This window comes from Benincasa hispida, chromosome 5, assembly GCF_009727055.1.
Source record: "Benincasa hispida cultivar B227 chromosome 5, ASM972705v1, whole genome shotgun sequence".
Taxonomy (NCBI): Eukaryota; Viridiplantae; Streptophyta; class Magnoliopsida; order Cucurbitales; family Cucurbitaceae; genus Benincasa; species Benincasa hispida.
The window spans coordinates 34537710-34609798 of NC_052353.1; the positions used below are offsets into that span (position 1 = coordinate 34537710).

Here is a 72089-nt window from a genome sequence, read left to right on the forward strand (position 1 = left end):
ATCTATTGGTACTGAAGTACGTTTGAGAAGGTACCAAGCCAACGGGATACTGAAGTACGTTGGAGAAGGTATCCTAGTGGCTCGATACTAAAGTACAAGGAGAAGGTATCTGATTAGTAGTACCTAATGTGTGAAGGTACTTAGTGTGGCCATAGGTGAATAAAGTCAGAGATTGAGCAAAAGGGTTCTCTCTGGACTAGTAGTTAGTGTTGGGATTATTTTACCAGATATACAGTACTTTGATTTGAGAAATGATTTTACTGTTTTATATTTAAAACAGTTTTATATATATTACGCTTGGAAAATATTTATGCTGCAAAAGTTTATATTTCAGATAAAACTATTTTCTGAAATTATGCATGAGAATTTACTATGTTTTCTCGGTCACTCACTGGGCGTAAGCTCACCTCGTTTTCAAATGTTTTTGTTTTTTCCCCCCACAGGTAGCGGTCAAATCCTCTGAAGACAGCTCAGTATTTGCTCTGCCACTAAAGGACGAAAAGACTTGTAACCATTTGCTAGGTGGTTACTGTTAATATTGTACACATGTTACTATTGTTCATATAAGGACTAGGGTTTGTGGGTTTTGGGAATTATAAATCTAACGTTGTAAATACTCTAAACATATTAAGTTTCTAAGTTAATAAATTGTGGGCCTACAGCCGTCCCGTTACATATGAATTATAATTGGTATCAGAGTTATTCCGCAAAAGTTATTAGGCAGTAAGTGTCAATCCAAGGGTTGGTAACTGCTGCAGTCACACCTTTCTCTAGGCTAAGAAGGTGATCTGGGGCGGGGTGTGATAGTTTTAGCCACTTTTCAGATTCCATAGTTTAATGGGAGTTTGTTATTGAGGATGTTCTTTGGCCTTATTTTATTTATTTTCTATATAGAATAAAGTTGATGGTTTATGCTTTATTATATGAACGTGTTTATCATGCATACGGTTTAGCAAATGTGGTTTAGCACAAAGTTTTTAAGGACGATTTCACTAAGGAATTTGGACCAGTCGAAAACAAGCATGATCTAAATCACTTTGCATGTAGTTTCCATGTTATCCATCCATACTTGATCTATGTTATTGAATATATTGGAATTAGTAATCAAGGAAGGTTTACTTACAAGGGTAGTGACAAAAGCCGCCTTGATTCTATGCTAATACAAGAGATGGACCAGATTGAACTAAAAGAGAATTATATTATTGAAATAACTTGTTTATACGCGCTTAAGGTTTATGTGATTTAATTATATCACGTACATAGATATAGCCCAAGTGAGAGATTGTTAGACGTATTTAAATAATAATACGTATAATTAAAGTATGGGCTATGTACGTGAATTAATATTCTATTACATTGGATTATTTTATTAGATTGGATCATATTATGTGATTTAATTAATTAAGGTCATGGATTCATGGACTTAATAGGTAGAAGTTCATTCCTAGTTAATTAGGTTTAGTGGGAACCCTAATTGAACTAGTATATAAAGAGACCTTAGGGCTATGGTCCCAATATACCAAAACAATAAACACTTAGTCTTTCTTGAATCCCATCTAAAGAGATCCCACTAAGGGCATTTGGAGTTTTGCTTGAGGAAGACAATAGTCATCTTAAAGTTATTGTCATCTTCAAGCTATCATCAATCTCAATAGAATCCAATATATTATTTATTCTCTTGACAATTTAGCATGAATGATCCTCGAATTAATTTATTTAATATGGATCTAAAGTATTTATGTTAACATCAACGTCATATTTGCATAATGCAACAAAAAATTACAAAGAGTTGTCACTATGAGTCTTATGTGTTGGATCTTGATGTTGTCTATATTGACATACAGCGGTTGATTTCTTTACCATACATGAACTTGCATTAAATTTTAACTAGTAATGCGTACTATAATGAACTTTAATTTTTTAGGGGGGGATATATTATATTTAATTAGTAACATTGTACATGAACATCATTTAATAAGAAATATAATGTGTATGTTTCATTCATGATCATTGAATCGAAAAAAATATATCTTTAAATTAATAAAATTACATGGTCTCGACATTATTAATTTATAGATGTTTTACTGTAATTAGGGAAAATATATAATGAAAGTGAAAAACGAGAGTTATTCAACTCAAACATCCCATTTTAACTACATAAATTGTGTAGCACTGTTTGGGAAAATCGCGTTCATGAGAAAAGGTAGAAGAGATTATATCCATAGTATTAAATTTTGGTCGGTCTGTCGTTTTTCTTTATGAATATCTTTACGTTTTTATTAAGGATATTCAAATAACTCAACAACTCAAACAACCCAGAATATCTAACCCAAAATATAAGTATTCGGTTGGATTAGTTTTTGTTCTTAGGTTGGTAGGTTAAACTTTTTCTATTTTTGTTGGATCGGGTTAGGTCGCGCGTTGACTTAAAAAAAGTGGGAATTAGAGCGTTGGTATTTTTTAGGGTTTGGTTTTGAAAAATGACAAAACAGACAAATAATAAGATTTATGGTAACTCACTTAACATGCACATAACCACAAATTTTCCAATCCTTGTTTTACCCTTGTCTAGTTCGTAGTTTTTGTTATTGATGAAACTACAAATACATGATAAGTGTAAAATCATAAATAATGACGGAGTTCTAACTGTGTTCCTTAAAATAATCTCTTTACTGATTTTCATTATGTAGTTAACGTTTCAATGCAGATTTTATTATTAATTTAAATTATGTTTAGTCACTTTTTGAATTAATCTCACTTGATTAAATATCCTTATTTTTTTACCAAATTTATATTTTTTATATCAATATATTATCAAACTTCATTTATCTAATCAAATTTTAAATTTATTCAAATGCTTGAATTTTTTTCATTATTTTATACATATTCTTAATTGTTTAATATATGTTATTAGATTCAATTGTACATATTTCATATTTAATCACTATTTTAACTGACATTTTGATAATATATGGCTTGCTCTTAGTTGGTTTGTATATCCGGAATATTAAATACAATGTAAGTGTAGAGCTTTATTAATGACCAATATATAGATACAGTATAAGTGGAGAGTTTGATTAGTAATAGGGATATAAATAGAATGTAATTAGAGAGCTTGATTAATAACCAAATTAATCATATTATAATCTAACAGATCCAGTTCCATACTTTTCATCCTCTTTTGGAATTTGAATTTATTTTAATTTTCAAATTAGATTTTGATATCTATTCACGAATTGATTTAAAATAAATCTTCATTCAAATTAGGGAAATTGGAGGAAATAGCAAAATCGGGGGTGCCTTTTGATTATTGTCAAAAAATGGAAATAATAAGATCTTTGGCAAAAGCGTGCCGTGCACATGACATATTTTTTTAGTCCCCAAATTGCCCCTAGTATGGTCAATCCGAGTGTAATTGTTATACCATATATAAATTTCAATGGAAATATAATGTAAATGGAATAATCTGTTATGAGACTGTGTCAATTCTTAATAGAAATATAGTGTAAATGAAATCATCGGTTATGAGACTTCAACCTAACAGATTCTAGAGATAAAGATGTCGAATTTTTCTCCCAATTTAAAATTTGAATTGACGGTTTTATACCTGTTATGATTTGATTTAATCACTTTTCGAAAATATTCAGAATTAATCAATCTTTCATTTATTTATCACCATATTGATTTTAAGTTATAATATATTTTTAGATTTTATATTATTTTATTGGTTTTTATTATTTTAAATTTGAAATAATTTTTTTATCCTGATTAAGATTTTACTTAATATTTATACATATTATCTTTTAACAAATTGTATATTTCATTTAAGTTTCATCATTTTTGGAATTTTTTTAATCACCATTTATTTATTACCATCTTATTATATTATTATACGATTAATTTATCTTTTTGACAAACAAATAAGTATGCATTTTTGCAGTCTTTATGTTTTTGCTATGCTTCTACAACGAGTTAGGTTCTTTCGTAGATTTTGTGCTTGATGGAGTTATAAATAAGTGTAATTATTGAAGCTTAAATGAAAATAAAATTATGTAATTATAAATAAACGAACTATTTTCCTCATGTTTCTCCCCCAAATTATATTTGAATATATTTTTTATTATCAAATTAGATTTTATTTAACAACTTATCGAATTAATAACAAGAAACAAAAACATCCTATTTTTCTCTCCAAATTATATTTGAATTTATCTTTTATTATCAAATTTGATTTTATCTAACTTTCTATTTGTTTAAATATTTGTTACAAGTTCAATTGTATCTAAATATTTTTTTCATTGTTTTATACATATTGTTATCAAATTAATTTGATTTTTTTTTCATATTTTCGTTGTTTTCAATTTTTCATATAGAAACACGTAAAAATGGTTTGTTATATTTAAAAATAAACATATAAATGGGAATTAAACTTTAAAGGTTTGAAACATGTGCGTGCATATATATTGTTCAGTTTATTATTATTAATAATAATAATATTATTATTACTATTATCATTACTATTATTGTTAAAATAAGATTAAAAAGCCCTAAATCTCACTTCTTCATCTTCTTCACTTAGTCGCCTCCAAAATCTCTTTTTCTCATTATCAATCTCAACAACTTTTCTTGAATTTCATCGTCTTGACTTAGCTTTTGACGACCACTCTTCCTAGGTCGTCGACCTTTTTCGCTCGCACCCATGTTTTCTACTTTTTTTCTACTTTGAACATCGTTTTCAACAATGGCATTCTGGGATTGATTGTGTTTAAAATTGGCTTCCAAGATCCTATGAGAAAAATTATCACATGGAATGAAGACGATGAAACTCCCTACAACTAGTTCAATGTCAAACGCAATCATATTTCCAATGGTCACATCATCGTGAAGTTGTAATTTCTTCAAATATTCACTTGCCAACAACTTCACTGGTATAATCAACTTTGCTCTCTCCCCTTGAAGAAAATACATCGTTGTGGACGAACATCCACAAGTTTCTAATGATCCCCACCGCCTATCTTCCCTCTGCATACACCCATTCTATAGATAGCCGGAAATGTTAAATTTTTAATTTTTGCTTCTGGAATGTTTAGATATTGTGTATTTATGGTTCTAAAATGTTTAGATAGATTGTATTTGTGATATTTGAGTTGTTTTTTAAGCAGTGTATGTTTTCTCGTTTGTACTTAATGATATTGTGTATTTATGGTTCTAAAATGTTTAGATAGATTTTATTTGTGATATTCGAGTTGTTTTTTAAATATTGTATGTTTTCTCATTTGTACTTAATTTTGTTATAGGGTAGTTTGTCATTTTATAATTAGTATTTTCTATTATATAAATTCATTTTTCTATTTTTATAATTTGAAACCTTTTTGTCATTTCTCCAAATGAAATTTTAAAATTCAGTGTATGTTTTTTCGTTTGTACTTAATTTTGTTATTTTATGGTAGTTTGTCATTTTATAATTAGTATTTTCTAAATATAAATTTGTTTTTCTATTTTTTCAATTTGAAACTTTTTTGCCATTTTTCCAAATGAAACTTTAAAATTTGTTATTTCTCTTGTCAGCCCTCTTTTTAATTTAAAAAAATAAATTATAACCCAACAATCCAACCCAACCCGAATTTTAAGGGTTGGTTGAATTGGTGGCTTTATTTGGATTTTTTGGATTGCCAAACCAAAAAATACCCTCAACCCAATTCAACCCAACTCATGTACACCTAATTTCTATAGGTTCGACATCGACATGAGATATGAATCGATAATCATAGAAAAATCCATGAAATATAAAAAATAACAATAAATTATCACTAATATAAATATAATACAAATAATAAATATGTTAATTTGTTATCACAAATATTTATTCACTAATTTAAATTATTTTTAAATTTCTTATTTTCATAAATTTCTCATAAATATACACGGACATCCACATTTATCAATATTTTCATCAATATTTTCCTAAAATTAAGAATTTGATACTTCCTACCATTTTAAATTTGGATTATATTTAATGTTAATTTTGAAAGATCTACTATAACATAATACAATCCACGTCTACTAAAGTACTTGATGAATATCTCCTTCATATGACTCTTTAGTACCATCTGACCTCTTCGTTGTTGATATAACCTTAACCAATCGATCCATGTTAAAGTCAGCCAATACACAAAATTGCATGCCTTATGCCTGTATAGACAGCATCTTAAGTCTCTCCCAACCAAATTATTTTTGTAGCTAATATATTTCACCTATAGTATAGAAAATATTTTCAATAGATAGGCACGAATTCATGTGCAAGAACCTACAAGGTCTTCGATTATACTAAAAGAATTTCTATTAAAAAAGAAAGGATCTTTTTCATCGAAGGTATGAAGTATATAAAAGTAGAAAAGGGAGAACTCGCAAACCAAGCTAAAGGAAGTTACATAAAAACCTTCCAAATTAGCACATACAAAAGAAAACCCAAAACTACACTAAGGTTTAGAGAGCTTACACCAAGATAAAGCCAGAAAAGCAGTATGCTCCCATAATAGAGAAACAAGATAGGATATTCAAATCTCAGGTGTGAAATCAGAGCTTCCAAGTTACATGAGAACTGTAACAAATGAATTTTACAGTCAGTTGATAACATCATTATTTGGTAATGCAACTTATAACAATATCTATCTGTGACCTTTCATTTCTATCCTATTTCCTGGTTTACATTATCGGTTAGCCAGCATCAACATTCTAATTCATTCGTATATGTATATCAACAACAGTTGGATTTCGGATAACACCGTAGACCAATAATCAGCTTCGGGGGTTTGAGATGCCAAGTCCAGGCATATGACTGATTTACGTAAAACTGTGCAATGGCAATCAATCTAACTGGCAGCACGTTGTAATGGAGGCCAAGCAATCTCGTCGTCTGTATAGCCTTGAATGAAGAAATCAGAGCAATTCTTTCGACATCCATGATTATATGGATTCCGAAATTTCCCATCTGGACCACGAAGATATCCATAGCGAATGGCATTTGACAGTTCATTAGTGGTGATATTTCGTGCTATCTGCATCAACGAATCATCGTTCTATCAACATTAGCATGCTAGTTTGGAAATGAGGTAAACCCATGATAATGTTAAGTATCTAACACATTTCATCGTTGCTAGTTGAGCTCATGGTGTTCTCTTTCCTCATGTTCTCTTCTCCAGCTTTTTGAAGACCTTTCTATTCAAGATTTATGTTTAAATTGGAAAGTTTTTGACTTTTTGTTTTGCCAGCATACTTCTTGTATGCTTGTAGTTATTAGTAGAGTCCAAGTCTCTACTCTAATGCTGTGGATACTATCTGATATCAATTTCTATTGGAACTTTTGGCTATAATCAAATTGCTCATCCCTTGAGGAAATCATAGGACTAATAGATGCTAATTCCATGAAAAACCATTAGGACACAACGTTACCATATGGTTCACAGAATTTAACCAGAGGAAAAGGCGGATGGTATCACACAATTGATAATTCAAACAATGTAGTGAGTTCTTTTTTTTTTTTTCAAGTTTTTCCATTCTTTAATATCTACGAACATAAATTTCAAGCTTATACACACCTTGATTGACTCATGGGACAATTGTATGATCCTACAACTTTGGTTGCCAAGCAACTAATAAGATTTTGATACCCTAGATAAGTGGTCATTGTGGGGTTTTAACCCATTTCTTTAGAGTCCCTATGCATTTTATTGTACGCACCAAGATCACATACCAAACCCTTGGTGGTTATAATTGAGTTGCTTATTCATTCTAATCTCCTAAAAATACACCGCACGGTTATTTGGTAACAGGTTGAGAAAGTAGACTACAGGTTCCTTCAAACTCAATCCAGTAGGTTGAGTTACCAAATGCGTGATGTTGACAGAATGTCAAGAGTAAAAAAATTTCATAGTCCAATCCTATCAAGAAAGGAATTGGTCCAAAACATCCTCAGATATATATATGGCTTTAAACGATGCCAGAAACAGACGATGCGACTACAAAGACTGTCTTGTTATGGAAAATTGAGCCACAGTGATACTGATGGTTTTGACAATTACCTGAGATGCCTGAGCTACGGTCAAAGTTGTGGCAGCAATAAATATAACAGCATCCAGAAAAAGAAATATAATGACTCCAGGATAATGAACTACCACATGATGAAACCAAGTTCCCCCAGCTGGCAATGCTGAAGGCATGGAACAGATTCCTGCAATAGAAGAGAAAGCTTATATCAATTTCAGAAGAAAAGTGAAGTCTTAAACAAACTTGTATCATTCACTTGTCCCAAATGACATACTTTGTATGGCAATATAGCCAGAAAGGAATGAAGTCAAAGTTCCCAAGCAAATGAAAACAAAAAAATCCCGTTTATTCCTCTGCAAGAGCATCAGAAAAAATTAACAGAATGAAGTTGTCAGGTAACAGTTGGGTACATATACAATGCCTAATGAAACTAAAATATGAAAGAAAAAAAAATGATAATAAGGGAAGTTCCATAAGTATCCTACTTAGTAATGATAAGAGTGACATGGAGCTGTGTAATCCAGATGTGTCTCTTAGATCATCTATTATATACAATAACTACAATAGTTTGCACAGCATTGTCTATATAATTTGTCTAGTTGTCTTATATCCTTAGTTCATCTAGTTGTCGGTATAATTTGGAGAATAAGATCCACAAAAAAATAACACATTCAAGATCAAATTAAGAACAAGCACAACTTCTCACCTTCCCCACGCAATTAGATATCCATGGGCAGTGATGGTCAAACTGTTCCACACATCGATTACAAGTAGGACAGTGCTTCGAACGAACAGGTCTAATTATCTGAAAGAAACGTAATAATGTCAATTTTTTTGTGGAAAAGATACCAACTTAGATCACCAGAGAGAATGTTGTCATCAATTATACCACAAAATTATATTCTTTTAAACATCATTAAATATCAAAGGGTTTCTGAGATAAACCTTGCATGTGGGGCATAGTTGAGACCAATTCCCCATCCATACTGAAGAATTGTTGAGATCAATGCTCAACAAAGGATCCTGAAAAATGCAAAATATTCATTTATGAAATAAAAAGTAATAGTAAACTACAAGTAATAAGATGAATGAACAAGTTTAAGATGACAACAAATAAAGAGAAGAAGAAACACAAATAAAATAAAATAAATAGCAGAAGAGAGAAAGAAATGGTAGCTCGCAAGCGAACACAGATTGAAGGTGGGGAATTTTTGTCTCTGTAAGGTGATATTGAGTGATACCCACATTCTTTTCTTTTCAAGCATATAAGACAAACCAAAGGATAAAGCATTATCATTCTCCCCTAGCTAACTCAACTAATAGAAGTAACTGAGTAGTTATTTTCATTGGCTCATCAACTTTCCTCCAGTGGGCTTCCCTAGCCTCTGCCAAAGGACCATAGAAAAATATTGTCAAGTAGCAAGATCTTGTTAACAGAAGAATACATCTTATTGGAGACGGCGCTTCCACTTTATTCTGGACAGACCAGTGGTAAAAAGGCCTCCGTTAGCAACTTGTTACCCCCATTTTATTAGACTTTCACACTGTAAAGAAGCCTCGGTGAACGAGGTATGGAATGATAATTGCAGCTTTTGCGACCTGAGACTTGGGAGAAACCTGAAAGATGAAGAGGCTATGGAATGGGCAGACCTCAGCATGGACTTAGTCCCAACTAATGTCTCGCATTTGGATAATTCATGGAGATGGCATCTCAATCCCAATGGTCCCTTTTCTACGAAGATCAAAATTTCCCATGGGAAATTGCCCCAGGGCAATCAATATGTTAGGAAACAAGGTAGTATGGGATGCCTTTGTCCCACATTGGTTAGAATGGAATGACCAATGTGGTACTTAAGTGGCTTGGTTCTTTGGAAGGAAATAAACCAAAGAGCCATTTTGGATAAGGAGCATCCCTTTTATGTGGTCTTCGATCTTGTCATTTACTCTGCTATTTCTTGGTGCAAAAGTTCTTCTCCTCTTTGCTTTCCTAAATATATGACAACCCTTATGATCAATCGGGAAAACTTTTTGTAACCATCATCATCATGAATATTATATCCTTTTATAAATTTCACACATCAATGAAATTATTCCTTATTAAAAATGATAATAAAAAATAAACAGAATCATCGGCCTTCCTATTCCTCCAAAAATAAGTAAAATCTAAATGAAGGCCTTGCATTCCCCACTGTTCATTAACCATTCATCCTCTTGCAATTTGTCTCTCTCAAATATATATTCAAGAGATCTTTGGTTCTAAAACGAGCAACTTATTAGAAACACCTTCTAACGGCACTAGAGACTGGAATTTGAAAGTAAAAATCAAAACACTGAAATTCCTCAAATAGAGGGACAAATACCTCTATATTGGTAGGATTGCCCAACTCTCCGGGTCTTTTTATATAGCCTGGATCTTCGCTGCACAAAATAGCAAAAGATTATCATTTTTTTTCCTAAGATGAGGAATAATTTCATTAATCATGATTAAAGATTACAAAAAAGGATACAGTATCCTATCCTCGGTATGAATCAAGGATATTATAAATTGATATCATTTCTGCTGATCTGACTCCAAAAATAGTTATGGCAGTTGGCAGGGTAAACATATAGGGAGGGGGATGAAGAACCAGCTCTGTGTCGGAGGTTCAATCCCCCACCCCGCGGTCGTTTTATTCAAAAAATAATAAATAGAATAAATAAAAACTTAAGATTTAACATAGTTCATCTCAGAGAGGGAGTTCCATGAACCTCTCAAGAGTTGAATCAAATGTAAGGACTGAAATCAATGTCTTCTAAAAGGATTTTTTTTAATCTAGGCCGTATTTAAAACCCATTCTTATATGTATTGAATTGTAGCTAACTTCTCGTTAAATATGGGTTTTAATCTTCTATAAGTTCATTAGATACAGCCAAATTTGCCACATCCGATTTCTTAAACATAATGAAATAAAAAATTGTATACATCACGAAAAGAAAAGAGAAAAAAACTCATAAATTAAAATGAAACCCGTTTTTACATCTATTTATTGGTTTGTGTTTAATATGTAAAGTCTCCTCCTGTCCCTTATTTTCTTTGGATTTCTTGTAATTAGTATTCTCTTTGGATTTGGATTTCTTGTAATTAGTATTCATTCTTTCTTTATTTCCATTTTTATCGTGGATTATCTTTGCTATATTTGGCTCTTATCATTGTATATATTGATGAAAAGTAAACATAAGAGAAAATGACACATACTTGTTATGTGGAAAACCCTAGTACAGGGAGAAAAAACCAGGGTGCAGAGAACTTTTATTATAATAATGTGATACAGAATAATGCTAAGAGGCTACAGTTTAAATAGAAAAAGATGAAACCCTATAGTACACATGAAAAGACAAAAATACCCCTAGGGCAAATATTCTATTTTCAACACTCCCCCTCAAGTTGGAGCTTAGATATCAACGAGACCCAACTTGCTAACACATGAGTCAAAGAGTTGTTCATGATAGCCTTTTTGTGAGTACATCTGCAATCTGCTGACTAGAAGGAACATAGGGAACACAGATATTGACACTGTTAAGTCTTTCTTTGATAAAATGCCTGTCAATCTCTACATGTTTCGTTCTGTCATACTGAACAAGGTTGTTTGCAATGCTTATAGCAACATTTTTATCACAATAGAGTTTCATTGGCCCATCATGACTTTGGTTAAGATCAATTAGGACCTTTTCCAGCCACATTTCTTCGCATATCCCAAGGCTCATGGCCCTGTACTCAGCTTCGGCACTACTTCTGGCAACCCTTTGTTTTTTACTCCTCCATGTAACAAGGTTACCCCAAACAAACATGTAGTGACCCGATGTCGACTTTCTGTCGACCACTGAGCCTGCCCAATCAGCATCTGTATAGGCATCGATGCATCGTCTGTCTGACTTTCTGAACATTAATCCCCTGCCTGGAGAAGCCTTTAAATATCTCAAAATTCGTTCCACTGCCTTCATATGTTCTTCATAAGGAGACTGCATAAATTGACTAACCACACTTACTGCATGTGCGATATCTGGTATGCGAAAAACACTGATACCTCTCCTTGTTAACTGGTGCATTACTGCTAGGTCACTAAGTTTAGTATTTGCTTCCATAGGAGTGTCAACTGGTTTACATCCTGTTATACCTGTCTCTTTAAGCAAAATCTAGCGTATACTTTTATTGAGAGACAGAAATGCCTTCCTTTGATCGGACCACCTCCATTCCGAGAAAATACCTTAACCTTCCAATATCCTTGATCTCGAATTCTTCAGCCATCCTTTTTTTCAATCTGTCTATTTCTAAAGCATCGTCCCCCGAGATTACAATGTCATCAACATACACAATCAGAACTACCATTTTCCCAGACACAAACTTCTTTGTGAACAAGGTGTGGTCTGAATGTCCCTAACTGTACCCTTGCAATTTTACAAATGTAGTAAATCTGCTAAACCAGGCTCTCGGAGACTGTTTCAACCTATATAAAGACTTCTTCAGTTTACAAACTTTGCGACTGAACTGTTTTTCAAACCCTGGAGGTGGACTCATGTAAAGTTCTTCTTCTAATTCCCCATTAAGGAATGCATTCTTCACATCAAACTGGTGCAAAGGCCAATTCTTATTAACTGCAACCGAGAGAAGCACACGAACTGTATTTAACTTTGCTACTAGAGAGAAAGTCTCTGAGTAATCTATCCCAAAGGTCTGAGTGAAACCTCTGGCCACTGATCATGCCTTGTATCGGTCGATCGTACCATCAGGTCTATACTTAACAATAAACACCCATTTGTAACCAACTGTCTTGTGTCCCTCAGGAAGAGTGACCTGTTCCCACATGCCGTTCTTTTCAAGAGCTTTCATTTCTTCCATGACAGCGGCTCTCCACTTAGGCATTTCCATAGTTGCATATATGTTGCTTGGTATTGTAACAGTGTCGAGGCTAGTAGTCAACGCGTTGAACACCAAAGACAAGTTACTATAAGACATATAACTCTACACTGGGTACTTGGTACAAGATCTCGTTCCTTTCCTCAAAGCAATAGGAATGTCAAGAGAGGCATCACGATCTTCCTGTTCTTCTGACTTCGGATCACACTTAGTATCTTGCTTTGTCTCATCTGGGCCTTTCTGATCTTCTAACTTCTCATCATACTCAGTATCCTGCTTTGTCTCATCTGTATCTTCTTCAACATTTTCGTTCGAAACCTAGGGTTCGTTACTGCCTTCACCCGCACCAACCACATTCTCAGTACTATCACTATTACTGTCAGTACTATCATTGTGATCAGTGTCCACATTAATCACATTCTTGATACTGTCTCTGCTTACACTACTTTCAACACAAACATTATCAACACACATGTTATCATTATTAGGAATAGAAGACTTCGTACCTGGAACTGTCACTCGTTCTGACTCATGTACTGGGTCGGAGAAGTGATCAGAGGCACTATTTCCTTTCTAAGATTCCTCCTATAGTACGTGATCCATGGGACTTGCTCGGTAGGAAGAATAGGAGCATTGACACTTGTGTCGGGAACAGACTCAGGTAAGTCTGGCAGGCAAAGACTTAGACCCCAATTGGACTCTTCACTTATACTCTCCCCCCGAAGAGGACTAAGGGGAAAAAAGGGACGGTCTTCGAAGGTGACATCTATGGAGACAAAATACTTGCGGGAAGAAGGATGGTAACATTTGTACCCGCATTGATGAAGGGGATATCCCACAAAAACACACTTCTGAGCTCGAGGGGTAAATTTGGTTCGATTAGGACCATAGGTATGGACAAACACAACACACCCGAACACACGAAGTGGAACATCAGGGGTAAGGCGGTTATCAGGATATGACTCTTTGAAATAGTCAAAATGAGTTTGGAACTTTAAGACCCGAGAAGGCATTCGATTTATTAAGTGAGTTGCTGTCGAGACAGCATCTCCCCAAAGGTATGACGGAAGAGATGTGAATAGCATGAGTGACCGAGCAACCTCAATTAGGTGACGGTTTTTCCGTTCAACCACGCCATTCTGTTGCGGAATTAAGCACGTGAACTTTGGTGGATTATTCCTTTAGAGGCAAGGAATTCCCCGAAGTTATTATTAAAGAATTCCCGACCATTATCGCTCCAAAGAATGGTGATTCTTACATTGAACTAGGTTTCTATAGTATTGTAGAACTGCTGGAAGACAAAGGTGACTTTGGACTTGTCAGTAAGGAGAAAGACCCAAGTTAATCTAGTTGGTCGTCTATAAAGGTTACAAACCACCGTCTGCCAGTAGTGGTCGTAACCGGAGACGGACCCCACACATCACTATAAAAGAGGGTGAAGGGTTTCGAAGGCTTATAAGGTTAGGTTTTGAACGAGACGCGAGGTTGTTTAGCTTGAACACACACATCACATTTCAAGTTAGAAACATTAATATTATGAAATAGATGGGGAAAAAAATATTTCATATAATGAAAACTCGGATGTCCGAGACGAAAGTGCCATAACATATAATCAGTTTCAGAATTGGAAAAACAGGAAGACAATAAACTAGTCCTATCACAAATCCTAGAGGAGGCATCTTCAGTAAGGAAATAGAGCCCCCCATCATGCCAAGCAATGCCAATCGTCATCTCCGAGTTCAGATCCTGAAAAATAGCAACATCAGGTGAGAAGATAACACGACATTTCAAATCTTTGGTAATCTTACTAATAGATAACAAATTGTAAGAAATTTTAGGCACATGTAGAACGTCTTGGAAAACAAAACCCTCAAAGGGTGATAAACGGCCTTTCCTGACCATAGGGGCGAAGGATCCATCAGTGATCCTGATCCTCTCATTCCCAGCACTCGGGTAATAAGACAAGAACTGTTCGGACGTGCCAGTTAGATGGTCCGTAGCTCCTGAGTCTAGAATCCATGGTTTTCTACCATTTATACTAATAAGGCCACAAGAGTGATATGTACCTGATTGTGCGATTGCACTGACACCCATTGTACTAGAGCCATTCTGACTCGTCTCCTGATTCTGTGGTTGATGACCAGCTGTCGATTCACTTGCTAATGCTCGTCTAGGTCCTGATTGTCATCTTTTACCATTTGGAGGACGACCATATAGCTTCCAGCATTGCTCTTTAGTGTGCCAGGGCTTCTTATAGTGTTCACAGACCAGAGGTACTTTTCCATTTTGTTTGTCAGTTCCTGACACTTTAAACGCAATAGAATCTGTTGATTGAATTACTGGATTATTCATGACACTAGACCTATCTTCCTCAAGACGAATTTCAGAACACACTTCCATCAAAGAGGGTACTGAACGAGTTCCCAGAATTTGACTTCGCACAGCATCAAATTTTGGATTAAGCCCTGCCAAAAAATCATAGACCCAGTTTATCTCTTCGAACTGATAGTGCAAAACTCCTCCAGACAAACAGCTCCAATTCAACTCTCGACATAAATCCATCTCTTGCCAAATCACAGACAGCTTATTGAAGTAAGCTATGACATCCATGGTCCCCTATTTACATTCATGGACTTGTTTACGGAGCACATATAGTCGAGCTCCATTTTGTTGTTTAGAGTACAACTTTTTCACAGCCTCCTAAATATCCCTTGCAGTAGCAGCATACAACAGTGGTGTTCTAATTTGGGGTTCCATACTCCCTACTAACATAGATCGGAGTAGAGAATCCTCTCCTTTCCATATGCGTTCCNGCAAAACCCTCAAAGGGTGATAAACGGCCTTTCCCGGCCACTGGGGCGAAGGATCCATCAGCGATCCTGATCCTCTCATTCAAGCACTCGGGTAATAAGACAAGAACTGGTCGGATGTGCCAGTTAGATGATCCGTAGCTCCTGAGTCTAGAATCCATGGTTTTCTACCGTTTATACTAACAAGGCCACAAGAGTGATGCGTACCTGATTGTGCGATTGCACTGACACCCACTGTACTAGAGCCATTCTAACTCGTCTCCTGATTCTGTGGTTGATGACCAGCTGTCGATTCACTTGCTAATGCTCGTCCAGGTCCTGATTGTCGTCTTTTACCATTTGGAGGACGACCATGTAGCTTCCAACATTGCTCTAGTGTGCCAAGACTTCTTATAGTGGTCACAGACCGGAGGTACTTTTCCAGTTTGTTTGTCAGTTCCTGACACTTTAAACGCAGCAGAATCTGTTGATTGAATTACTGGATTATTCATGGCACTAGACCTATCTTCCTCGAGACGGATTTCATAACACACTTCCATCAAGGAGGGTATTGGACGAGTTCCCAGAATTCGACTTCGCACAGCATCAAACTTCGGATTAAGTCCTGCCAAAAAATCATAGACCCGATCTGTCTCTTCGGACTGATAGTGCAAAACTCCTCCACATGAACAACTCCAATTCAACTCTCAACATAAATCCATCTCTTGCCAAATCACATACAGCTTATTGAGGTAAGCTGTGATGTCCATGGTCCTCTGTTCACATTTATGGACTTGTTTACGGAGTGCATACAGTCGAGCTCCATTTTGTCGTTTGGAGTACAACTTCTTCACAGCCTCCCAAATATCCCTTGCAGTAGCAGCATACATCAAGGGTGTTCCAATCTGGAGTTCCATACTCCCTACTAACATAGATCGAAGTAGAGAATCCTCTCCTTTCCATATGCGTTCCTGAGGGTCGCCTTGTCTAGGTTTTGGTATTTCGCCAATTAAATACTCGAACTTAGCGACCCTCGAGAGCCATTCTCACAGATTGGGACTACGAAAAATAATTATGGCCATTTAATTTCTCTCCTACAATACAGCTAGCAGGGTTTCCAAAAAATAATTGAGCTGTAGATAAAGTAGGGAAAGAAGTTACCGGGCTTTTTGAATAAGCTAGGCAATTAGAGATTTCTCCCCAGCCATTTGACGTAGTTCCAAGAGCCTCTCCAAGACTGGCCATCTGTTGCTGTATTGACTCGTTCTGTTGTTTAATCTGAAGCTGCACTAGGCCAACTGTTCCTGAACGTAGTCAGATCCGCTTGGCTGGAAAGAATTAGAACCGCTCGATTGAAAGGAATTGCGAGCGATTCCAGCAGCCATATGCAACGACAGCTTGAGAACATGGCTTGAGAGATCGAAGCTCGTGGCTAGGATTGGCGCTGACTCACGCAGCTGGGTATCAAATCTAGGCGTCAACACTGGCATCTGGGCATTGCGTGCGGCTGGAACAGGTGGAACCGGCACTGGAGGAAGCCGATCATCCGACGGCTGGGCATCGCGTGTGTCTAGAACAGTGTACGGCTGGGCGTTAACACCGACGGCTAGGGTCAGCGCTAGAGGAAGCCGACCATCCTACGCATGTGGCTTGGACTCGACCGAGGGCTGCTGGGTATTCCGATCGTCTCCATAGGCAGCTGGACCTGTCTCTTATACACATCTAGATGTGTATAAGAGACAGATGCCAGGCAGTGCTAATCGTCATCTCCGAGTTCAGATCCTGAAAAATAGCAGCATCTGGTGAGAAGATAACACGACATTTCAAATCTCTGGCAATCTTACTGACAGATTGTAAGAAATTTTAGGCACATGAAGAACATCTTGGAGAGCAAAACCCTCAAAGGGTGATAAACGGCCTTTCCCGGCCACTGGGGCGAAGGATCCATCAGCGATCCTGATCCTTTCATTCCNGCTAGAGGAAGCCGACCATCCTACGCATGTGGCTTGGACTCGACCGAGGGCTGCTGGGTATTCCGATCGTCTCCATAGGCAGCTGGGGTTAGAGATCCAATCTGTTTGTGCGACTGACTAAGGCCGGAAGCAGTAGACCCGTGCGACTGATGAATGGCTGATCCAATCATCTACTGAAACCGGGGCATCATCATCTGAAAATACCGTTCCATGGTTGTTTGAACAACAACTTTGATTTTTGTAGTCATAGTGCCAGATAGTCCTTGAGATTCTCCTGTAGGATTTTCCTCAATGGTGGCCAGGGTTTCATCTAGCTCTGATACCATGATGAAAAGTAAACAGAAGAGAAAATGGCACATACTTGTTACGTGGAAAACCCTAGTATAGGGAGAAAAAACCACGGTGCAGAGAACTTTTATTATAATAATGTGATACAGAATAATGCCTAGAGGCTACAGTTTAAATAGAAAAAGATGAAACCCTAGGGTACACATGAAAAGACAAAAATGCCCCTGGGGCAAATATTCTATTTTCAACATATATTAGTGCTATACCCATTTGTAAAGAAACAAGAAGAATTCAGAGAATTCAGAAATTTCTATATGGTATCAAAGCTTACTCTGTGAATTATCTTCCATAGGTTTCACGTCCGAAACCTTAGCAAAGAAAAATAGAGCATTAAAGCTTCAATCAACATACTAATTAGTTTGAAGCTGCGCATCAGAAAACCTCCACCAACTCTTCACGTCTAGAGCTTCACGTCCAAAGCGAATCTGTGAAGAATCATCCAAATAGTAGATCGGCGAGGCTTCGCGTCAAAAGGCAATCCGTCTATTACCAAGACTTCACAATCAGTGTACTTTAAGATCGAAGTAGATTGGAAATTCACATTGATCAAAATCTTGTGCTTCACGTCTGAAACAAATCGGCCAAGAACCGTGGGTGAAACGCACCTGAGCAAGGGTTTTGATCATGGGTGAATCGCATCTGAGCAAGGATTCTTACTTTAGTCTGCAATCGAGTCGGGTGTATCCAACCACCGCTACTAGGTTTTTTTAATCGGGTTTGAAGCCATTTTATTTGTTTTTTTTCCCAAATTGATACAACTGTTGTTACTTGGTTTTTTAATCGGGTCTAAAGCCATTTTACTTGGGTTTTTTTCCTTTTTTCAAATCGGGTATGTCTGCATCTTTCAGCCTTTCACTTGGGTATTTTTTCCTTCAAATCAAGTCTGCCTATTTTATTTTACTTGGGTATTTTATGACATCTGTGAATTTTAACAGTATAAAAGGGACCATACTTCCAATTACTAATCACAAACTAAATGGAAGGAATTATCTCCCTCGGTCACAATTTGTTATGATGTTCATATGTATAAAAGGAAAGGAAGATTAAAAATCCCATCCCTGACCAAGCTAATCCAAAATACAAGAGATGAAAAGCTGAAAATAATATGGTTATGTCATGGCTAATCAACTCCGTGATGACATAGATTGGTGAGGATTTCTACTTTTCTCAACTGCAAGCGAAATCCAAGAAGTAGCTCGTGAAACCTATTCTAACCAAGAAAATACAGCGGAATCTTTTGAAATTGAAGGCAAAATTCACGAGATACGACAAGGGGATATGCAAGTTACTCACTACTTCACTCAACTGTCTCGTCTTTAGCAACAACTTGATGAATTTAAAAGCCACATGTGGGAATGCACCGCAGATGGAGCCACATACAAAAAGATAGATGAGAAGAAATGAGTGTTCAAATTTCTTCTTGGCCTTAATAAAGAACTAGATGAGGTACGTGGTAGAATGTTAGCTATTAAACCCTTACCTAATATCAAAGAAGTTTTTGCAAAAGTAACAAGAGAAGAAATTAGGAAGAAACTAATGTTAGGAGCGTTTGCAAGCTCTGAACCTGAAGGATCAACTTCAATTGCTCGAAATCCTTGGTAATGAGGTACGTATAAATACTCATGATAACCATTACAATCGAAATCAGAGCTACACAGGAACTGATAATTGGCTACGAAAACCAAGACTATGGTGTGAGCATTGTAGAAAACCAGGACACACTAAAGAAGAATGTTGAGATATTCATGATAAACCTCCAATTGTAAGCCAAACAAAGGAACGGAAGATAGACGTGGAAAGGCCTCCCAAACAAGCGCAACAATTGAAGGTAACATCACCCCTAAAAATAATGTGTTTACTAAGGAGCAGTTGGATCTTCTCCAAAAACTCTTTGGTCAACCCAAATCTACTCAAAAAAAAAAAAATCAGAAACAAGTGTGGCTACAGTTGCACAATCTGGTAACTTCCTTTGTGCTCTTAATGCAACCAAAGAAAATTGTAGTACTTGGATTATTGATTCTGGAGCTTCAAATCACATAACAAATGATATCTCACTTTTAACTAATTATGCCCACTGGGTTGACCCCTTCTCTCCTCTCCCCTCTCTCATCTCCCCCCTCCTAACCTCCTCCCTCACCGATCCTAACCTCCTCCTCCACCGCTACTGCTGAAACTTCTCCAGCCAGTCGGACTCGTCTTTTCCTCCCTCTCTCCTCCATTTCTCCGGTACCATCCCGACCACTACCAGTCTCAGAACTCATGGAGGTGAAAAGTTGCAGCATTGGAGACCACTTCTTCTGTATGTGGAGAGCGTGCAACGGTTTTTACATAGAAGATATGGAAAAAGGGCAAAAGATATTATTCTCATTGGCAATGGCACATTGGTTAGATGGAAGTTTGAAAAAGTTGTTGAATGGTCCTACGTTTGAATTCTTCCTGCTAAAGGAAAGAGTGGATCAATGTGTCATCCGCCTCTCAAAATTCCATGCTAGTAGAGGTTGGTTTGTAGAATGCGCGGTCTGGCCCTCGACGGGGGGAAGGAAAAACATCCATATCCCTTATGGTGATGGAACGACTGGTTGGCAAGATTTCAATGATATGGTAAGTGTATGCATCAAGGATTCCTTGAACCCCATGCTTATTTCAGAAGCCTCCCAACCTTCAGCAAAAATTGACCGGCCGTTCATGGACAAAATTCCCTCAGTCATCCCTTCCCTGAAACAGACAAGGAGATTCTCAAAGGTTTCTAGAGCCCCTGCTTCAGATGTCAAAAAACAGAGTATTCAACATCATTGGGTTATCAAGAATTCCGAAGTGCTTCAACCAGACTTTGATAACTTATGGGTTGGATGCTTGGGTAGGCATCCCTCCTTTTAAGACCAGATTCCCCAGTTTATTTCGTTTAGCTACCAAACCATTTGGTTCAGTGTCGGATCATTGGGATCAAAGCTTTTCCTCTTGGAACATTTCTTTTAGAAGATTACTTAAAGAAGAGGAAATTTCAGACATCCAAGCGTTGTTAAGCATAGTGGCAAATTTAGAAGTGAAGGATGCCCCCGATACTCGTTCATGGTCACTAGAATCCAATGGTCTTTTTTCGGTAAAATCCTTAAGGAATCCCCGGGCCTCTACATACTGGATGCTTACAAGTCTCAAGTCAAGAAGTTAGGTCTTAGCAAATCTACTTTTGTTGTTTCTAAAGACAATTATGATAGTACAATAATGTTATGGCATAATCGTTTAGGACATCCAAATTTTCTATATTTGAAACGAATTTTTCCAAATATTTTTAATAAAAGTTCTCAAGTTTTTAAATGTGAGTCTTGTGAAATGGAAAAGTTGGTTCGATCTTCATATCCGGTAAACACTTATAAACCTCTCATCCTTTCTCTATAATGAATAATGATGTTTAAGGGCCTAGTAGAGTTCAGAATATAACAAGAGCTAAATGATTTGTATCCTTTATTGACGATCAAACTAGACTTGGGTATTTTTAATGAAAGAAAAATCTGAGGTCACTATCATATATCAAAATATGTATGCTATGATTGTCAATCTCTTTGACATAAAAATCCAAATCCTTCACACTGATAATGTTAAGAATTATTTTTAACACTTCCTTAGGGAACTTCCTAAAAGAAAAAGGTATTGCCCACCTAAGTACATGCCCTAACACTCCCCAGCAAAAGGGAATTGCGGAGAGAAAAAATAGACATCTCTTAGAAGTTTCTAGAGCTTTTATGTTTTTTGCTAACACCCCCCAATCAGTTCTTGGGAGAAGCTATTCTAATAGCAACATGCCTTATTAATAGAATGCCCTCTCGAACATTAGGCTTCAAAACTCCCTTACAAAAACTTAAGGAAGTATTTCCACATAATAGATTATTCTCTCAAGTTCCCTTGAAAATATTTGATTGTACAGTTTTCGTTCAAGACCATCGACCCAATAGGAGTAAACTAGATCCTAAGTGGTGTATACTAAAGAATGAAAAACGCAAAGGAATGATTGCATCTTATTAAATGGTGAACCAACCTCTTAATTTATAGGCAAGGGTAGTTACATAGTTAGTACCAGTTAACAAGGTAGCCGGTCAACTAACAAAAATAACAGAAAATTTTAAAAAAAAAAAAATAGTAAAAACAAAGTGTGCTAAACATAGATACATCACTAAGGCAATCAAATGTATCTTTCTAGGTTATGGTTCAAGCCAAAAAGGATAAAAATTCTATTCACCAACCACTAAAAAATTTTATACCTCCATGAATGTAACCTTCTTTGAAACTCAACCTTATTTTCAAAAGCAAGATATCATTGAACCTTCCATACTGTTCAAAACAAAGGAACACCAATAACAACCTTCATTGAAGAAAGTGCTTCCTTCCTACATGAAACTGATATTCCCAACCAAAGCACACTCGAATGTAGGAAAGATCCCATAGTCTATACTCGAAGAAAAACGAACACCCTTGGACATAAACCAGTACTCAGTCAAAACCCAACCAAAATGCAAGAAAATCATGTCTCCAACTCCACAACGGAAACCCTTACGGAAGACATCGATCTTCCCATTGCAAAACGAAAAGGGGTAAGAACTTGTATGATGCATCCTATTTAAAACTATCTTTCTTATAAACATCTCTCTCCCAAGTTCAAAGCATTCACAACTACCCTATCCAACATATGCATTCCTAACAATGTCTATGAAGCTCTTAAAAACACCAATTGGAAGCAAGCTGTATTAGATGAAATAAATGCCTTGGAAAAGAACACACAAGGGAAATAACAAACCTACCCCAGGGAAGAACACGGTAGGATGCAAATGGATCTTCACCATCAAACACAAAGCTAATGGAGAAATAGATAGACTTAAAGCTAGACTTGTTGCCAAAGGGTTCACCCAGTCTTACGGCATTGACTACCAAGAAACATTTGCCCCAGTAGCAAAATCAAATACAATTAGTGTCCTTTTTTCGTTAATAGTGAATAATGATTGGATACTTCACCAATTAGATATAAAAAACGTCTTCCTTAATAAAGACTTAGAAGAAGAAGTGTATATGGATATACCTCAACTAAAACCATGAATAAGGTATGTAAACTCAAGAAATCCCTTAAAACAATCCCCTAGGGCTTGGTTTGAAAAGTTTTCAAAAGTATTTAAGAACAACGGGTACTTGCAATTTCAATCTGACCATACCCTCTTCGTCAAACATCCTTGCAAGTGTAAATAGCAATTATCATCGTTTATGTAGATGACATTATCCTTACAGGAGACCATGAAGAAGAAATAAGAAAACTAAAGATACTCTTAGCCAAGGAATTCGAAGTAAAAAACTTAAGCAACCTTAAATACTTCCTAGGGATGGAAGTGGCCCGCTCAAAGAAAGGTTTGAATATTTCTCAAAGAAAATATGTTCTTGATCTTTTAAAGGAAACTGGAATGCTTGGATGTAAGCCCGCTAATACTCCCATTGACACAAATCATCACATAAGCAAAGAAAACACAATGGTCGACAAAGATCAGTATCAAAGACTAGTTGGAAAACTAATTTACCTAACTCGCACTAGACCTGATATCTGTTTTGCAGTGAACTTTGTAAGTCAATTTATGAATAATCCAACTAAAGAAAATATGCAAGCTGTTTATAGAATACTTAGGTACTTGAAAGGAACTCAAGGAGAAGGACTATACTTCAAGAAATCTAGGAAAAGAAACATTGAAGTCTTCACAGACATTGATTGGGCAAGCTCAAAAATAGACAGAAGATCAACAACTGGATATTGAACATTTGTTGGGGAAACCTAGTCACTTGGTGGAGCAAGAAATAATCAGTCATATCTAGGAGTAGTGCTCAAGTTGAACTTAGGGCACTAGCTCAAGGAAGACATGAAGGAATCTAGCTCAAAAACATCTTATCAAAACTTAAAATCACATCAGAAGAACCAATGGAGGTACTCCGTGACAATCAAGCTACTATGAGTATTGCCAAAGACCTGGTCCATCCTGATCGCATAACTTTATTGAGGAGAAAATTGAAAACAAAAGTGTCTCCCTTGACTACATACCCACCAAGATGCAGATTGCTGACATTCATACAAAAGCCTTATTCAAGAACACTTTTGAAGTCTTAAAAGCCAAGCTGGACTTAATCAACATATACAATCCAACTTGAAGGGGAGTATTGAATATGGAAAGTCTTCTCCTGTCCCTTATTTCTTTATTTCTTTGGAATATTATTTCTTGTAATTAATATTCATTCTTTCTATGTAATATTCTTTCCTTATTTCCATTTTTTACCGTTGATTACTTTGCCATATTTGGCTCTTATCATTGTATGTATTAGGGCTACATCCATTTGTAAAAAAACAAGAAGACTAAAGAATCCAGAAATTTCTATAGTTTCTTTCAAAAGAAAAGAATAAAATGCAATTACCTTAACACGGAAGCAAAATACAGATTGTTTAAAAGTTTGATCAACAATTTTCTGGCTCTTCAGAGGCTTTGGGGCTTCGTATTTTAGTGTTGTGTTGATGAGCTTTTTTGGTTTCATTTTGATGTTCGAAGTTTCTCGGTTGAACATCTTTTTGTGGAAGTCTATGGGGCTTTCCCTTTGGTGGTCTAGTGTATAGCGTGGTTGGGCATCTTCCTTTTCCAAATCATTGTTCTTCAGTTTCCCTTGGCTCCTCCCTCTTCTTGGCCTTTATTTTGGTGTTTTGTTTGGATTTTTTTTCCTTTTTTTATATTCCTTTTTATTTGTTCTTTTCTTCACCGAAGCTTTGTATCTTTGGAAAAACGGGAATCTGTTTGTCTGGAGATCTATTCATTGTATTTCAGTGATATTGTGTATTGTTTGTCTGGAGATCTATTCATTGTATTTCAGTGATATTGTGTATTTTTGGCTAACTCTGTTAGTCTCAGGGTTATTGTATCTTTGAGTAGTCTCTTTACATTGAAAATTTGAAAACCTATTGTTTAAATAATAAATAATTTTTTTTAAAAAAAAAAAACCCCTCATGTCGCCATTATGATGTTCATAAGACATGTAATTGCAATCAATTACTTTAACCTTTTGAATTTAACATAATTTTATAACTGAGTCATTGGGGGAAAATTATGAACCCTTTCGAGAACTGATCAAACAAGTTACATGTTAAGGTAAAAGACGAACGCAATTACCTTAACATGGAAGGGAGCAAAATAGAGACTATTTAAAGGTTTGATAGACAAATCTCATGTCACCATTATGATGCTCTAGGTCATGAAATTGCAATTGATTTCTTTAACCGTTTGAATTTACCATGACTTTAAAACTGAGTCCGTAGGAAAAATTATAAGAATTACTCATATAAACTATAAACCCTCTAGACTCTAGAGAACTGATCAAACAGGTTACATAGATAGAGAATGAGTATGTGCCAGAGAGGTTAGGGAATTACCTACTACATCTATAAAACATTATCAGAGAAACAAATGCCAAACAGAGGGCAGTCCACGCCCAAAGTCCAATAACAGCAGTAACCTTCCCAAGATTAGAGCCTACAGTCAATAATAAGTCGGTCATAATCTCCAAGTAAAATAGCCATTTTTAATGAGAAGATAACTTGGTGAAGCACCTGCAAGAACTGAATTGATGAAGAGGATCACCATAATAACGATGACACATAATAAAATAGGAGCATAACCAAAATTTTCAATCTTCCAAGTACAAAATTTTGCTCCCAAGTGGCTGTGATGCGCCCGTTGTGCTTTAGACTATCAAAAATCAAAACACCCAATATCATATCAGCTTGAAAATGGCCTAAACAAGACAATAAAAACTTCATTATCAAAAGCAAGAGGCACATTATTGTTTGGTAACATACAAGGATATGAGCAATTTGCCGATAACCTTTATCAGTTGCAAGTTGAAAAGGTGTATAACCGGCATTGTCTTTGATCAACAATTCTTTCTTTGTTCCTGCATGCACAAGAACAGTGCATGCATCCACGTTTCCTCCTATTGCAGCCCAATGCAAAGGGGTACAACCTAAGTACAAAGCATAGAAAAACTTAAATGAAATCTAGGGCAGAATAATTAGATGGATCAAGATATAGGCAATTAACAATTTAAATAATTGTGAAAGTGAGCTTAGTTCAATGGTATTGGCATGCGCTCCATTCCTAGAGGTCAGAGGTTCAATCTCCCGTTGTTGTACTCCAAGAAAGAATATATATATATATATATTCAAATAATTAGCATGTCCTCTACCATAAATTGAACAATCTGATTGGGCGATAAGATTGTCACTCTGACTGCAATGAATTATCGTTATCCTGTCCAAAGCCAACCACTGATTGGCCTTAGTTTTCTTTCTCAGCAGTTACAATCATTTCAAGTATTTATCATTCAAGAACTGAAGCGAATATTTTACTCTAAAACAAAGCTTCAGAAAATTATATCACATCTTTGAAACCATAATACTGAAAGAAGGATGCCTACTGGCAACGTTATCACTATGAAGAAATAAGTAAAAATAGAATGTACATGGGGGAAGCACTAAAATGAAATACAGAGTATATGGTGACTAAGGACACAATCAGAGAAATACATGTGAGGGCTTTTCCTCCCCTTTTTTGTCGACATGTCAGACACTGAATATATAAAAGATAGCCATCACCATAACAAAACTTTCCCCGACCTTAAAAATTGAGAATGCAAATTTCTTCTTTTTCTATCCCAGGAAGATGACACTAGAAATGACACTAGTAAAAATCAAAAAATTAGAGACCAAAGAATAACAATGGTCTCAAGGCAGAAATGAATGTGTAGTATACCTTCTTTATCTTGTCTTTCTTGGCTTGCATCTCTGAATAAAAGAAGTCTAATTGTATCTGCAAATCCTTTATATGCAGCCCTGATTGAAACCATGAGATGAACTCTCGTTATAAAGCTTTTGGATATCTTTTACATGAAGAGAGCAAACAACAAAATAAACCGTGAGAAGCTAAAATGTATACTTAGGATTGCCCTGGAGGAGAAGACCACAATATAACGTTGATAAAGAGAAGTTATTATTACGAAAACCCTTTACCTTCACTTCATCAATTTGTTTAGGTGAACAAGAGAATAAATAACTTTTTGCGCAATTCAAATGGTCAGAAAATTAAAGTCCAAGACCGAATGTGAAAGAATCAATTATTTGATACAGCCGAGGGTATTTGAAATCTTTATACAATCAAGTCAACAATACCTCCCTAGGAGAGATAATTCAAGAAATATCAATATTTGAAAGCTCAAAAATCCACATACGATTCTAAATGACCTTATGGAAAATCCTTTCTGACTCGATTACAAAGATAAATTTTCCTTAGTTTCCAGAGATTGTCATTGAATTATATCCCCTACTAACTAATGATGAACTTTATAGCCTACATTAATCTTTGCCAGGTCACATTAATCAAAAATCAGCAGGAAGAAATGGTATGTATGCTAAATAGAATTATTATAATGTTGTATCCTTTTTTGGAAGGGGGAGGAAGATCTGGATCATATTCTTTGGCGTTGCGAGTTTGCTAGTTCTGTTTGGGAACGTTTCATCTAGGAGCTTGGCTTTTCTTTTGCTCGCCAAAGGGGTGTTAGCGCTACCATTGAGGAGTTCCTCCTCAATCCGCCTCGTGGGGAGAATGGTCACTTTTTATGGCTTATGGGGATGTGTGCGATTTTGTGGGTTTCGTGGGGGGAGAGGAATAGTAGAATTTTTAGAAGAGTGGATAAGGACCCTAGTGATATTTGGTCCATTGTTCGCTTTCATGTTTCTTTGTAGGCTTCAGTTTCAAAGACATTTTGTAACTATTCTTCAGGTGTTATTTTACATAGTTAGAGTCCCTTCCTATAGGGGTGGTGTATGCTAAAGAATGAAAAACTCAAAGGAAAGATTGCATCTTATTAAATGAAGAACCCAGCCTCTTAATTTATAGGCCAGGGTAGTTACACAACTAGTACCGATTAACAAAGGTAGTCGTTCAACTAACAAAAATAACATAAAATTAAAAATTAAAAAAAAAAGAAAAGTAAAAACAAACTAAGTGTGCTAAACATAGATACATCATATTCCTTCCTAAAAAAAACTCGTCCTCGAGTTTGAGAATTAAATATAATAAAGTACGGAAGAAAAACTACTTTTAAAGGATCAGTAGGTGCACCCGGGCATCTAAACTAGGTTGACACCCCCCTAGCATCATCATTATATCCAAAATAGTGGTTAAGTTGCTAACTGAAAATCATCTAGAGCTTGATATGGATGTAAGTCTGCAACATTGAAAATAGCGTTGATGTGTAGGTCAACAAGCAATTTGGTATCAGAGTAGCCGTCTAAGCCAATGTTGACTGCCGCCAGTAGAAGACCGGGAAACTCTTGACGACGTCGATCGCAAGAGGGAGGTTCGTGAGCTCGTTGTTGAACGGTCCCCATCTATATAGGGGGAACCCTTTAAATTTTAGGGGAAAAAAATACCGAGATTTTTTTTTTCAAGATTTTGTAAGAATTGACTATTACCGATCAAGGGAGACAGCGAAGAAAAAATATAGCAATTGGTATAGGCAAGAAAGTCAAATTTCCTCCCAAAAGCAGTATTGGAATTCTGATTCAAGTGATTCAGAAGAAGAACTCCAACATAATAATTTCGCCCGTACTCGATTTTCTCAAAGAACCTATCATTATCCACATTTGAAATTTGATTATAGTGATTTTAGCGATTCCGATGAAGATTCTAATGCAGTTTGAATGGGATAACGAGACAACGTTATCAACAAAGAGCCCGACGATCCAATCAAATAGGTTTCTCAAGAAATCGACATAAGAATTAGGAGTTAGATGATTTAGAGTGTGAAAGAAATTATTATCACCAACATCAAGGAACACCCATGAATCATTTTCCAACACAAATTCGGAGGTTGAAACATTTTCAAAAAAACATAAATATTCAAATAAAAACATCTATCTAGAGGACTTTTGAAAGAGGATGAATGAAATTCGGGTTCTTTTGGAAAAAATTCAAGAAAGGCATAAATTTAACCTTCAAGATTTTTCAATAAACCATCAAGAATCACATTTAGTCACTCGAGAAGATCAATAACTCATCCAAATAGGCTGTGAAATTGCGCAAAAAATGAACGGAGTAGAAGAAAAGAAAAAATCAATTGAAGACGAGTTGAATAAGAAAGATAGAAAGATCGAAAAGGAGCTTGCGCTGGAAGAAGAAAAAATCGATGGGACTAACACAAAGATTGCTCAACTCAAACTAGATGATGAAGAACTATTAATCGATGAAATCAACGATGGAGGTGTTGAAAAAAATGAAGCCACCGCAAAGAATGTGTCCATTTGGTTAGATTAATTAACTGAGCCACACAACCAACCACAATTACCTCTACCGCAAGATAATATAGCATAAATTAGCCTTGACCACCAAGAAAGACAACAAGAGAATCAACACCACCTATGGTATGCAAAAAATGTCCAAGATTTACCGAGAAACATTCAAGAATAACCAAGGTTAAGATTATATCAGAGGAAATACTAGGAGGATGCGAATTCTTTTAGTGGGGAAGAAAATGATACTCATTAGCAACCTAATTCGAAGAAAATTGAAAATCTTTTTCCTCCATTCCTTAAAGAGTCTACATATATTTTAACAAAGAATTTTTTGAACAACTTAATTCTTGGGTTCATTGATGATAGTACTAATGGAAATATTCGATATATTGGCGTGGTTCGTGAAAATTGGTTGTTATTGGTGTCCGGTGTTTGAGATGTGTCCGTATGAGTGTCTTACTTTTTTATTTTTATCTTCGTTTTTGTTTTAAAACTCGAGGACGAGATTTTTTTTTTTTTTTTTTTAGGAATAGAATGATGTAGTAGGATTAGGATAAGTTAGGGTATTATGGTCAAATCTTTAATTGATTAGGATTGGGATTAGTTTCTGTTGAAAGTAGGGGGGGTTTACCCTAGGGGCATTTTTGTCTTTTAACAATTCTCTAGGGTTTTATACTATTCTATTTATATGTGTAAGCTCTCTATATTGTTTGGATCACAAAAATAAGAAAATATCTAGTACCGCGGTTTTTTCTCCCTGTTCTAAGGTTTTCCACGTAACCATTGTGTGCCTCTTCTCCCTTCTCTTCTTTTACTTTTATCATGGTCTCAGAGGATGGAGACGAAATCCTGGCTACCATTGAGGAAACCTAAACAGGAGAATCACAATTGCTATCAGGTGAAAACGATGGCACCTTAACCACCGATATAGCTATGGCAGTACAGAACGTCGTAGAGCAGTACTTCAAGACAATCCTTCCTCATCTTCATATACCAGTCGAATGGACGGGAAGCCAACAGACTATGACTGTCCCTCATGTCGCGACTCCGTCGACCGAAACCCAATCGTTCGGCCCTCAACTATTTGGTCTTCAGCCATTCGGCCCTCAACCTATTAGCGCGTCCCAACCCGGAACCCAGCCGTTCGACCCTCCACCATTTGGCGCATCCCAACCCAGATCTACCGATCAGCCGATCGGATTTTTTCGACCAGATTTCACAACCCCTCAACCGATCGAAGCAGTCCAGCCCAGTTCTACCACTCCTCTGCCTCTCGCAACCGATCCTAGTCGTAGTTGCCGTGACCAAGCAGATCTCAACCAAAGCTTTTGTCCATTCCCAACCACAACCTCTATTCACGATTGCCCAGGTTCCACAACAGTCCATCTGAGATACGGAGCCAATCCCAACCAGAGGAACTGTCCGACACCGAACATGCCACCGTCCTAGCCCGATGTTAGCAGCGGCCATAATCAACCATTCCCTAGGGCTAACGGGTTTGAAATTGGGGAATCATCGGCTCACTATCCCGAACAGAAGTCTGACGGTGTGCACTTTGTTTCAGGGCTCCAAACTGCATATCCAACTGAGATCTAAGAACAGTTCACTCAACTTCAACTTCAGATTAAACAACAAATCCAGTCTATTCAGCAACAGATGGCTGCTCTTGGGGAAGCTCTTGGGACGACCTCGAATATTCGGTCAGCTCCAACCCAGTCAAATTTGTGTTCAGCAAACCCAGTAACCTCTTTCCTACTTTACCTACAGCAAATTTATTATCTGGGTCTATGGGAAACTCTGCGGGCTTTATTATTGGGGAAAAGTTAAATGATCAGAATTATTTTTCATGGTCACAATCTATAGAGATGGTCTTCGAGGGTCGTCACAAATTTGGGTACTTTACAGAAGAGATACCGAAACCAAGACCAGGAGATCCTCAGGAACGATATCTAGAAGGGAGAGGATTCATTACTCTGATCAGCATTAGTAGGTAGCATGGAACCCCAGATAGGAAAACCCCTACTGTATGCTGCCACTACTCGAGATATATGGGATACAGTTCAGAAGTTGTATTCCAAACGGCAAAATGCCTCTTAGCTCTATACTATACGCAAACAAGTTCATGAGTGCAAACAAGGAACAATGGATGTCACAACATATTTCAACAAACTATCTCTCCTTTGACAAGAGATGGAATTATGTCGTGAAATGGTCTGGGACTACCCTTGCGGAGGAGTGCTACACTTCAAAGCTGAGGAAACAGATCGTGTTTACGACTTTATTGCGGGCCTGAATTCCAACTTCGATGTTGTACGGAGTCGGATACTTGGGCATCGTCCAATACCTTCCCTCATGGAAGTATGCTCTGAGATCCGTCTTGAGGAAGACAGATTGAGTGCCATGAATAATCTGTTGATCTCTCCGACAGATCCCATTGCATTTAATACATCTGGATCGGTTAATGACAAACAGAACAGTAAGCCTCCCCCAGTATGTGAGCGCTGCAAGAAACCTTGGCACACCAAAGATCAATGTTGGAAGTTGCATGGTCGCCCACCTAGTGGTAAACGCCGTCAGTCAGGACTGACGAGCATTGGTAAGTGAGTCAGCTAATGGCGGTTCTCAGCCTCAGAATCGAGGGACTAGTCAGAATGACTCCAGTGTTGTGGGTGTTAATGCAATTGCCCAGTCAGGTACATTTCAATCCTCTGGTCTAATTAGTGTTAATGGTAGCAAGCCGTGCATTCTAGATTCGAGGGCTACACATCACTTAACCAGCTCGTCTGACCGGTTTATTTCATATTGTCCAAGTGTTGGTAATGAGAAAATCAGAATTGCGGATGGATCCTTTGCCCCTGTGGCAGGAAAGGGTCATCTATCCTCGTTTGAGGGTTTAACGCTATGAGATGTGTTGCATGTTTCAAGAATTTCTTATAATTTATTATATGTTAGTAAGATTACTAGAGATCTGAGGTGTCACGTCACTTTCTCACCCGATGTTGTTGTTTTTCAGGATTTGAGCTCGGGGACTACGATTGGCACTACTCGGCATGATAGGGGGGTCTATTTCCTTAACGCAGATACGTCCTCTAGGACATGTGATAGGACTAGTTTACTTTCATCTTGTTTTTCTACTTCTGAAAAAGATTACATGTTATGACATTATCGTCTTGGGCATCCTAGTTTTCAATATATGAAATATTTATTTTCCCATCTGTTTCATAATGTTAATGTCTCTACTTTGACTTGTGATGTGTGTATTCAAGCTAAACATCATCGTGTCTCGTTGGGCTCTCAGCCTTATAAGCCATCCAAACCGTTCACTCTCTTCCATAGTGATGTTTGGGGTCCTTCACCTGTTACTACCTCTACTAGCAAACGCTGGTTTGTGACCTTCATTGATGACCACACTAGGCTTACTTGGGTATTCCTTCTCACCGATAAGTCTGAAGTCTCGTCGGTATTTCAACAATTTTATACTACTGTGGAAACCCAGTTCAATACAAAAATCACTATCCTTCGAAGTGATGACGATCGTGAGTTCTTCAATAATTCGTTTCGGGCCTTTTCAGCCTCTAAAGGGATTGTTCATCAGAGTTTGTGTGTGTACACTCCTCAACAGAATAGAGTGGCTAAACGGAAAAAACGTCACCTCGCCGAGGTAGCTCACTCCCTTATGTTGTCAACTTCCCTTCCGTCCTACTTATGAGGAGATGTTGTCTTAACGGTGGCTCATTTGATAAACCGAATACCTTCCCATGTCTTAAAGTTTCACACCCCCTAGAATGTTTCAAGGAGTCCTACCCCAATAACCGCCTTATCCCTGATGTTCCTCTTCGGGTGTTTGGGTGTGTTGTTTTTGTCCATACCCACAGTCCTAATCGCACCAAGTTTACCCCCGTACTCAGAAATGCGTCTTTGTTGGGTATCCTCTTCATCAACATAGGTACAAATGTTATCACCCGTCTTCACGAAAGTATTTCGTCTCGATGGACGTCACCTTTCTTGAAGATCAACCCTTCTTTCCCATTAGTCATCTTCAGGGGGAGAGTACTAGTGAAGAGAATAATTGGAGTCCAAGTTCATTAGTGTTACCTAAACCTGGGAGTGTCCTTCCTGAGCCTGCTGTGAGTGTTAAGGAGACTATCCTTCCTACCGAACAAGTCCCGTGGATAACATACTATAGGAAGAATCTCAGAAAGGAAATAGTGTCGCCTGTTACCTCTCCGACTCCAGTCCATGAGTCAGACTCAACATCAGCTCCAGGTACTGGCATTCCTACCTCTAGTAATAATGACGTTTGTGTTGAGAATGATATAGGTGAAAATAAAGAAATCCTCGACAGTACCAACGATTGTACCAAGGACACCTTATGCGATGAAGATGTGGTTGCAAATGATGCCAATTTTGAAAAAACTACTCCAACAGATGATACTCTTGAAGGTGAATGTGCAAAAGGATCCTCAGAAGATGAGACTCTTGAGCAGAAGGTTGAACGTGGTAGAGAGTCAGATGAGAAGAAAAGTCACGATGTCTCTCTCGATCTTCCCATTGCCTTGAGAAAAGGTACTCCTACACGAAGTATCCGCTGCAAAGTTACCTATCTTACAGTAATCTGTCTCATGAATTCAAGGCCCTTACTATGAGCCTGGACACAATTACGATACCAAGCAGTATACATGCAGCAATAGAGATTCCTGAATGGAAAACTGCAGTTATGGAGGAAATGGGGGCACTTGAGAAAAATAACGATCGGGTCACCCTTCCAAGAGGACACAAGACAGTTGGATGCAAGGGGGTGTTTACCATAAAGTACAAGCCTGATGGAACGATTGATAGGTACAAGGCGAGATTTGTTGCCAAAGACTTTACTCAGACCTTCGGAATAGATTACTCCGAGACTTTCTCCCTAATGGCAAAGTTAAATATTGTCTGTGTCCTTCTGTCATTAGCAGTTAACAAAAATCTGTCATTAGCAGTTAACAAAAACTGGCCCCTCCATCAACTTAATGTAAAAAATGTCTTCCTTAATGGAGAGTTAGAAGAAGAAGTTTACATGAGTCCCATCCGAGATTCAAGAGACAATTTAATCACCGAGTTTGTAAGCTAAGGAAATTTTTGTATGGGTTGAAGCAATCTCTGAGAGCTTGGTTTGGCAGATTCACTACCTTCGTGAAGTCTCAAGGGTACAGTCAAGGGCATTCAGATCACACTCTGTTTATAAAAAGATCAGTATCAGGGAAAATTGCAATCCTTATTGTATATGTGGATAACATTATCATATCTGGTGATGATGCCTCAAAGATTGTCAGGCTAAAGAGGAAAACGGTTGAGGAGTTCGAAATTAAAGACCTTGGAAAATTGAGGTACTTCCTCGGAATGGAAGTGGCTCGGTCGAAAGAAGGGATTTCAATTTCTCGACGAAAGTAAACTCTTGACCTGCTTAAGGAGACAGGTATGACGGGTTGTAAACCAGTTGATACCCCTGTAGAGGTTAATGCTAAACTCAGTAACTTGAATAACAGTATTCCGGTCAATGAGGAAAGATATCAGCGACTTGTTGGGAAATTGATCTACCTATCTCATACCAGACCAGACATCTCTTACGTTGTCGGTGCAGTCAGTCAGTTTATGCAGGCTCCTTACGAAAAACATATGAAGGTTGTGGAGTGCATCCTGAGATATTTGAAAACCACTCCCGGTAAGGGGTTGATGTTCAGGAAGTCTGACAAATGGTGCATTGAGGCTTACACAGACGCTAATTGGGCAGGTTTCATTGTGAACAGAAAGTCAACATCTAGGTACTATACCTTTGTGTGGGGTAATCTCGTTACGTAGAGGAATAAGAAACAATGGGTTGTTACCAGAAACAGTGCCGAGGCTGAGTACAGGGCTATGAGCCTAGGAATATGTGAAGAAATCTGGCTGAAAAAGGTCCTAACTGATCTCGATCAAAAAAGTGATCTCCCAATAAAACTCTATTGTGACAATAAAGCCGCAATAAGCATCGCAAACAATCCAGTGCAGCATGACTGAACAAAACATGTGGAAATTGATAGACATTTCATTAGAGAAAGGCTTGACAGTGGCAGCGTTTGTATTCCCTACATTCCTTCCAGTTAAAAATCACAGATGTTCTTACGAAAGGGCTTCTCAAACAAAACTTTGATTCTTGTATTAGCAACTTGGCCTTACTGATATCTACGCCCTAATTTGAGGGGGAGTGTTGAAAGTAGGAGAGTTTTTACCCTAGGGACATTTTTGTCTTTTAACAGTACTCTAGAGTTTTCTACTATTCTATTTATATGTGTAGCCTTTTTGTATTGTTTGGATCACAAAAATAAGAAAATATCTTGTACCATGGTTTTTTTCTCCCTATTCTAGGGCTTTCCACATAACCATTGTGTGCCTCTTCTCCTTTCTCTTCTTCTTTTACTTTTATTAGTTTCCATGATTGATTAGAATTAGGATTAGTTTCCTTGATTTATTAGGATTAGAATTAGTTTCTTTGACTAATTAGGATTAGGATTAGTTTCTTCGATTAATTAAAATTAGGGGTTTGCTTTCCAATTCTCTATAAATAGAGAGAGTGTTTTCTTGTATTAGCAACTTTCGGTTCATAATAAAGACTTTGATTTTATTATTGGAGATTTCTCTTCTTTCATCTCCTAGGCTCAAAGGGAGGTGTTTTTGTGCGCGGGGTATCTTTGTATGCCTATGTATTCTTTCACTTTTCTCAATAGATGTCGTTATTCTTTTATATATATATATATATATAAAAAAAAAAAAAAGGAACGGATACAATAGGTGGATGGACCAAGCTAATTTAAAAATGCATGCACGTATCTATGGTAACTCAGTTACAACAATTAACTAGTGTAGCTTCAACGGTGGACTTGTGGGAAAAAATAAATAAAAAATAAAAAACAATATGATCTTTTGTTATTAATAACTCGACTTATTTGACATCTTGCGACAAAAGTCTAGAAGACTTACTTTAACCATCTAAGTTTTAACTACTACACATGTCAGCATGTAAGATAAACCAAAAAGGAGGGGGGAAGGGATGTTATTAATCTCTACACTTAATTGTCTTGGCTCAATAATTAAACAATATACAGAGCATTTATTATCTAAATCCAAAGCCTTGGGGCATACCAATGAAGAGGACTCCTCCCTTCATTATCTGGAACGTCAAAGTCAGCATGGAATTTGGCAACAATATGATTCAAGAATGCAGTTTGTCCGTATTGAGCAGCAACATGAACTGCCTGCATTTCAGGCCAAAATGTCCACATAATGCATTAATTGAGTCAAAAGGTACACAGAAAATTTATGAATAATGATGATGAATAAAAAATAAAGAATAAATCAATGGAACAGAACATGAGGATGAATGAAGTCAACAGTCCATCATGAGGATGAATGAAATCCACAGTCTATATACAGAATGGTTTTTTAACACAATAAAATAAGATGCATTAAGATACTGAAAATGGAATACAATTTTTCTCTGTTAGTATATGAGAAACCAAACTTTGATCGAGTAATATCATGGCAACCATAAATTCTCCTTGCAAACACATTCTGAACGAGCAACAACTTAATGTAAACCGACTATCTATATTTGTGCATCAGCAGATAGGACTTAACCTGGGAAAGTAACTAGTACTCAAAATAAGTTAGGGTGTCCGGCTAAACAAATAAATCATGAGATGATATCATACAGTTCTACAGTTTTAAATATGAAACTCACAATATATCGGAGATCCTCTCATTAGTAATGTCATCAACTCGTACTCCACTAGATTTGACACTAAAAATCCTCTACATTAAAATTTAAAATATAATATCTCAAGTAGAAATACATCAGGCTCAGCTCTATGTAAAAACAACCTAAGGTTCATAATTAACCACCAGTCCACTTTCAGAAGAAATATCATCTGTGTAAAAAATGTCCTCGCATCATCCATATCTGATCAAATCAAAAGTTGCTAAATACTCAAAGTTACCCGATACCCATTTATATCAGCTGCCTCCACTCGAGCTCCATTCAGCAGGAGGATGTCTGCAGCCATAATTGAACCCCGAACTGCAGCCCAGTGAAGTGCTGTCTGCTGCAGTTTGTCACAGGAATTGACATCTGCTCCATGCTGATCAAAAGAATCATCAAAAGCTTCAGTAGAGAACTGACATAAAGCTCAAAAGGCTATCAAATTAAACTTCATAACCAGCATAAAAAAAATGCCCTAATGCTACGAAATTCATCATACAAAAATCCACTCAAAGAAGCAATATAATAGTGATAATCAATCTACTCCAACATTCTAAACAGACAGAATATCATTTCAATCAAGCGGGCAAGAAGAATTCAAAAAACCTCAATGATGTACTGGACGATATCGGGGAAGTTGTTTAGAGCAGCCCATTGCAGAGCATAGTACCCGTTGGAATCAGGAACCAAAATAGAAGCTCCATGCTCTTCAACAAAACTCCTCACTTTCTGGAAATCTCCATAAGCAGAAGCAGAGTAGACATCCACGATGGCAACTTCAGGATTTGTCTGAGATTTCGAGTTGGGTGATGCTACAACCTCAATCTCAGACGATGCCATGGGGTAAAACTTCGGGTGACAAATCCAAGGTAGGCACCAGTGAGATAGCTGAGTGCACTCTAAAATACCAAGGAAAGCAACTAAGAGTGAAAATGTAAGTTGGATATCCGAAACAAGCAAAAAACAGGAACAACAACAACAACAACAATCAAGCCTGCCTATCCAAGATTATTTGCAGTCTCTAGCCAAAAGGAGGCTACCATTGCACAGTGCTAGAATTTGGAATATAAATCATGGGACCTTGGTTTGCAGTGACATCTTAACTAAGAAGAGATTCTGGAATGGTCTGTTCTCTCTATTCTACTTGTGGCCCCTAATAACCCCATGGTGGATGACAAATGGAGATGGAAATTGGATAAGTCAGGCCAGTTTACCACTAAATCACTCACCTGACTCCTACTATCAAGTGTTAACAATCAGAACGCTTTCCTTTGTTTATAGTGACTTCGTCCAATCATTTTGAAAGGAGAATGTTATCAAGCTTCAACTACCATATGGTCTTCCCAAATGACCCCATCATCCTATTGAATATGCTTCTTATTGGTCATCCATTCAAGAACGAGAAGGTGATCTCGTGGACCCTCATCGTCAAAGGCTTCTTTTGGCTTATATGGAATGACGGAACCATTGTATTTTTTAAGATAGAGATACGAAATTCACTCAATTTTTAGATTATCTTTTATATACATCTCTGTCTTGGTGTAAATTCACTTCTTCTTTTTTTGTGATTATAATCTTACTTCTCTAATTGCATAGTGGAATAGCATTGTGTAATCTCTCATTGCTCTTTCTGCCCTTTTGTAATTTCATACCATCAATGAAATTATGATCGAATGTTACTCACAAAAAAAATTATTTAAGAAACTAATATATATATATATATAAAGTTCTAAAAAAAACCAAGGGAACCTTCTCTGCATGGTATCGATGCAATGATGGAGAAGGATGGGGGAGAAGAATTAATAATCAAAATAGTACAGTTATCGTGGGTCTCATTCAACCATAGAATCTATCAGGGTCGGCAGAACGTAACAGAAGGATTCCACAGTTCAATAGAAAAAAGGGATTCTTTCAATCTTTAATATAAGAACCATTAAAACTTTTCTTGAAAACCCCAATCATATCTCTTGCAAACGGTTCCCAGGTAATCTTCCAGAAATTCCCAGTAAATATTAAGTAGCGTCCGGTGAAATTAGTGCATATCCCAAAAGGTTCCATCAGAACCTTCACTAACCGATTTTTCACTTAATCAGATTAAAAAAAAAAAAATAAAAAAAAAAGTCAAGAAGTAAAATGGAAGCAAATTAGTAAGGGCAAGTCAGAACAAAATACTCCTCAATTCGATTTTAGTGGAACCCATCAACCAAATCAGACTAGTAAATTCGGCACATGAGCAAAAACCAACAGCTATGATAGAAATGGATACAATACCAGGGAAAGAACAGGGGTAGAGAAAATTCCTGCGAGGAGATGGAAAACCCAAGTGGTTGAATGCTGTGAGGATAGCCGAGGAGAGTGCCAGGGGAGAAAATTAGAGAACTGCTATGAAATCCTTGAAAGCTGGCGTGAAGTGAAGACTGAAGAAGAAGGGTCGAGAGGAAGTAAGCAGTGGAATTGACGGAATGTTTCTAAAAGATTGTGACAAAGAAGATACATAGGAGTTAAATAAAAATTAAAAATGGTAAACACGGTAATAAATATGGGTGTGCAGCAGTCAATTGGAGTCGATTTTTCGACCATATTACCACCAAAACCAACCATTATTAATTTAATAAATATTCAAACCAATCTGACGAGTGCAAATAGTCAATCGATTTTGGTTGGTTTAACTTTTTAATTATTTTTGAAAAACAAAATCCAAATCGACGCCAATCAAACCCCTCCTCTTCTTTGACCAATCAACTTTATATTAGTGAACACTATTGAAGTTTCTACATTTATCGAGAAACTTTATCTTCTCTTTTTTCTCCCTCACCCTCTAATATTTCCAATGACTTTGCTTGTCGGACAAATTTGTATATAAAAACATTTTTGAGAAAAATGTAACCATACATATTTGTATTTTTATTTTAAACATTTTTTATATTGTCCATTTCGAGCATAAACCTTTTCGGCTTGACTTTTGGGTTCACCTAAAAGTCGTCATACCATTGAAAATAATCATCCTCTTTTATATACTCATGATCATCATCTTATCTAGCCACATAGTACTTTGATCATATTCCCAACACCAACATACATGCATAATAAACCTTAATCTACAATTTGACATAAGACATCATAAAGAACCTTTAACCCTTTTTTTTTTTATGTATTTTTCACTCCAGTCCGCTAATGTGAAAGGATATAGTACTCTTGTTGTATATATGAAACAAGAGTATTTTGTCCCCTCAAGTAAACCTAGATTAACTAAGAATGGGTTTCTACCCATTAAATCAATACTCAATTAGGAATCCGGATTCATAATTAATTATATCACATAATATTGTCCAATCTAATAAAATAATCTGATGCAATAAAATATTAATTTGCATACATAGTTTATATTTTATTTGTACATATTATTATTTAAATACATGTAACAGTTGAAACTTTTGAATGCATTAAGGAAAATTAAAAATGAAATATAACTGGATTTAATTTTTAAGAAGGAGCAAAGAACAATAAAATAATATTTGACTAAGTGGTCCTCTTAATTCCACGAGCTTTTACAACATTATCTCCAATCAAACTTGAATCTCTTACACTGTTTGCACTATTATTTTCCACTAAAATACTTTTCTTCATCTTCTCCAATTCTTTGAGCAATGAATAAAATTTTATGATGCATACTTAAACAACTGTTCGTGTTCTGCTGCTAGTGAAGTAATTTGGCAAACATTACGACATAAGTGATTATGACACTTACCAATTGACTCTTTGAAATTTCCATTTGCCTCTATTTGATTCTCAAATTCACTTGAAACTCTAGCCTCTTTTGTCTATCTTTTCAAAATATATGAAGTAGGAATTTTGTTAACAATTTTCTTCTCAAGCACCTTAAGCAAGTGGGTACATAAAATACCCATTAAAGTGAATTTCCTACAACTACAAGTGACTGTTTGTGTTAACGCCTCATATTCAACCACCCTTTGATGGGAACTTTCGGAAGTTGACACTTTATACTCTGATGTAGAATCCAACTTACCAATCTTAGAGAGATTACATGTAAGAGTATCGACATACTCTTTTTGAAATAATTTAAACATCTCTGGTATATATATTTATGCAGCATGTTATAACATCTCTTTATTTATTAGCAAGACTGATGTCATTTGGTTCATCTTAAAATTTGTAATCAATTCCTCATATCTTCAATCAGTTAAAAATCTTTCGTAATGTTCAAGGAAATGTAAAATGTCACGACTTAGCTTTAAATATTTTTTCAATAAACTATTCATACTTTCACTCCATTGTGTACTTTTCATACCAGCTGTAGAAGTATGTCTCTCACATACCATTGCCCATTTTTCTCGTAATTCAAACAAATCTGTCAACCACTTATTATCTTTCAGATTATAAGTGTCCAACATTTTTTGCCATGCTCGCAACCAATTATCTTCATCTTCATAATCATATACAAAATAACTAAAGTCATGAACGAATTGGTTTGATCTATGAAACACGTGACTTAAATTTTCAGTTGCATTTTGAAAAATATGCCAAACACATAGGTAATGTTGAGCTTCAAGAAAGACTTCACTCATTGCTTTACCATTGCTGCAGATTGATCTGTAAGAATTGTTTTTTTGTTGTTTTTCAGGCATCCTCTCAAATAATGTTTCAAACAACCATTTAAACAATTTTATGGTTTCATCTTAGAGTAAAGCTATACCAAACACCATTAATTGTTTATGATGATTCACTCCAATGAATGGGACAAATGGCCGACCAAGTTCATTTGTACAATAAATAGTGTCAAAACAAATAACATCTCCAAAAAGCCTATAATCACAAATAGAATGTGCATCTGTCCAGAAAATGTTAGTGGTCATGTCATCTTCATCAAGTTGTAATACATATAAAAAGGATGAATTCTCCATTTGTCCTTTCTGAAAATATTGAAACAGAACTCTAGCTTATCCCTTTTCAATTCTTGATTTTTGTTCTTTTTGTATATAATTTATATAAACTTTATCCAAGAATCCCAAGTATTATCTATCACCAACTTCCCTACTCATTATTTCCATGGTTGCTTTAATTGAAATTCTTGATATGTCTGCATCATAAGCTAGAGCCTTTTGGTCACGGAAAATTCTCCTATTGACTTTTAAAATGTGCTTTATTGGTGTTCAAACAAGGTCGTAATTGTGATCTCCATTGAATGACACTACCTTGTATTTGTAACAGTACAAGTAAGAGTAAAGAACATGCAAGTGGAAACAATTTGGATCTAAAACGCTCTAATTACATCAAATTTATGGATTAAGCATGCTTGTTCAAAATCAAAAAACAAAGTTTGAAAAACAAACATCGATGTAGTTCAAAATTGAAGCAATCCTCCGATTGTTTTTTTATCACAAACGTTTCGTGGACCACCGCTAGAGTTTTCTCCTATTTTTTGGCTTTAAAACGAATGGTGGGAACCAAATTGTACTGAATTTTAAGGAAAATAGAGTTGGAAGAGAATTTTGTGTTTGTATTTTGAGAGGAAATTCTAGCTTCAAAAGTCCAAAAAATAATCCTTGAAATCTCAACATTCTTTCTTCTACTTAAAGAAGAAATCATGCAAACCAAATCCATCTCAAAGTGACACCAAATTGATCAAACAATAAGTGAAATTATATGTCTTAACATGGTGTAAAGAAGATGGTTTAGTCATAATCCACCTTTTCTAAAATTTCCATGAATTTTAAATAAGATTAATTCAAAGAACTAATCTTGAATAAAAATTAATTAATTTAAAAAATAATTTTAAACAAAATGAATTCTAATAATTAACTTTAAATAAAATTAATTTTAAATAATTAATTAAACAATTTAATTAACAATATTAATTTAATATCAAATATTAAATAATAATTAATTTACACCAATCCCGACCATGAATCTTTATTCATGTGTTTGATCTTTAAATCATATTTAAATATTTCCAACTCTCCTTATTGTTTAATTCATAATTAAATGATATGACGTTTAGTATATCGAATATAATTAATGCTTACTTCCTAAACATAATTTGAATGTTTCAAATTTCCTCATCAAGTTGTTCTAAGGTTTAATTTGATATGAGGTAGTAAGGGGATCTAATGGACCTACAGATCATGAGCTCCAACGATTTGAGATTAACCGGTTAAACTCTTTAACCTAGTTAACCAACATTCGTTAACTATCGAAAGCTAGCGATCGCCAAATTTGTCATTCCTTCATTCCAATCTCACGGACTTGTTACATTTCGGGTCCTTTTAGTCCAATAATTGCACTATCCTTATTGTAGATATATTTCTGTCCACTCAATATAACCATAATTAGTAAGTCAATCATTCACAAGTTGTTCATAATTATAGTTGGGTCAAAATTACCATTTTGCCCCTATAATTACATTTTGTTTCTTAAGTTCCATTGATCCTCTAATGAACAATTGATTTGTGATCTAATCACCAAACCGAGTCTCTCTCGGGTCAATGAGAGGGTGGGGTCCCTTGTTTAAGACCTGTAGTCAATACTTAAGAGAACAACCTATCTATTATCCCTATAATCGAGTAGGAATGAATTCTATAGAGCAAGACTATGTCCCCAACTATCTACTCGATCTTATCCCTAACATGGTAGGTAGGCTTATTGAGTCGACGAACTCGGGCCACTCTCACGCATGCAGATTAAAGGATAATTCTGAATAAAGAAGAGTTCATAGTTAACTCAGAATTAAGATCAAGTTACCTAGATCATCGTATTGAAATAGTTGGTCTTAACAAAAAACGGCGTTATAAAGTAAAAATGACTATTTTGCAGTCTAGTCTTATGCAAACTCATAGCATAAAACGCCCCTACTCGCATGTCTTCACGTGAACGATTTAGGATCAAATCGTTTGTATCAAATACAAAATGGGCTGCATTTATAGTCCCCAGGATAAGGTACCCAACATTATCCCTATACTATAGACCGTTTTGGTTATTACTCGAACTTGATCCACTTTTATGTCTCTACACATAATTCAAGTATTCATGCTATAACTAGGGGTTCTTAATTTATTGGACTTGGGGTTTTTAAATGCAATTCACATATTCAATAACATCTTCATTGAATAAATCTCAATAACAACTTAATTGTAAAATAGAATATGTTTATTGTTTATAAACCACGAGTTTTAGGACATAAAACACAACAAACTCCTACTTGGACTAAAACTTCAGTGGGATCACTTACATATAATGTTGAACGTGAGAAAAAAAACATAAATACAATAAACTAGGGCATCACATACCTATGGCTTCTCCTACTTGTCCTAGATTTACATAACTCGTAATCCTAGACTCACTAGGTGACCCTAAAATTATACCCATTGCAAACCTTTTGCTCTTGACCCTATTCAATGAACCCTTCTGGTTGAGCCATATAGATACTCTCTTCAAGATTGTCATTCGCAAAGGTTTTCTTGACATCCATTTAGAAAATTTCATAATCGTAAAATTTAGCAATGGATAAGAGTATTGTAATCAACTTTAGCATGGAAAAAGGGGAGAAAAAATTTCTTTATAGTCCACCCCCTTTCTCTAAGTATAACCCTTTGGTACCAGTCGAGTTTTAAAGGTCTGCACCTTACCGACTTCGTCTCGTTTCCTCTTATAGATCAATTAACAACCAATAGGTTATACTCCATCCGACTAATACAAGTTCTTAGACCGAATTGAAGTACATAGACTCAATTTTGAAGTCCATGGCTTTAATCTACTAGTCTCGATCTACATCATTCATTACTTGCTATAGGTCAATGGATCCTTAATGCAATCGTCGGGTATGACGACCTAAGTTTCTGTTAATCCCATGTAATAGTCAGGCTGATGGACAACCCTCCCACTGCATCGAGGCATTCTCAACTCTTGAGAAGGATGTGACTGACCAGAAATACCACCTTCATCAACAAATTCTTGTTAAAGGACCGGCTTGATCAATAACTCTTGTTAGTTTATCTATAGCTTCTTTGGAAATTTCACTCAATACTAGTTTACTGCGTTGTTGATTATCTCTCATATGGTCTTCCTCTAAGAATGTAGCGTTTGTTGACACAAACACTTTTTTATCTCGATGATCATAAAATAGACCACCTTTAGTTTCTTTGGGGTATCCTATGAATGGGCACAATTTTGAACGACGTTCCAACTTCTTTGGATTTTGCACCAACACATGTGCAAGGCATCTCCAAATTCTAAAGTGACGTAAACTACCTTTACGCCCTCTCCATAACTCATATGATGTTTCAGAATTTTTTTTAAGGAACCATGTTCAAAATGTATACAATAGTCTCTACTACATATCCCCAAAACAAATTAGGCAATTGAACATAGCTCATCATTGAATGAACCATGTCTAACAGGATTTTATTTCTCCTTTCCAATACACTATTCTATTGAGGTGTATTGGGTGCTAAGAACTGAAACTGGATTCCATGTTCTATCAAATAGTCATAAAATCTCAAGTCCATATACTTCCACCTCAATCTGATCGAAATGTTTTAATTGTTCTACTTAACAGGTGTAAAAGTTAATAAGCACTCTAATTACATTAATTTGAGATTAAAGCATGCATGTCCATATAAAAAAAAAACTATGGTTTGAGATACAACCTTTGTAAAAACTCAAAATTGGTGCAACCTTTTGCTTGAATTTGATCACGAACACTTCGTGGACCACCGTTAGAGTCTTCCCTACTATTCTTCATTTTAGAACGGATTGTGGGATCCAATTTGTGGTGAGATTAAAGGGAATTTTAGATTGGAAGAGTCCTTAGTGTGAAGGAGAAGAGAACAATTTCTCTTTAAAAAATTTCAATTTCATGAACTTTTCTTCAACCAAAATTTCTTCTATTTATAGAAGAAACAAATGCAATCAAATTATATATTAATTTGACACCAAGCACTCCTTGCATATGTAGAATTAGGAGGTGTTTAAGGAAGTGAAAAAAGTGGGAAAGATCCACTTCCTTTAGTGTGGACACTCCTTAGCCCGAGGACAATCTTTCAAATACTAATACGAATTTTTCATAAATCCAAATTTAAACGAATTTCAATATTAATTCAATTAATTAATATTAAATAAAATTCATTTCTTTAAAATTTGATTTCAAATAAAATTAATTCTAATAATTAATTTAAAATAAAATTAAGTTTAAATAATTAATTAAACAATTTAATTAATAAATATTAATTTAATAATAAACATGAATCCCTATTCATTTATAATATTTAAATCACATTTAAATATTCTCCAACTCTCTAATTTGTTTAATTCGACAATTAAACATCAATTATATCACATATAGTTAACAATAATTCCCAAAACTGAATTTGAACATTTCAAATTCTCTCATCACACTGTCCTAAGGTTTAGTCCGATGTGAGCTAGCAAGGGGACCTAATGGACCTACAGATCATGAGCTCCAATGATTTAAGGTTAATTGTTTAAACTCTTTAACGTAATTAACCAACATTCGTTAACTACTAGGACATTCCACTAAAGCCTAGTAGTTGTACTCTTCTCACTGTAGATATATTTTTGACCACTTGATTTAACCATGATTAGTAAGTCGATTCTTTACATGTTGTTCATAATTACCGTTTTACCTCTGTAATTACATCTTGCTCCTTAAGTCCCACCGATCCTCTAATGAACAATTGGTTTGTGGTCCAACTACTAAACCGAGTCCCTCTCGGGCCACTAAGAGGATGAGGCCCCTTGTTCAAGACCTGGATTCCACACTTTAAAGAACAACCTATCTATTATCCCTAAAATCGGGTAGGAGAGAACTCCATCTTGTAGGATTATGTCCTCAACTATTTACCCAGTCTTACCCCTAAAATGGGAGGCTTATTGAGTCGACGATATTAAGCCACTCTCACACATGCAGATTAAAGGATAATTTTGCATAAACAGGAGTTCATAATTAACTTAGGATTAATATTGAAGTTACCTAGATCATCGAATTGGGATAGTCAGTAAACGGCGTTAGAAAGTAAAAATGACTATTTCGTGGTCCGGTCTTATGCAAACTCATTACATAGGACACCCCTACTCATATGTCTCCACATGAACGAGTTAAGATCACATCGTTTGTATCAAATACAGCGGGCCACATCCATAGTGTCCCCAAATTAAGGTACCTACTTCAATCCTTATACTATAGACCGTTTTGGCTATTACTCAAACTTCATCCATTTTTATCTCTCTATATAAAGTTCAAGTATTCGTGCTATAGTCATGGGTTCTTAGCTTATTGGATTTAGGGTCAAAAGGTGCAATTCATATATTTAATAATAATTTTATTGAATAACCTCGATAACAAATTTATTGCAAAATAGAATATGTTTAAAGTTACTGCGAGTTTTAGGGCATACAACCCAAAAATAGGTTCTCTATTAGGGTTGATGCCCTAAATTTCATAGGGTTCTATAGTTTATAATTGTATTGTACAAACATTTTATTTATTTAATAAAATATGATATGTTTATTTGACATTTAGTAGCATTAAACCCACAAACCAATAAACTAACATCCAAGGTTATCTTCTGTAGCTTAAACATGTATGTAGAGACATACGATAGATCATATTCAATTGATAACCTAAATGGTCTGTAGTAGATGGACATGGTTGGATACCTTATCCTAGTGACACTACGAATATGACCCGTTTTGTAGATGTTACAATTGTTGTAAAGTGTTACAAATGATCTGATCCTGATCATTTATGTGGAGAAATATGAGTGGGGATATGTTGGGGTTGATGCCCTAAAGTCTCGTGTCTTGTAGTTTGTAAACAGTTTGTACAAACGCTTGTGATGTATAATATATGATATTTACTTCACTTCTTGACTTTGCATATTTGAATGTTTTATTTGCTTTACCACAAACCAATAAACTTAAAATCTCTGGTTGTCTTTATGTAACTTAAGTATGTATATGGTGACATACAAGTGGATCATGTCTTAAGTGATAACCAAAACAGTCTGTAGTATGTGGATATAAGAGGAAAACCTTATCCTGGTAATGCTACGGATGCAACCCGCTTTGTGGAATAGTTACAAATGTTGTGACTTGTCACAGATGGTCTGATCTTGATCATTCGTGTAGGGGACATGCAAGCAGGGACATCCTATACAAAGAGTTTGTATAAGACCTGGCCACGAAGTGTTAACGTCTCATCATATAATCCCATTCATGACATAGACTTCACTTCACTAGGATGACCATAAGTAACATGACCACAATCCTGAGTGAGTTGGAAACTCTTGCCATTGAGGGTGGTCCTTTTATTTGCATAGGTGCGAGTGGCTAGAGCGCCGACTCAAACCTACCACTTTGGGAATTCGTCTGATTTGGGAGCTGAGAACTCAACTACACAAGATGGAGTTCACTCCTTTCCCGAAGCATGGGTAAGTAGATAGAATGCTCCCTTAAGGGCTGATCCCGGGGCTTGAATGGTGTGGCGCCACACACCTTCTCATGGTTCGAGAGATGTTCATATATAGTAAGACTATGTTGTATTGTTCATTAGAGGGATCAGTGGTACTTAAGGAGTAAAATATAACTAAAAGAGCAAAACAATAAATTGGCCCAACTGTACTTACAACCATTTGTGAAGGGTCATCATACTGATGATTGGTTATATCCGATAGACAAAGAAATATATCTATAGTAAGAAGAGTTCAACTGTCAGTTTTTAGTGGAATGTCTGACAGTTAACGGATGATGGATATCGTGGCTAAAAAGTTTAGTCAGTTATTCACGTATCGTTGGAGCTTCGAGCCATAGGTTCATAAGGTCCCCTTGGTAGCTTGGATACAAGTTGAGAATCAGTTTGTGGGTCAGTTTGAAATGTTCAAATTGACAAGAGGAAGTTCAATTATATAGTCAATTATATATGATATAATTGACTTTATGTATGAGATACATTAATTTGGAGGAAATTGGATATAAATATGATTTATATCTAGTGGAGGAAAAATACTATGATTAATATATGATATAATCCATAGGTTATGAATATAATGTGATTATATTTATTTTTATTAATTGGACAGTTATGGGATAATTGGCCAGTCTCTCTTCTGTTTTCATAACTAATGAGTAAGATGAAGAATCACTTAAATAGCTCACGATGTGTTAAGCATTTAATGATATAGTGTTTGAGAAGGTCATCGCTTAGTAAATCAGAGCCTATACGATAGTGCTACTTACTAAATGATCGCTTATACCCGTGCACGCCATTTACTAAACGACCGCTTATATTTTTCTAAATGATCATTTAGCGCCCGAGCTTTGCTAAACGATCGTATAGACGATCGCTTAGCTTTTTCTACACGATCGTATAGACAGTCACTTACCTTTTCCTACACAATCGTATACTTCACCTAAACAATCAAGCATCTTGTCTAACGATAGACGAGTTTTTCTCCTACTTGCTTGATCGTTGTATACGATCTCTTTTCTTCATCCCCTCTACTAAATCCAAACAAAGGCCACCCTTTGGATTCTCACTCCGAGAATATTGAGGGCTCCGAGTGGTGGTGTTATCCCCATTTCCTTGTGTTCGTGCGAAGCTGTTCGTGTAGATGATCGAGGTGTAGCTGGATGATTACTTTCGGGTCATTCGTGGAGAGAGTGAGATTTCAAGTGAAGAAAAGTCTTCCACTAGTATGTTCTCTCGGTCTCTTATTTAATCATCTTTTAAGCATGCCAGTAATTTAGCGTTGTGAATGTATATTTGTATGTTTGAATGTATATGTGAAAATTTTATCACAATGAATTGGAAAGATCCGCTTCCGGTCATAGGTACTCTTGTATAAGAGTTTCTTCAATTGGTATCAGAGCGAGGTTTCTGATATTCCAATTTCATTGTTGCAAATAATTGCATTTACATTCTCGGTGGGTGCAACATGTCTACTCTCTGTTTTAATTGTTAAATCGTTTGTGGATGTGTGGATTAATGGAGTTTTCTGGGATGAAACCTCGATTTGTTAAATTCTTTTATATTTCCAGTTAATTGTAAAGTCCCCTGAGTTTTTGGGCATAATTAATTGCTATCGAGTATGCAATTTCAAAGTTAGTTTGAGTCTTAAGTTGTTCGTGAAGAAGTTTGGAGCAAGGGTTGTTGTTCTTCGAAGAAGAGGACGATCAAACATTGTTCGAATCGTGTAGACGATGAGGTGGACGATCACTGAGTATCGGATGCGCGGTTGTTGTTTAACGCGCGCACGCACTAGACAATCGTATAGCTCAACAAGTCTCATCGCTTAGTTACTGACTATACGATTGCGGAGTAAATGCGTGGTAAATCGTTTACCTTTCGTGTGTTAAGCAATCGTCTAGACGACCAGACTTTGCGCCCTCGTTGTTGTCTATGCGATCGTTTAACTTTCGCGCTATCGTCTAGTGTGCGCTACACGATCGTTTACCTGGAGGTGTTTACTAAATGATGGGAGCTTTGCCCGGCAGTTCAAGACCCGGTCCACTTGTGAACTGGTTTGCTTGGTGGAAAAATATAGTAGATATAATTTTCATTCTCGTTTTGTGTTGGTTCATCCCAGTCCATTAATATATGGTTTTATACATGCAATGTATATGTTTTTTTTTATGTCATATGGTATGCACATATAGAAAAATCCCACCTTAGTTATGCATTGATCATGCATCATTTCTTTATTATAAGTGTTATGATTTAGAAAAGCATGTTTTAAATTACGTAAGTGCATGCTCATGCATCATATAATATAAGAGTTATATTTATGCATGCATTATTTTTTAAGCGTTATAAATACCTCGTTATGTGACAATGTATGTTTTAGTTGTTTCTTTTATAAAGGTTATAAAATGAAATTAGAACTAAAATCAATAATAAAAGGTTAAAGTGTAGCAAATCTATCTATAAGGGACCTTTTGTTTAAGGCGAGTTCTGTCTAGGCTGGGGTATTTAAGGTGACGGCAACGGAACACCCCTATCTGGGAATCTACCTAGGAAGGTGAAATAGATAGATTTGATGCATGCATGCAAGTTAAAGACAGTCCATTAAAGAGTTTAATTGTGACTACTTGAACTTGTTTTTTTTATTTCAGAGACAAAAGTTATTTTTTAGTAGACTTAATAAATGACTTAGACCATAATCAGTAGTCGAATTGTATAGGTTTATAAACCACTAGGTAGAACATTTAGTGAGAGGTACTTAGGGCATATGATGCTTCATTTAAACCTTTCACGTTTCTCCCTCATAGTCCACACCGTGAGATCTACCCTTGGCCTCGTGATACCCTAGAAGTGTCCCCCTAAAGGATGGTGTTTAGATATCAAGGTAGATGGATAAAATGTTCATAGTAAGTGGGAGCGAGAAGTGCGATAGCATATCCCACGATCTCTCTCATTGGATTGAATAAAGTTTCTGCGCATCGCCTTGAGGCACCCTGGGAGTGTCCCCTTATAGAATGGTTGTTTTGCGCGTTTCTTTATTTGATCTCCTATAAGAGGATAAGGTTACTTAATCTCTTGTCCTAATCTGCTTTTTTCCTACGGTGGGTGTATTAGGGTGGGACTCTGAGGCCGAAAACGAGAGGTTACACTTACGTGAAATTGTTAAGGGTTAACAGTTATGGACCAAACAAATGGTGGCTGTTAGGTTCAGTTCCAAGAGTTGGTTCTGCCTAATAGTTGAGAATGTCTCATTCCAGTGAAGGGGTATCTGATCACCCCACTGGTGATGTTTGTCCTGCCTCGCTGGGGCATCATTGCAAAATAGAAGTCTTATCACTTAGGGTACTTGGAAACTGTTTTGCTAAAACTAATTGGTTAAAATGTGGTTTTGCAAAGTCTTATAAGAGTCTATTCACTTTTCAACAACAGTTTTAAAATGGCTACAACCACTATTAGTTTACTTAGCGCCGAAAAACTGAATGGCCAAAACTACTCGAGTTGGAAACATATGATCACGATGATACTCATCATCGAGGATCTGAAGTTTGTCCTTACGGAGGATTGTCCTCCTATTCCACCTTAGAACGCTAGTCAAAATGTTCGAGGGGCGTACGAGCGTTGGACACGGGAAAACGAGAAGGCCCGAGCTATATCTTGGCCAGTCTTAGTGATGTGTTGGCCAAGAAACATGAGTCCATGGTCTCAGCACGTGAGATCATGGAGTCCCTATGAGGAATGTTCTAACAGCCGTCTGGATAGCTCAAGCACGAGGCTCTGAAACATATCTTCAGCTCAAAAATAGAGGAAGACACCTCTGTTTGTGAACACGGGCTGAATATGATGGTCCACTTTAACATGGCGGAAACGAATGGGTCTAAAATCGATGAGGGCAGTCAGGTTAGCATTATCCTGCATCCATTACCGGAGAGCTTCCTCCACTTTGTTAGCAATACGATTCCTAACAAAGTAAATTATAGCCTTAATACTCCCCTCAACGAGTTGCAGACTTACCAATCCTTGCTGAAAAGTAAGGAGAAGAGAAGAGGTGAGGCAAATGTTGTCTTGTCTTCTAAAAAGTTCCATTGAGGTTCGACCTCAGAGACGAAGTCTGCACCTTCAACTTCTAACTCTAGAAAGGGGAAAAAGAAGAAGGATGGTAAAGGGAAAGGGAAAGCACCTGCTAACCCGCCACCTGTCGCCCAGAGGAAGCGTCCACCGTCGGTTGAAAAAGGAACATGTTTCCACTGCAACCAGGACGGACACTGGAAGAGGAATTGTCCTCGCTATCTGAAAGAAAGGAAGGCAACTAAGGCTAATGCCAAGGGAGACAAAGGTAAATGTGATTTACTTGTGTTAGAAACTTGTTTAGTGGAGAATGATGATTCTGCCTGGATAATTGATTCGAGCGCCACTAATCATGTTTGTTCTTCTTTTCAGGGGATTAGATCCTGGCGATAGTTAGAGGCTGGTGAGATGATGTTGTGAGTAGGCACTGGGTACGTCGTCTTAACTGTGGTAGTGGGAGGCATCCAGTTAACTTTACAGAATAGGTTTCTTGTATTAAAAGATTTTTTTGTAGTTCCTAAACTTAAAAGGAACCTTATTTCTGTAAAGTGTCTATTGCAATGTAAATACACTATTTCTTTTAATTTGAATAAAGTTTTTATTCATAAGGATGGTGTTGAAATTTATACAGCTAAACTAAAAAATAACTTGTATGTGCTAAGACTGTTAGCCTTAAGTTCCCTCTATAACATAAAGATGTTTAAATCTGCCGTAATTCAATCTAAACGTCAACGAGTTTCTTAAAAAAAAAATGACCAACTTTGGCACTTTCGATTAGGGCACATCAATCTCAATAGGATTGATAGATTGGTGAAGAATTGCCTTCTAAGCGAATTAGAAGAAAATTCTTTACCAGTGTGCGAATCTTGCCTTGAGGGTAAAATGACTAAAAAACCTTTTACTGGAAAAGGTTATCGAGCCAAAGAGCATCTAGAATTAGCACATTCTGACCTTTGTGGTCCTATGAATGTGCAAGCTTGAGGAGACTATGAGTACTTTATTAGTTTTACTTATGACTACTCTAGATATGGGTATGTTTATCTGATGCAACGAAAGTTTGAATCTTTTGAAAAGTTCAAAGTATTCAAGGCTGAAGTTGAGAATGCTTTGGAAGACGAATTAAAACACTTCGATTAGATTGAGGCGGAGAGTTTTTGGATTCAGGGTTCTAGGATTATTTATTAGAACATGGAATTGTTTTCCAACTCTCAGCGTCAGGTACACCTCAGCAGAATGGTATAGTGAAGAGGAGAAACAAAACCTTGTTGGACATGGTTCGTTTGATGATGAATTGCGCTTCCTTACCAGACTCGTTTTGGCATTTCGTAGTGGAGACTGCGGTATACATACTCCACTATATTCCTTCCAAAAGTGTTGCGAGAACATCTCTAGAGTTGTGTAACGGGCGTAAAGATAGTTTACATCACTTCCGCATATGGGGTTGCCCAACACATGTGCTTGTGGCAAATCCCAAGAAGTTGGAATCACGGTCGAGGTTGTGCCTCTTTGTAGACTACCCTAAAGGTACACGAAGGGGTTACTTTTATGATTCGTCTGAAAACAGGGTGTTTGTTTTCCTGGAGGAGAATCATATCAGGGAGCACACTCCACGTAGAAAAGTCGTGTTACATGAGCTTTCCAACGAAACTACTGCAACTTCAACAAGAGTTTGTTGAAGAACCTGCTTCATCAGCCAGATTTGTTGATGATAGCTCATCTAGTAGGGCGGTTCCACCTCAAGAGTTGAAGGAACTTCGATGCAGTGGTAGGGTTACGAACCCGCCTGATCGTTATCTAGGTTTCACGGAATCCTAGCTATGGTGGCAGATGGCGACGTTGAGGATCCGTTGTCTTATCAAAAGGCAATGGAGGATGTTGACCGGGACGAATGGGTTAAAGCCATGAATCTCAAGATGGAGTCGATGTACTTCAACTCAGTATGGGATCTTGTAGATCAGCCTGATGGGATAAAACCCATAGGTTGTAAATGGATCTACAAGTGCAAACTCCACGATGGAGGTCGGGTATGTAGCGGCTTGTGAAGTAGTTAAGGAGGCCGTCTGGCTCAGGAAGTTCTTGACAGAGCTAGAAGTTGTTCCAAATATGTCTAGGCCCATCACCCTCTATTATGACAATAGTGGTGCTGTGGTGAACTTTAAGGAGCTCAGGAGTCATAGGCGCGACACACACATAGAGAGGAAGTATCATCTGATCTGTGAGATAGTGCATCGAGGAGACGTGATCGTACAAAGATTGCCTCGGAGCATAACCTTGCTGACCTGTTTACGAAGGCTCTCACGGCTATAGTGTTTGAAGGTCACCTTCAGAGCATGGGTCTACGGAACCGCCCGTGGCTGGACAAGGGAAAGTGGAGATTTTATTATACTGGGTTTTTATGCCCTAGTTTATTGTTTTGTACTTGTTTTTGTACAGCCCACTTCGCTTTAGTACAGTGGGAGATTGTTAGGTTGATGCCCTAAAGTCTCGTGTCCTGTAGTTTGTAAATATTTTGTACGAACGCTTGTGATGTATAATATATGATATTTACTTCACTTCTTGATTTTACACATTTAAATGTTTTATTTGCTTTACCACAAACCAATAAACTTAAAATCTCTGGTGTTCTTTATGTAACTTAAGCGATGTATGTGGTGACATACAAGTGGATCATGTCTTAAGTGATAACCAAAAATGGTCTGTAGTATATGGGATATAGAAGGGAAACCTTATTCTGGTAACGCTACGGATATGACCCACTTTGTGGAATAGTTACAAGTGTTGTGACTTGTCACAGATGGTCTGATCCTGATCATTCGTGTAGGGGACATGCGAGTGGGGGCGTCCTATACAAAGAATTTGTATAAGACCTGACCACGAAGTGTTAACATCTCGTCATATAACCCCATTCGTGATAGAGATTTCACTTCAAGAATGACCATAGGTAACATGACCTCAATCCTGAGTGAGTTGGAAACTCCTCCCATTGAGGGCGGTTCTTTGATTTGCATGGGTGTGAGTGGCCAGAGCGCCGACTCAAACCTACCACTTTGGGAATTCGTCTGATTTGAGAGTTGGGAACTCAGCTACATAAGATATAGTTCACTCCTTCCCCGAAGTAGGGGTAAGTAGATAGAATGCTTCCTTAAAGACTGATCCCGGGGCTTGAACAATGTGGCGCCACACACCTTCTCATGGTTCGAGAGATGTTCACACATAGTAGGACTATGTTGTATTGTTCATTAGAGGGATCAGTGGTACTTAAGGAGTAAGATGTAACTATAGAGGCAAAACAGTAAATTGGCCCAGCTGTATTTACGAGCATCTGTGAAGGGTCATCGTACTGATGATTGGTTATATCCGATGGACATAGAAATATATCTATGGTAAGAAGAGTTCAGTTGTCGATCTTTAGTGGAATGCCTGGCAGTTAACAGATGAACGTGTGGTGGATATCATGGCTAAAGAGTTTAGTCAATTATTCACGTACCATTGGAGCTTCAAGCCATAGGTCCATAAGGTCCCATTGGTAGCTTGGATACAAGTTGAGAATTAGTTTTTGGGTCAGTTTAAAATGTACAAATTGACAAGAGGGAGTTCGATTATATATAATTGAACTAGTTAATTATATATGATATAATTAACTTTATGTATGAGATATATTAATTTGGAGGAAATTGGATATAAATATGATTTATATCTAGTGGAGGAAAAATACTATGATTAATATATGATATTAATCCATAGGTTATGAATATAATAGGATTATATTTATTATTTATTAATTGGACAGTTATGGGATAATTGGCCGGTGTCTCTTATGTTTTCATAACTGATGAGTAAGATGAAGAAATGAGACGCTTAAATAACTCACGGTGTATTAAGCATTTGATGATATAGTGTTTGAGAAGGTCATCGCTTAGTAAATCAGAGCCTATACGATAGTGCTACTTATTAAACGANACGGTGTATTAAGCATTTGATGATATAGTGTTTGAGAAGGTCATCGCTTAGTAAATCAGAGCCTATACGATAGTGCTACTTATTAAACGATCGCTTACACCCATGCGCGCCATTTATTAAACGATCGCTTATATTTTACTAAACGATCGTTTAACGCCCGAGGTTTACTAAATGATCGTATAGACGATCGCTTAGCTTTTCCTACACGATCGTATAAACGATCGCTTACCTTTTCCTTCACGATCAAATACTTCACCTAAACGATCAAGCATTTTGTTTATATGATAGATGGGTCTTTCTCCAACTTGCTTGATTGTTGTATACGATCTATTTTCCTCATCCCCTCTACCAAATTTGAACAAAGTCCATCCTTTGGATTCTCACTCCGAGAATACTGAGGGCTCCGAGTGATGGTGTTGTCCCTATTTCTTTGTGTACATGTGAAGCTGTTCGTGTAGACAACCGGGATATAGTTGGATGATTACTTGTTGGTTGTTCGTGGAGAGAGTGAGATTTCAAGTGAAAAAAAGTCTTCTACTGGTATGTTCTCTCGATATCTTATTTAATTATCCTAAGCATGCTCGTAATTTAGCATTGTGAATGCATATTTGTATGTTTGAATGTATATGTGGAAGTTCTGTCACAATGAATTGAAAAGATCCGCTTCTGCTCATAGGTACTCTTGTATAAGAGTTCCTTCGAGATATTCTATACAAAGGAGTTCATATAAGACCAGATCACAAAATGACTAGTCTCATTATATAATGTCGTTCATAATCAAGACTTACATTTCACCAGGATGACCATAGGTGACATGACTTGAATCCTGAGTGAGTTGTAAATTCTTTTCTATGAAAGCAGTCCTTTGATTTGTATGCGTAAGAGTGGCCAGATCGCCAACTCAATAGTCCTACCATTTTGGAGATTTGTCTGATTGAGAGTTGGAAACACAGCTACACAAGACGAAATTCACTCTTTCCCGAGGTCAGAATAAGTAGATAAATTGCTCCCTTAAGGTTTGATTCCGGAGCTTGAACAATGTGGCGCAACACCCTGTCCTGGCCCGTAAAGGGATTGGTAATAGTTGGACTATGATTTATTGTTCATTAGAGAGATCAGTGGTACTTGAGAAGTTAGATGTAACTATAGGGGCAAAATGGTAATTTTGGCCTAGATGTACTTACGAGCAACTTGTGAAGGATCATTGCATTGTTGACTGGTTATATCCAATGGACACATAAATATATCTATAGTGCGAATAGTGCAACTGTCGGTCTTCAGTGAAGTGTCTGACAGTTAATGGATGTTGGATATTATAATTAAAGGAGTTTAATTCATTTTTCAAGTACCATTAAAGTTTCAAGCTACAAGTCCATGAGGTCCCCTCTGTAGCTCAACAGGGAATAAATGAGAATCAGTTTTGGATTGATTTGAATTATTCAAATTAATTGAGGGAATCAATTATATGTGATATAATTAATTTAATTTAATTATATGTGATATAATTAATTTAATTTAATTATATATGATATAATTACTCTTGTGTATTTGATACATTATAAAGTTTATTTGAGAGAAAATAAATATTTGAATATGATTCAAATATTAATTATGTGAATTGGACTCATATAATTAAAATTAATATAAATGGAATTTATATTAAATATCATTAATGAGAGAATGAAAACTATAGGTTATATTGTATTTGATACAATATTAAACTATAGGTTATATGTTGTATTTGATATAACATATAGTTTAATATATATTATATGATAAAGTGGTTATCATATAAATATATATTATGTCTCATTAAAATAAATTTTATTTTATTTATTTTATTTTTTGAAAATTATTTTGGGAGGGAGTTGTCAACTCCCTCCTATTTTTTTCTCTCTACTACGTGAAAGTGGGGTACAGATGGTCGGTTGGCTATCATCTTCTTTCTCTTGAGTTTGATAGAGAATCACAGAAACACAATCTCTGAGAAAAGTTCTTAAGTTCTCTGTTCTTTCCCTATTTTTCTCTCAAACTTTATCTCTCTCTTCTAAAATTTCAAGAGCTTACAACTCCTTGGATTCTTATCCTAGAGAATACAAGAGTTTTTTATTTGTGGTGTCTAAATTAGGGATTCGAGTTTGTGGCCATTTTGGAGAATAATTACGAGAAGATTAGATCTTCACGGGTTAGTTCCTCTTTATCTCTCTTTTATCTTTTTCATTTAGCATACTGTAATTAAATTAATGCATAATGTTTATGTTCAATTATGTAAAATTTATGATTCTGTAAAATTGAGATTTGAGTCCAATCCTCGCTTCCACTCACGAACCTTAACTGGCGATAGAGTAAATTAACATGCAGCGAAGAAAAATATAATCAATTAGCACTCTAATTATACTTAATTTGAGTTGAAAATATGCTTCAAAATAATTGTTACAGAAGAGGGTTTGCTGAACACAATACCTTTGATGAAACCTCTTCAGAAACCAGTTGAGCTCCACGTAAAGATGCTTCAATCTACAAGTAGACCACCACGAAGATCTTCTATACTATTCTCTTGCAAGGATTGTGTATTGGAAATACTAAATTGAGCTAGTTTTGATGAATACTGAAGGAGGTTTGGAAAGGGTTTCGAATTTTGTAGAGTTCTTGAAGAAGTTCTGAATGCTTAGCTTAATCATTTAACCCAACACTTTAATTTATAAAGCTTTCATCATGCAAATTCAAAGCTTGCATGAAGGCCAACTCCTTCTTCATGGATTAAGTGGAATTGGATGAATAAGATGCTTGCACCATAGAGAACATTTCCAACTTTTGGAAATTTCCACTTTGTATTTTCAAAGTTTTAAAAATGATTTCTAAAAGACATTTTACAAATAAACTAATTTATTTCTTATTAGTTTTATAAAAATTAATTCAATTAATTAATTTTAAATAAAACTAATTAATTAAACCTTTTAATTAATTTTGTTAATTTAATATCCAATATTAAATTAATAAAAAACCAATTTCACTACAATGAATTTAATTTCATATAATTAATATTTAAATCATAATTTAAACATTAATTGATTCTCCAATTTCGTTTAGTTTCGATAAAATTAAACATTTCAATTGTATCGAATACAATTAAAAGAAACCCTAATTGAATTTGAATATTTCAAATTCTAAACCCTAATTTCAAATGTCATCTAGATTACTCAATTTACTAATCCAAATCGAGCTAGTAGAGGGACCTTATGGACCTACAAATCATGAGCTCCAACGATTGGTAATTAATTGGTTAAACTTTTTAAATCAAATTAATCGCTATTCGTTAACTACCAAGACATTCCACTATAGCTCAATAGTTTCACTTTCCTCACTGTAGATATATTTTTGTCCATTTTAACCATAATCAGTAAGTTAATCCTTCACAGGTCGTTCGTATTTATAGTTGGGTCAAAGATTACCTGTCACACCCCGCCCCAGACTACCCTCTGAGCTTGAGGAAGGGCATGACTACAGCAGTTATCAACCCTTTCATTGGCACTTACTGCCTAATAACTCTTGCGGAAACAACTCTGATACCAATGTACAAATCGAACAATTAACTGATTAAGTAGGCCCATTTTATTTTACAACAATATAACGTTTATACAACTCAAAGACTTAACAACAGAGTTTACAACAACAACCGTAAAACCCTCCGGAAGTGTAACTGTGGCACGTGGCAGACCTTGACCTTAGCAGCACCCTGGAACTCCTCACCTTTCGCTATCTGGGAAGAAAAAGAAAAACATTTGGAGAGCATGAGCTATAAAACCCAGTGAGTGACCAAAAAATTGATTTTTATCAAAAGAACTACCCCACACTTGAGTACTTTTGCTCGGATACCTTCTCAACTGTGTCCTTCAGTATCGAGCTACTCAGATACCTTTTCAAATGTCCTTTGGTATCGAGTTTCAAGTAAAACTAGTCATACAATGACTTTCTTTAATAAAACTTAGAAAACATGTCTTTATCTTAAATATTTTTCTTTAGTACATGGTTTCTTAAGACATTTTAAATATTTTAGTCACTCACCCTGATCGTTTAGGAACCTTTCTCTCTAAAAGTTTCTTTGTCACCTCAGGCTCCCTTTTGAACCCTAAAATCTAGATTCAAATTAAAGCTTAGATTACTCGTAGTTATATGCTTTATATAGAGATATTTCCTTCTAAACATATGCTCTAAAATTACCCTAAAATATGAGCTCATAAATCCTCGTGGTTTGGCCGGAATCATCAAAATATCAAGACTGGCCCAACTTACCCAATAGCTCGATCCTTCTATTTTTTCCTCATTCTCCAGCCCGATTCCTTGGAGCTTCTTCTCCAACAGCCCCACCATGAAAACTAGACTCTCATATCTTTCAGATGGCTTTAAAATCACTCCAAATGCATGAGTAAATTGGGAGAACTCCTCGTCCCAATTTGATGCTGTTTTCCAGACATCACTGTCCAATGCGTCCTCTTTGAAGCTCTATGATCAACGCATGGATTTTGCCCTCAACGCAAGGCTTACTCAACTTTCCCACTCTTTTTAAACGTATTTTGAGTTGTGATTTGAACAATGAAGTCTTTGGCCCTATTTATAGGTGTCCAAACCTTCTCCAAATTCGACACCTCCTATTTGGCTGCATGTCCAAGTGTTTCCTCCTCACACTACCAACACATCTTTTTTATCAACGTAATCTAAGTGTCTTTCTCCTATGTAGCCAATGCATGAGCTTCCAATCTGATGCAACCACCTCAAATTCTTAAGGCTTAAGGCTTCTTTCCAAGAAGACAAATGGTTTGATGACGTTTTCCTTATGAGCTCAGCCTTCTGATGCGTTCATTCCCTTCAATATGCGTTCACTAGGGTGATTCTCAATGCATACAACTAGCCTAAGGTATCAATGCATAATGTACTCAGAACGCATAGTAGGTCCACAACGCATAGCAATCCTTAGTTTCCCTTAATTTCAAACATAGCACCATCGCAACCTTTAACCATCGCAAGAGCCAACACCATCCGTCCAACCTAGTCTATCGCATGGCCTATGTCCAACACCTGTCTCTTATACACATCTAGATGTGTATAAGAGACAGACACCATCCGTCCAACCTAGTCTATCGCATGGCCTATGTCCAACACATCCCTCGTGCAAGCCATCACCAACCTCGAACGCATCGCAAGGTCGCACGTCTCCAACTCATTGGCTTAGCATCAACGCATAGTATTGCACTGCCGCATCCAATGCATCCAACGCGTCCAACGCATCCAACGCATCAAACGTATCCAACGCGTCCAATGAATCCAATGCATCCAACGCATCCAATGCGTCCAACACATCCAATGCATCCAACGCATCCAACACATCCATCATCCAACGCATCCAACGCATCCAACGCATCCATCATCCAACACATCCAACGCATCCAACACTTGGTCAATTTTTCATCAATTTAAGCTTAACTCAAAACTACTCAAGGAAAATCTATTCAACACCTAGAAATTTTCCTTCACTTCAACATAGGATTTAACTTTTACTTAGTTAATTTCCTTAACCACCTGCTTAAGTAGGAATAATGAAAATCCGGGTTTAACATTACCATTTACCCCTGTAAATACATCTTGCTCCTTAAGCTCCCAATGATCCTCCATTGAACAATTGATTTATAGTCCAGCTTATAAATCATGACACTCTCTTTCATGAGAGGGTGGGGTCTTGTTGTTCAAGACAAGACATTAGCGCTTAAAGGAACAACCTATCTGCAAACCTTAAATCGAGTAGGAGAAAATTCCATATTGCAAAGCTATGTCCCCAGCTATCTATCCGGTCGTATCCCCAAAATGGGAACTTATTGAACAGTGCTGTTGGACTACTCTCACCTATGCAGATCAAAGAATAATCCCGAATAAACAGGAGTTCATAATTAGCTCATGATTAAGATCGAGTTACCTTAGGTCATTGATTTTAAGATAGTCCATTTTAATAGTAAACGGTTGTTATAAAGAAAAGTGACTATTTCGAGGTTCGGTCTTATGCAAACTCATTGCACGGGATGCCCCCCATTCATATGTCTCTACATGAATGATTTTTGGATCACATCATTTGTAACAGTATACAAAATGGATCGCATCCAATATTGTCACTAGAATGAGGTACCCAATCTCATCCATATACTTATAGACCATTTTGGCTACATACTAAAACTTGATCCTCTTTTATGTCTCCACATAAAGTTATAGTATTCATGTTATAGCCATGGATTTGTTTTTTGAATTTTCATAAAAGAATGCAATATCAATAGTAATTTATTGAATAAAATACTCAATAACATTTTTATTGATAAATAGAATATGTTAACAACATTTATGAACTGTGCGTTTAGGATATTTCCAATAATCTCCCACTTGGACTAACATTCTAGTGAGACAAACACATAAATATATAATATTTACAATGTTGAGAAAGAAAGAGAGAAAAATACAATAAACTAAGGCATCTAAAATACTATTTGACATTCTCCCACTTGTCCTAGATTCTGATGCTCGTAGTCCTAGTCCAACCAGGTGGCCCTCGAACATTTTAGCCGAGGGGGCCTTTGTAAAAAGATCAACCAAGCTGTCTTCTGAGGCTATCTGCGCGACTATCACGTCTTCTCGGTGTACGATCTTTCTGATGAGATGATACTTTCTTTTTATGTGTTTTTCCACGTCAACTTTTAGGTTCCTTGGAATTAGTAACTGCACCACTATTGTCACAATACAGAGTAATGGCAGGTGCATATTTGGAACCACTTCCAAATCTGTCAGGAACTTGTGCGGCCACACTGCTTCTTTAGCTGCTTTGCATGCAGCTACGTATTCTGCTTCCATCGTGGAATCAACTATACAACTTTGTTTAATGCTTCTCCATACTACAACTCATCTATTAAGAGTGAAAATTGATCATGAAGTAGATTTCCTAGAATCTACGTCAGGCTGAAAATAAAAATCAGTATATCCTGTAAGGATCAAATCCTTAGGTCCATACGCAAGCATATAGTTCCTCATTCTCTTGAGATACTTGTGGATGTTTTTGACAGCTGTTGTCCAATGACTGTGTCCTGGGTTAGATTGGAACCTGCTAACGATTTCAATTGCAAAGCATATGTCAGGACGTGTACACAACTTAGTGTACATCAGACTCCCAACTGCCAATGCATATGGAATTCTTTTCATTTTCTCAATTTCTTGAGGTGTCTTAGGACACTGTTCCTTTGACAGATGAATTCCATGTAAAAAATGTGACATACTCTTTTTGGAATTTTGCATGTTATATCTCGACAACATTTTGTCAATATAAGATGCCTGAGATAGTGTTAAGGTTTTCTTCTCTCGATTTCGAAATATCTGAATCCCAGAAACATATTGAGCATTTTCCAAATCTTTCATTTGGAACTATGATGCTAACCATTTCTTTACGTCAGCAAGGTAACTTGTTTCATTCCCAATGAGCAAAATATCATTAACATAAAATACCAAGAATGCTACAGTTTTGTTGATATTTTCTTATATACACAAGGTTCGTCAACATTTTGTTCAAAGCCATAAGATTTGATCGTAGTGTCAAATCTTATATTCCAGGATTAGAAGCTTGCTTCAGCCCATAGATGGATCTCTTAAGCTTACAAACCTTTTGTTCTTGACCCTGTTCAATGAACCCTTCTGACTGAGACATAAAAATACTTTCATCAAGATGGCCATTCAAAAAAGCTGTCTTGACATCCATTTTCAATATTTCATAGTCATAATATGCGACAATGGATAAGAGTATTCTTATTGATTTTATCATAGCAACAGGAGAGGAGATTTCTTCATAGTCAATCCCCTCATTTTGGGTAAAACCTTTCACCACGAGTCTGGCTTTATAGGTTTGCACCTTGCTAGTTTGGTCTCTTTTCCTCTTGTATATCCATTTACAACCTATAGGTTTAACCTTATGTGGTTGATCTATAAGTTTCCAGACAGAATTAAAGTACATTGACTCCATTTCTACGTCATTGGCTTTTATCCATTGTTCCCTATCAACATCTTCCATTGCATGTTTAAAGGTCAATGGATCCTCTAGACCATCAAGTATGATGTCTTGAGTTTCTGTTAAACCCATGCAACATTCAGGTGGATTAACAATTCTCCCACTACGTCGAGGCATTCTTAATTCTTGAGAAGAATGTGATGGGGCAACAACTGTTGTTGATGGATCAAATTGATCAACAACTTTTGTTGACTTGTCTATAGTATCTTTGGTCATTTCTTTTAATATTAGTTTACTGCGAGGTTGATGACTTTTAATATGATCTTCTTTCAAGAATGTAGCATTTATCGAAACAAATATTTTATCTTTTCGGGGATCATAGAACAGTCCACCTTTTGTTTCTTTAGGGTATTCAACAAGTAGGCATAATGTTGAACGTCATTCCAATTTCTTAGGATTTTGTACCAACCTGTGTGCTGGACACCCCATACTCGAAAGTAATGTAAACTACCTTTAGTCATTTCCACAACTCATACGGTGTTTTAGAAATACTTTTTGAGGAAACCATGTTCAGAGTATATATCGGATTCTATATTGCATACCCCCAAACGGATTGAGGTAACTGAGCAAAACTCATCATTGATCGAACCATGTTTAACAAAGTTTGGTTTCTCCTTTCTGCAACACCGTTTTGTTGTGGTGTCCTAGATGCTGTGAGTTAGGATTGAATTTCATGATCTACCAAATAGTTCTGAAATTATAAATCCATATACTCACCACCTCGATCTGATCGAAGTGTTTTAATTTTTTTACTTAATAAGTTTTTTTGTTTCGGTCTTGAATTCTTTGAACTTTGAGTTTCAGACTTGTGACTTATTAAGTAAATATAGCCATATCTAAAATAGTCATTAATAAAACTCACTGAACTAAAACTTGGTTGGGAGAGGGACCCTCCGACCCAACTTTCATTATAACCTTAGTCAAGGTGTGTCACTTCTGACTATTACTTATGTCTTTAACTGTAACTCATCAAACAACTTCCATAAAACTTGAAGCATAAAACATAATAACATTTTGTGAATCAGTATCTAGCTTACTAAAAACATATCATGCTTTAAAATCACACATATCATGAATCTTTCAAAACATAGCTTTTAGCTTAGCATTTGTAGAAACTTAGCTTTAGTCTTTAAAACGCATGTTTCGACATAGATACTTAATTGAAAATAAAGCTAACATATCACCTTGGCATTTTTTCCTCAAGTATGTACTTGTTTTATCGCATGGTTTATCATTTTTCATAGTTCTTGTCAATGCGGAACCAATTCAACGCATAACATTCTTCATTAAAAAGTTTTACTGAAACTTGAGTTCATCTCCTGGGATGTGGCTCCTCTGTCCATCACCTTTCCAGTCTCACTAGCCCTACGTATACGAAGCTAGGATCCTATCGCCAACCGTCTCTAAGCTCGATTACCACTTCAAGTTAATGAGCTAAACATACTTTACCAGGAGTCCTTCACATAAACGTCACACGTAGCTTTGTCTTATAGACTTAGCTTTCCCTAATAGTCTGTGCTAACCATTCAGGTTTTGTCTAGGGCAACATACTTCATAAGCACTAGACATTAATCACTTAAGAATATCATGCCTATACCATACCTATCCACACTTTATAAGTTATTAATCTATCAAGCATTCGTAAACATCAGTAAAGTAAATAGTTTGGAAAACATTTGAGGTTGGCTATTGATAATGGGCAGAAATGCACGTTATTACTATAAAACAATGTAGGATTGCGATGGTAAAAATATACAATATTGCGTCCAAAAGCATTAAGTTCACAACATTGCGATCGCATGCGTCCATCGCATTAAAACAACTAACTTTTGTATTTTGTGCAGAAAATGCATTGGCGCAGGGTAGAAATGTGATCCGAAGAAATTAACATCCGAGCACATTAAGAGATTGTGATCGCAAGGCTATGCGATCATTTTCGCTTGCGAAAATCTACTAAAGAAGGTGGCCACCATAGAGCCGGCGCATCAAGTTGGGCGCATCTGGGTTAAAGCTTAATAAATCATGATGGAATAGAAAGCTGATGACGGTTGATTTTGAATTAAGTTGACAAGCCGTTAATGACATACTGTAGCAAGTACACTCAACTTTTCAGTGGCAATTATTCGGCGCATCAGACAAAGAATTAATGTCATCCCATCAGTGCAATCATAAGAGAGAATAAGCTTTTCACCCTAAAGCTCTATAAATACTGAAGGCCACATTTGTTCAAGAGTTCGCCGAGTTTTAGAGTTCACCCAGTTTTTAGAGTTCACCATATAGACGATAGTTAGCCTTGTTCTTAGTTTCCTTATACTTAAAGGCGGAAGCGAGAGAAGGGAAAAGACGCCGGACGATCATCCTAGTCAGCTCGAGAGAGTGCCAGGGAGCGTGTAAAAACAGAGAGAGGACCAACTCTTGCGAGAGTAAGAATATCTTTTGAGTAAAATAGAGAAGAATAGTGTAAAAGCCTTGGGAAGCAAGAAATTGCTACCAGGCATTGTCATTCTGTACTTCGATTATATATATATATATATATATATATATAGAATGGAACTTTCTTTTCTACATTTGTTCACTCTCTTTAAAATACGCATGAGTAGCTAAAACTATCGAATGGGTTGAGAAGTACTTAGCTAACATGACCTAGGATCTTCACTGCATGCGATCATCTTGTCTTATGTCACGCCCAACACCTTTTAGAGTTACTCAAGAGAGATTCTAAAGAAAGAACCTAAGACTTGAGAGAGCTAGGTTAGAATCTAGACTCGAGAGAGCAAGATTAGATCTTCATAAGCAAGAGATAGAGACTTAGAGATAAGCTCTGTTTGCCAACTTGCATCGCATGCACCCTAGAGATAGGTTATGGTAGTATGTGGTCGCCTTGTATATGTGTGTGTCATTCGTCATCACATAGACAAGAATAGAGGCTTAGATGTAAGTCCTATAGACATCATCGTATATATCGCATGCGTTATAAAACTAGAAGCCGTAGCATTTGCATTGAGAGATGATTTGCTGTTGTATGTGTATAGCATGATTACATAACATGAACGCAATTCTAGGAAGTGTTAGCTAAACCCCTTCTCAACCCGTTCCTCCGCATATTCATCGCATCTTTTGTAATATTAACTCTTTTCTCAACTTCGCTACATACACTTTATACTGCAACAACACATCAACCAAACCCTTGATTTATTTGTACCGCAAAGTGATTTAAAAATTACCATTGCATACTGTTTTCCTTAGTCCCTGAGTTCGACCCTGGACTTACCAGACAACTCAGTAGGATTTATACTTGGATCTTGCTGAGAAAACTTGCATGCACAACGCATTGTCCACCATTGCATTCCTTACCATTATTTCATCGCATAACAACATGCATCAGCTATCAATAAGTAACTTTCATTAAAGTATGACTTGCTAAATCATTCATAAACATTTGTAAACATTAGAGTCACTCACAATCTTTGAGAAACCCTTTTAAGATTGACGAGCTTCTCTTACTAATGTCAACCCTGTGAACATATCAATATACTTTAATTACTAGCCATGGTTTCCCTTTTAGACTCACTTTCAGAATTAATCTCACATTTATTCCTTTCGCTTTCAATTCTTTGTAACTTACCTTAGGGCGTCAAGTACTTAGTTGAATTTAAAAGGGCTTAAACTTAAGCTTGTTGCCTCATGTCTAACGGCCACACCTAATACTTAGTAGGATTTTTGGGGTGTCGAACCTACGTTTAGCAAGTAGTTGCCTGTTCACCCAACAAATTCTAGATTCACTTTCTAATTTCAATAACTCGAAATCCAGAACTCATTTTAAGAAAATTCCTATTTCAAACATGTTTAGAATTGTGTTAACAACGTTACCTCAAAATTTAAGCGTAAAACTCTTCGTGGTTTGATTTGGAGCATTAAATCTTTACCAATGGCCCTAAACCGCGAAGCTGCTTGCTTGTTCAACACTTTCTAAGTTTAACTTCCAAAATATGTAACTCAAACCCCAAACCTTATATTGCAAAAGTTACTTCTACAAACTTACTTATAAACGTGATCAATGTTGCCTTAAATTTCCAGCTTGAAATTTTAAGTGGTTCGTCCTAGATCTTGATTTCTTCGTCGACGGCTCGGATTCGCCCAAAAACGAAACCCATAGCTACTTCCTTCCTTCTCTGGCCTACTTTCAACGAGAATTTCTTCCAGTGACTCAGCTGCAGAAATTAGACTCTCAGAGCTTTCCAACGGTACCAAAATCGCTTAATTTGCCCAAAGGAATGTCTAAAATGAGCTCTTGAAGTTCCCTCTTTCTTTTTTATACCACCGCCCAGCCATCTGCATGAAATCTCCTTAAGCCACCTCACCCACTAGCGGAGATTAAGGGCTAAGATTAAGCCAACTGTCCAGATTACTTAGGGTTTAAAACTGAACGTTTCGTGCAAAACCTGATACTCGAAGGAAAACTCGATGGTAATTTGGTAAATACTCGATGAAAATTCCAATGTTATCCCGGAAAATACTTGATGGAAAAACTCGATGCTTGATGGGATACTTGATGCTCGATGGCTTGCTCGACGTACGATCCTTCCTCTAACACACATACGCGATGCACGATCCTTCCTCGATTGCACATACTCGATCACGATCCTTCCTCGATCGCACATACTTGATGCTTGATGGCATTTTCTTGATGCCTGTCTTGTGCTTACTCGATGCTCAACCACCATTTTTCACGACCAATACTTAGGCAAACTTTCTTTTTGCAAGGCTATCTTATTAAGCACCCGATAACCAAGTTTCTCATACTTAAACGTTTCCCTCTTCATTTTCTTATCCTTAAACATAATTAAGTGAGGTAATTAAAACTCGGGTTTTACAATATACTTCCGTCCACTCGATATAACCATGATTAGTAAGTTAATCATTCATAGGTTGTTCATAATTACAGCTGGGTCGACGCTTTGCCCCCTGTAATTACATATTGTTTCTTAAGTCCCACCGACCTTCTAATAAACAATTGGTTTGTGGTTCAACTACCGAACCGAGTCCTTCTCGAGTTAATGAGAGGGTGAGACCCCTTGTTCGAGATCCAGAGTCATCACTTAAGAGAACAACCTATCTACTATCCCTAAAATCAGGTAGGAGTGAATTCCATCTTGCAGGACAATATCCTCAGCTATCTACCTGGTCTTATCCCTAAAATGATAGGCTTATTGAGTCTATGAACTCGGACCACTCTCACCCATGCAGTTTAAAGGAAAATTCTGAATAAATAGGATTTCATAGTTAGTTCAAGATTAAGATCGAGTTACCTAGGTCATCATATTGAAACAGTCAGGCTTAACAGAAAATGACGTTATAAAGTAAAAGTGACTATTTCGCAATCCGATCATATGCAAACTCATTACATAGGACACCCTCACTCACATGTCTTCACATGAACGATTCAAGATCATATCGTTTGTATCAAATACAAAGTGTGCTACATCCATAGTGTCCTTAAAATAAGGTACCCAACCTTATTCCTATACTATAGACCGTTTTGGCTATTATTCGAACTTGATCCACTTTTATGTCTTCACATATAGTTCAAATATTCATGCTATAGCAAATGGTTCTTAGTTTATTGGATTTAGGGTTCTTAAATGCAATTCACATATCCAATAACATCATTACTGAATAAACCTCAATAACAACTTAATTGTAAAATAGAATATGTTAATTGTTTACAAACCACGAATTTTATGACATAAAACCCAACTGTATTTACCATTCAATCCAAGCAAGCAAGCTATATTAGCTTTACATCTCGTTCTTGATATTAGTCGAGCATATGAAACACTTTCTCTTTGGTTGTCTACTCGACGAAACCCTTCTTTTGAGCAACAAAAAACAACTTTAGAAATATCTCCATTTTTTTTTTGTGATATCTTTTCCTTACATTGAAACTAATATTCCTCCATAATTGACATAAAATTGATATGCTTCATCAATAGAACTAAACTTCATTCCAACTATCGACTCAAATTTAGTACTAATAGTAGGCTCTATGTTTTTCCCCAAATGAACTTCATCAAAATTAGTATTAATTTTAGAGAGAGCATCATCTTCCAGGTAGGTATGTTTGTATCTCTTATGTTCTCCATGGCTTCAAAAAATGATGTTCAAATCACAACAATCATAATATGAATTCATAACAAATCAATAAAAACATTAAAAATTAAATAAAGAAAAATCTACAGCAATGCAACACAATTCAATATAAAAAACTCATTTTGATCATTTTTTCTACTATAAAATAAAAGAATAAAAATATAATAGTGAACTCAAACCTGAAATCACAAGGCGATAGGCTTAGGCAGTTAGATGACGTTAATGATCGACAAAAGGAGAAAAAAAATATGACCACCAACGACGAACTGATGAGAAGACAAATCGTCTCAGTCCAAGAATGAGAAACAAAAATGAACCCACATGAACATGGACTGAGGTACGCTGGTTAAACGCTGGTAAAATACTTGAGAAAGTGCCAACGAGAAGTCTTTTTTCTAAGAAGCCAACCAAAGAAAGATGAAAATAAGAAAATTAAAGATGAAGTATCTTTGGGTTTCTTCTGCAAGACGACGCTCACAATGTTTTAGGAAAAAAACAAAAAAAGAGCCAAAGAAATGTCGATGTAACAGACTTTAGTTTAGATAAAATATTAAGAAGCTCTAGGCATGGACTTGGTTATTATAATACTAAGTTATTATAGTTGAGTTATAATGGTTTGTGTTTGGATATAAATTATTTTAGTTTGAATTATAATCATATGTGTTTGAGCTGTAAATTATTTTAGTTTAGGAAGGATAACAAAAAATTAAAAAAGAATAAATTTAAAATAGTAAAAACGATAGCAAATATTAGTAATTGAGAGTTTGAAATAGTATTTATTAGAGTGGTTATTATAGTCTTAGGATTTATCTATTATAAAATGAATAAAAATCTAACCCAATAAATACTTGCCACGTGGGCTGTCCCATCAGCACCTAAGTTAACTTAACCTAACCCGTTCCTTTTCCTATCTCTCTCCACAGCCCCAAAAATTCTCTTTCCCCATTCTCTTTCTTCCCATCTCCACCAGTTCGCCGCCGGCACCCTTTTTGCCGCAGCCGCAGCCGCCGGGTGGCCCAACCACACGTCGGTGCCATTATATGTGTCTCTTTATCGCAACTGCACTGCCACGCCGCCCCTCATTTACCTCCGCCACATGATTCGCTGCATTCTTCTGCCGGCCCAACTCTCAATCTTCCTCAATCTTCTGC

At 36.4% G+C, this 72089-nt stretch overlaps 2 protein-coding genes across 5 annotated transcripts in view; one reads left to right on the forward strand and one right to left on the reverse strand.

The window, feature by feature from the left end:
- Positions 1-6414: 6414 nt before the first annotated feature.
- On the reverse strand, positions 6415-39673 carry LOC120078734 (probable protein S-acyltransferase 23). Of its 4 annotated transcripts, none has more exons than XM_039033042.1 (14): positions 39452-39673; positions 37787-38100; positions 37419-37559; positions 36565-36677; positions 26867-26946; positions 25915-26078; positions 25666-25804; positions 25489-25588; positions 10407-10464; positions 8992-9069; positions 8753-8851; positions 8321-8399; positions 8082-8230; positions 6415-7058 (listed from the first exon to the last, which is right to left on the reverse strand). In XM_039033042.1, the coding sequence occupies exons 2-14, from the start codon at positions 38018-38020 to the stop codon at positions 6873-6875; spliced, it is 1620 nt and encodes a 539-aa protein (XP_038888970.1). In that variant the 5' UTR covers positions 38021-38100; positions 39452-39673; the 3' UTR covers positions 6415-6872. The 4 variants fall into 4 exon arrangements, with proteins under 4 accessions (XP_038888970.1, XP_038888969.1, XP_038888971.1 ...); XM_039033041.1 differs by having other exon boundaries at positions 37787-38079; positions 39452-39672; XM_039033043.1 differs by lacking the exon at positions 37787-38100 and having other exon boundaries at positions 39452-39672.
- A 32165-nt stretch (positions 39674-71838) lies between these two features.
- The window catches only part of LOC120078640 (methyltransferase N6AMT1), a 3418-nt gene continuing 3167 nt past the window's right edge, over positions 71839-72089 (forward strand). Inside the window, exon 1 of the mRNA XM_039032933.1 lies at positions 71839-72089. This exon is cut by the window's right edge and continues 99 nt beyond it. The gene's annotated coding sequence lies outside the window, so the exon portion shown is untranslated.

Coding starts and splice junctions, on each gene's coding strand:
- LOC120078734 (XM_039033042.1), bottom strand. CDS start 38,020: ATGGCATCGTCTGAGATTGAGGTTGTAGCATCACCCAACTCGAAATCT. Junction 9,070..10,406: donor GCAATCCTACCAATATAGAG/GTATTTGTCCCT, acceptor TGCATTTTTCAG/GATCCTTTGTTGAGCATTGA. Junction 8,852..8,991: donor AACTATGCCCCACATGCAAG/GTTTATCTCAGA, acceptor CGTTTCTTTCAG/ATAATTAGACCTGTTCGTTC.